Source organism: Staurois parvus, unplaced genomic scaffold (assembly GCF_062004578.1).
Source record: "Staurois parvus isolate SC_StPar_1 unplaced genomic scaffold, SC_StPar_1.0 ptg000525l, whole genome shotgun sequence".
Taxonomy (NCBI): Eukaryota; Metazoa; Chordata; class Amphibia; order Anura; family Ranidae; genus Staurois; species Staurois parvus.
Genome location: NW_028318321.1, coordinates 7,644,737 through 7,716,825, shown reverse-complemented (window position 1 = coordinate 7,716,825; position 72,089 = coordinate 7,644,737). Strand labels below are relative to the sequence as shown.

Here is a 72,089-nt window from a genome sequence, read left to right as displayed (position 1 = left end):
ATGTAAGACTGACAGCCTCAGCTCTGCAATGTAATTTCAGCTCTCTGCCCCCTTTGTTCTGACAGCTCAGACAAGCTTTTAATTCTGGACTTTGAACAAATGTAGAGAAGAGAAGACTGCTGATAAACATGTACAACTTATGTAGGAGGATTTGTTTCATCGCTGTGTATCACCTGAGGCCCGTCACTTCACTAGGTGTATGTAAGGGTTTACAACCACTTTTATTAGTTTTTTATGTTGTCTACATGTGTCTAGTGTTGATTTTAATCAGCAACTGCCAGTATCCTTTTGATTAAAGCTGTTTAAGATTAAACTCATAAGCGTCTTTCTGTACTGGATTTTACCATGAAGTAAACAAGGGATTGATTTTTGAAGACAAGACCATGGTCCTAGCTTCTTCAGTCTACATCTAAGGAAAGGTAAGCTGCAATACATCAAATTTTGCCTAAATTTAAGAGTAATGTATATTTATAATATAAGAGTATATGTATATATAATGTATATATTACTTGAATCTTGGTGTGCTTTGTGTATTGTTTCCAGATCTATGCCGTAGTTCAGTGTGAACCTTCCCCTCTATGCAGGAACTACGTGTTATAATGATCGGTCACTGCTGCTCTCTGTCCTTTGCTGGAAAACTGGTCTTGTATCCACCCTTCCTGCAGTTTTCTGCAGGCAACCTGTAGTGGGTGGGGTCTGCTGGGCCCCTCCCACAGCTCTGCTGCCTGCAGAGGGTATGTATAACACAGGGATGATGTATCTGCTACTTTTACAAGGTAATACCTGGATCTGCAAAGGCATTTGGTTCACACAAAGTGGATTTATATACTTTATGTTGATTGATTAAAATATTCAAAAGAAAGTATTTTTGTCTGCAATTCAGCTTTAAATATGCTTATAAGCATGGAGGCAGGCAGTGTTTTTTATTAAGTTGTCTGTAAATAACATCCTACACAGACGCAGCTGCACGCTAGTCCCCCCACACCTGTTACACTGTGACTTTGTTTTTGAGAATCCACAACTGTCCGTTACTATCTACTATAGACAGCAGGCATTCTACTGAACACTCCCTATACGCTAGATCAATATAAGCCAGTTCAAGATGGACATGTCTTTTTATTGCAGCTCCAACAATTAAATGGTGAGTAGATGGTTTCCCTATCAGTTCCTTTTATCTGCAAACACTTTACTAAATGAAGCATAAAACAACCACTTTTCAAAATGATGACAAACACTTCCTAATTTAATAGTGTGCAATACACCCAGACATTTAGCTGTGCATTAGAACGCTATGAAACAGGCGCTCATGAAGTTTCCATTTGTTAAAAGGCTCTAAATATCGTCTCGATTTCATGCCTGACCGGGCACCCATAATTGATGCTCAGTTTGGAAATCGTTGTTTGACATTGCAAATGTATCAGCAAACAGAAAGAGACAACACACAAAGCTGTGTGCATTTTCCATTTAATCCATTTTCAGTGGCTGTTAATTTATATTTTTTTACAACTGAGGCTGTTAACAGATAATTGCCCTCCCTGGGAAATGATAGGATCCATGAAATTTTACGTACACGGTCTGATTACATTCAGGAAGAGGTGATTAGTCAGTAAGCTACTTGTGCTAAGTGTGGTTTCTTGAGGGTTTCATATCATGAGTGTTGTTGTGAAACAGTTTTTATTGCCCATCCTATTGATGACAATGGACACCTGTCATAATATTCTTGCAATGCATTTGAGGCCAGGAGAGTTTTACTGCATTTCGGTCCCATCTGATTGAAGTCTATGTGAATCAAGTGTATGTAGCATGTGTGTAAATTTGAACTAAATAATCCATGCATAAACATGCATTCCTCACTGATAATCCTAACATCATATGTGACCTATACCCCTAGGTAGAACTCCAGCTATATGGGTTAATAGAAACATAAAGGCTCTGGCAGACAGAGCTGGTGGGAGGAGCCTGGTCATGGCGGCTGTGGGGAGTGAGCGGCACTAGCCTTCGGCTAGGTACCGCTCCCTGACCTCCCTGGTGACCCTTAGGAGCCGACTCACCGGAGTCTGGAGGGCCGTGGAGTGGAGCCCGGAGAGCCGGAGATGGGAGCCAGACGAGGGTCGCAGTGACGGGCCGGCCTCTCCGGTCCTTGGTGAGAGAGGGACCCGGACGGCTGGAGAGCGGAGTGACGTGGCGGGGGTGTGTGACCGGCCGCGGAGGCTCTCTGGGAGAGGAGAAAGCTGGCCGGCCGCCTGATCTGACGGAGAGATGCCGGCTTACAGTTACCGGCTCTCTGATGCCCTCAACCCCCGGCTAACTACTACCCATAATCCCCAGCTGGCTACTGTCTGTAGCCCCCGGTCTATTGCTGCCAGGGGCCCCTGGCCAGCTGACTCTTCGATTCTGGGTCAGAGAGCCCGGGAGCGCCAGGAGACCCACCCTGCATCCCTGAGACGAAGCCCAGAGGAAAAAAAAAAAACCCAGGTACAGAGTTGGAAGCCCAGAGGAATCCCCCCCAGGACAGAGCTGCTGTGAAGACCCTCCACCCAAGCTTGGAGCCACCATCCGGGGAAGAGAAGGGTGAGTGAGACCTGCTGGGGGCCTATTGTATTGTATAGTGGACTCCTGAGTCACAGTGGGGAACAAGGGGTTAAGGAGGAGAGGGGAGGATTCCCTGGGTTCAGAAGAGAAGAGACCCACGTTCCCCTAGGAGAGCACAAGTAAAACTCAGTAAACCTGTCTGGATTACAAACCATAGAGGAGAGGTATAACCCCATCTAGAGAATATAGAAGACAAAAGACTTATAGAGGATATGAAGAATAAAGGTCCTAAGGGAGCAGGGCTCAAAGGGTCTCAATCAGGCACGATAAAGAAATTTACATCACATGGAAACATTACGCCAGAAAGGGCCCAAGGCACAAGCGCCAAAGGGGAAATGGACACTAGCTCAGGAAACAGCCCGAGACTATCACTGGGTATGAACAGCAGTTGTAGCCAACAAATAGCGGATGGCTTGGGACAAAAAGAACTTGAAGGTGGACTACAAATACCGAATAAGAAGGAGATGATAGAAATGTTCCAAAGTTTGGAGAAAACAATAAAACATGAAATGACAGTAATTCGGGATGATTTAGGGCATCTGCTAATGAGAATGGAAGAAACAGAGGAGAAAGTTAAAACCCAGGCCCAAACCATAGATAAGCTAAGGAAAAAAATAACCCATTTGGAGAAAACCCAGAAAAAACTGTTCTACAGGATGGAAATTCGAGAAAATAAAGAAAGAAGGTCTAACCTTAGGGTGAGAGGAATTCCAGAGGCAGCAAAAGGGGAAACATTAAATGAACTAGTTAAAAAAAATCTTAAACTCCATAAGAGACAGACCTGAAACAGAAGTGATTGAACTGGATGGAGTTTTCAGAATAGGAAAGTTCAAACAAGATACTGAGAGGGAAAGACCGAGAGATATTGTTGTACAGTTCCAGAAATTTGGGGTCAAAAATGAGATTTGGAAGAAGATCAAGGGAAGATCGTTAATTAAATATGGAGATTTGACTGTTCAAATTTTTGCGGATTTAACACCAGAGACTCTATGGAGAAGGAGATCCCTGAGACCCCTGTTGGAGCAAATGAGAAAACAGAACGTGCAATATAGATGGGGTACTTCAGCATCTCTAATTGGCTGGAAAAATGGGGTAACAGCATACCTGAGATTCCCGGAGGAACTGAGAGATTTTTGTGATAGACTGGATCTGCAAAGAATGGAGATAACTGGGTGGGAAGAAGAAGAAGAAAAAGGAGACTCGGATGATACGGGAGGGGAGGATTGGCAGCGGGTCGGGGGGAGGGGGAGAGAGGCTCTGGGGTTGGGGAGAGGGGGGAGGGAGAAGTGAGCAAAAAAACACGCTTTTCTTTTTCTCTCTTTTGTTCCCTTGCCCCCCTAGTACCCCCTTTTTTGAGGTGGAAGTCCCTCTGGAGGCTCCGGTTGAGGTGGGGAAGTAAAGGCTATTGCAGGGCCTTGTAGATAGAGAAAGGGGTGCTAGGGAGGTCGGAGGAAAGGTGAGCTGTCCATGGGCGGAGTCTACGCCCAATATTTTAAATCAACTGTGGAAACAGTTCCACAAATGATTTGTAGGCAGTTTATAAGCCTAAAAATGGGTAGGGGAAAAGTAAGAGAGGGGGGGTGGGGGGGGGGAGATGGGGGGAGGGGGGCAGGGGGAGTGGGGCTAATATTCTGCAAGTCATTCGGTCCTAATAGGAGGAGACGAATTAGAAGAGAGATAAATAAAATCAAGAAGGATGGAAGAAATACAGTTTATAACATATAATGTGAATGGGTTGAATTGCCCTGGGAAAAGATTTAAGTTGTTTAAAGAGTTACATCATAGGGCAATGTCAGTGGTATTTTTGCAGGAGACACATTTTGAGATAGAATCTAATGTGAAACTAAAATCCAAATATTATCCTACATGGTATTACGCTGACTCTCCAATTAAAAGAGCAAAGGGGGTGGCAATAGGATTGGCAAAAAATATGAGATTTGAGTTGGAAGATTGAAGGACTGACCCGGAAGGGAAATTCCTGTTTTTGAAAGGTAAGCTACAGGGAATTGAATGCACACTAGCCAATATATATTGCCCCAACAAGAAACCTGAGATCTTTCTGAAGGGTTTGCTAAAAAAATTTATAGATTTTAAAAAAGGGCGTTTGATAATAGCAGGAGATTTGAATCTCTGTATGGACCCACAAATGGATGCAACCTCCCTTGTGCAGAGAGAAGGGGGTAGGTCCCTGAGAGCTTTGAGGAAGGTGATCCACGAGTACCAGCTGGTGGACACCTGGAGAATAATGCACATGAAGGACAGAGACTATACCTTCTTCTCTAATGCACATGAGACATACTCGAGACTGGATTACATTCTAATAGATCATCAACTCATTGAAATGCTGGTTAAAATAGAAATAGAGACAAGAACTTTTTCGGACCATGCCCCAGTTGTAATGAAAATGGGATGGGGAAAAAGGTGGACGGGAGGTTTAGGATGGAGGTTAAATGAGGCTCTTCTCTTGGACGAGGATATTGTGCAGAAGATCAGGGAAGAGATTAAGGTATATTTCCAGGAGAATGAAACAGAGGAAGTATCGACAGCTACAGTATGGGAAAGTCATAAGGTATATATAAGAGGAATCCTGATTACGATGGGAGCAAGGAAGAAAAAAGAAAAAAGAGAGAGGGTTAGTGGACTCTTAAAGGAAATCCTGGAATTGGAGCAGATACACAAGAAAAAAATAACAATAGAAACAAGACAGAAGTTAAGGGATAAAAAAGACGAATTAGAGAGATTGATGGAAGAGGAGAGGAGAAGAGTATATAATAAAGTATTAAGTGAAAGATATAGATGGGGTGATAGACCAGGAAAATACTTAATGAGAGCCCTGAATAAGAAGAAGAACAGGAATTATATAGAAAAGATAAAAAGCCCTAAGGGGGAGATGGTCCACTCAACTAAAGAAATTATTAAAGTATTCACGGAGTATTATAGAAAGTTGTATAACATCAGCCACCAAGGATCACCAAAAGAAATTAGGGAAGGTATTAATGAAAAAAGGAGGACATATTTAAAAAATGCGGGATTGCCAAAGCTTAGTGAAACACAACTGAACTCCTTGGATGCAGAAATTTCTCAGGAAGAAATAGAAGCAGCATTAAGAAGTACAGGGGGAGGGAAAAGCCCAGGCCCGGATGGTTATACAGTTAAGTACTATAAAAAATTTAGTGAAGTACTGTTACCAAAGTTAAAGAAATATATGAATGACTTGGGAGGTGGGATGGAGGGGAGGAGGGAATCCCTTCAGGCCCATGTAGATCTCATCCATAAGGAGGGAAAAGATCCCTCTCAGTGCTCTAGCTACAGACCAATTTCATTATTAAACACTGATACTAAGTTGTACGCAAAGGTCCTAGCAAACAGGCTGAAAGATCTAATGCCCGAATGGATTCATGGAGACCAGGTGGGCTTTGTTCAGGGGAGAGAGGGTAGAGATAATGGCTTGAGAACTCTGATGCTTATCCAGAAAAGTAGAAAAGGGAAAGCCCCGGTAGCGCTCTTGTCAATTGATGCCGAAAAGGCGTTTGATAGAATGGACTGGGGCTTTATGATGGACAACTTGGAAGTGTTGGGGATTGGAGAGAGAATGCGTGAATGGATAGGTAAACTATATAAGGAGCCCACCGCAATCATCACGGTAAATGGGGAAAGGTCGGAATCCATTGGGATGTCCAATGGAACAAGGCAAGGATGCCCATTGTCCCCCTTGCTGTATGTATTGACATTGGAACCCCTGCTATCAATAATAAGGAACAGTGGAGCGGTAAAGGGAATCCAGATAGAAAATATAAAACATAAAGTAGCGGCCTTTGCGGACGACCTACTGTTTTATGTAGGCAACCCCCGAATAACACTACCAAATATAATGAAGATCCTGAAGGAATATGGTGAACTATCTAATCTAAAAATTAACCCAACAAAAACTGAGATTTTGAATATTAATATACCAAAGAGCGAAAAAGAAAAGCTACAAAAATAATTCCCCTTTATTTGGAGAGAAAAAGATATAAAATACCTAGGAATAAAACTTGCTACCTCATATAAACAACTGTATAGATTAAATTATATTTCTCTGATAAATGAGATTAAGGACGAACTAAAAAGATTAGAAGGAGGAAATCCATCATGGTTAGGACGTATGAACCTAATTAAAATGGTAATTATACCTAAAATACTCTATAGATTTCAAATGATCTCGATCAAACTCCCAGAGGCGTTTTTTAAGATAATGAGAAAAATGTTAACAAGATATATATGGAGGAATAAAAAACCAAGAGTATCATATGAAACACTAAGTAGGACTAAAGAGAAAGGGGGGATGGGACTACCTGATGTTAAGAGATATTACAAAGCAGTAATGTTAGCAAGAATTTATGACTGGACTTTTAATCATAAGGGGAAAAGTTGGGTAAAAATGGAAAATGATCTGAGTGGAATTAATTTGAGTAGGATGATATGGGTTCCAGCACATTATAGAAGAATTAAAGAGGGCACAAGCACTTACACCTTAATTGTCTTAAGGATATGGGATAATTTACATAAACACATGAAATGGGAATTCAACTCTATATTAATGCCTCTTGCAAACACAGAGTTTTTCCCCCCAGGAAAAGATGAGATATCAGGGAGATGGTTTAAAAAGGAAGATATCCAATTGAGAGACATATTGGTAGAGGGGGAACTAAGAACAGATAGAAAATATAGAACATAAAGTAGCGGCCTTTGCGGACGACCTACTGTTTTATGTAGGCAACTCCTGAATAACACTACCAAATATAATGAAGATCCTGAAGGAATATGGTGAACTATCTAATCTAAAAATTAACCCAACAAAAACTGAGATTTTTGAATATTAATATACCAAAGAGCGAAAAAGAAAAGCTACAAAAAGAATTCCCCTTTATTTGGAGAGAAAAAGATATAAAATACCTAGGAATAAAACTTGCTACCTCATATAAACAACTGTATAGATTAAATTATATTTCTCTGATAAATGAGATTAAGGACGAACTAAAAAGATTAGAAGGAGGAAATCCATCATGGTTAGGACGTATGAACCTAATTAAAATGGTAATTATACCTAAAATACTCTATAGATTTCAAATGATCTCGATCAAACTCCCAGAGGCGTTTTTTAAGATAATGAGAAAAATGTTAACAAGATATATATGGAGGAATAAAAAACCAAGAGTATCATATGAAACACTAAGTAGGACTAAAGAGAAAGGGGGGATGGGACTACCTGATGTTAAGAGATATTACAAAGCAGTAATGTTAGCAAGAATTTATGACTGGACTTTTAATCATAAGGGGAAAAGTTGGGTAAAAATGGAAAATGATCTGAGTGGAATTAATTTGAGTAGGATGATATGGGTTCCAGCACATTATAGAAGAATTAAAGAGGGCACAAGCACTTACACCTTAATTGTCTTAAGGATATGGGATAATTTACATAAACACATGAAATGGGAATTCAACTCTATATTAATGCCTCTTGCAAACACAGAGTTTTTCCCCCCAGGAAAAGATGAGATATCAGGGAGATGGTTTAAAAAGGAAGATATCCAATTGAGAGACATATTGGTAGAGGGGGAACTAAGAACATTTAAAGAATTAAAAGAGATGGGAGGAGATATGTTTACTAAAATAGATGAGTGGAAATATCATCAATTAAAATGTTTTATAGGAACTCTCCCAAAACCCTTGAGATTAAAAACGGAGTGGAATATGTTTGAAAGGCTATTAGAAACACGTAGAGATGGGAAACACGGTGTTACAAAAATGTATAGAATACTTACAGAACTAGACACAGACACAAAGTTAATTTTCATAACAAATTGGGAAAGAGATATGGGGGTGGGGATAGATGAAGATCAACAGAATAAGATATTTAGATTAGTTCACGAGAGTGTTAGTATGAAAGACGTTGAGATTAACTATAAATGTTTGACACGATGGCATATTACACCGAGCACTGAGCACAGGATGAGGGGGGAGAATTCAAAAATGTGTTGGAGAGGATGTGGGGAAGAGGGCACGGTGTTTCACATATGGTGGCAATGTCCAAAAATTCAGGTTTTCTGGAAGACAATAGTCAAATTAATAGAAATAATAACTGGAAATGACATAGGATTAGACCCAACCATGTGTCTCCTACATAGTGTTGAGACAACAGTAAATAAATATAAAGAATCAGGTGTATGGTACTACTTAAGTGCAGCAAAAGGGTTGATCCCCAAGTTTTGGCGGAAGACAGAGGTACCAACGGAGGAGGATTGGATCAATAGGGTAAACCAGATTAGCAGAATGGAAAAATCTTATCATATGCAGGAAAACAGGATGAAAATATACTATTCACGATGGGAAAAATGGGAAAAATCGGGATTGAAAGAGAAATATAGAAAACTCTAAACTAGGAAGTTATTCGAAGTTATTGGGCCTAGAGAGACTGGAGATCTTGCAGAGGGGAGGGAGGGGGGGAAGGGGGGAAATGGTGGGTTGGGAGGGAAGGGAAATAAAAGAGGTAAATAGAAGGGACTGTCAAGGTCCTACCTTTCTTCAGAGCTTGTGCATCTCCATGAGCTGGCCTCCGTCTTGGTTTTCTGCAAAGCATGGTGGGAACCTTTATGCCTTCAGGCTTCTGCGGCTCCTCCTCAGAAGGGTGTGGTTGAGCACATTTAAACCTGCTGTCTGCAAGTGTGCTCTGCACTTGTGTCCTGTATGTTGCCCTGTTGCAAGCTCTTGTGTTGTTCCCATTGCTCTCCTGGTAACCGACTCGGCTTGGACAAGACTACTCTCTGCGTTAACCCTTTATCTGACCTCCCGTTGTTGAACCCGGCCCGTGACCTGAGTATTCTTTGCCTACCGTCTAGTACTGTCTGCTCCGTTGTTATTGACCCGGCTTGTCTGACTACTCTACTCGTGATCCCATCTAGCTCCCACCAGCTGTACGCCATTGGCGGCAGTCGTTATCGCAGCTGGGGTCACTCGGGGGCCGCGACCTGGTCTCAGGCTGCGTCAAGTCCATCCCCACCATCAGGGGCCCTGGTGAAGGGTAGCCTGTGGCTTAGACTCCGCGCCCTGAGGGACTCTGCTCTGTGGGTAGTGGCTGTCGTCAGTCGCAGCGTGACCGTACCATAGGCCTGCCTGCCCATTCCAGCGTTCCTGCCCTGACATTACACAAGTGCCATGAATCCTGACGGTGCAGGTACGCCTTCGATCCCTATGTTACTCGCCAGACTTGACCAACAGGATCGCTTGTTGGATCAGTTCGCTCAGGCGTTGCAGGCTCTGCTTGCACGCACAGCGCACCTTACCCCTGGGGCTATTAGGTCAGTTGTTACTCCGGTGGACTCTCCCACTGTTGCTCCGGTTGTTGCACCTACCTCTGCATCTGTTGCGGAACCCGCGGTACCCAGAGGTATGACTGGTTCTGCCCCTCTTCCTCAGCGCTTTGGGGGGGAACCGAGTCAGTGTCGTGGTTTTCTTAACCAAGTGGGGATTTACTTTGAATTAATACCTCACGCTTTCCCTACTGAGAGGGCGAAAGTGGGCTTCCTAATCTCGCTGCTCTCTGATAGGGCCTTGGCCTGGGCTAATCCCTTATGGGAGAGGAATGACCCGGTGATTCACGTGTTTACCCGTTTCGTTGCCTCCTTCCGTACGGTATTCGACGTACCCGCTCGCTCCGCTTCTGCTGCCAAATTGCTCATGTCCATGCATCAGGGTTCACGAACCGTTGCCGAGTACGCCATCGAATTTCGTACTTTGGCGGCAGAGGTGGGTTGGAACAATGAGGCTCTGGTGGCTGCTTTCTCTCATGGTCTCCCTGATGCGTTGAAGGACGAGATCGCAGCTAAAGAACTGCCTGTGGAGTTAGAGGCACTCATCTCCTTCCTAATCTTGATTGACACCAGGCTCAGAGAGAGGCCTTCATTTAAGGAGCGGCTGCGGAGGCCTCCTAACCGTTTGGCGCCTACGTTTTCTGTCCCACCCGTGCCTCCCTCTCCTCCCACGCCTCCTGGGGATGGTTTGTCTGGTAGTGAGCCCATGCAGCTGGGGTTTGCTCGCCTTTCCGAGGGGGAGCGGGCCTCTCGGCGTCGGGAGGGTCGCTGCCTGTACTGTGGACTCGGGGGGCATTTTCGGCAGTCCTGTCCGGTCCGTCCGGGAAACGCCCGCACCTGAGATCCTGTCGGGGGCAGATCTTGGGTGGAGTTTCCTCGTCCCCGGTTTCCCGTAAAGATAAACCGCTTATCACCGTTGTCCTCTCTTGGGCAGGAGGCTCGGTGACGGCCCAGGCGCTGGTAGACTCTGGGGCTGGCGGTTTGTTTATGGACAGTTCGTTTGCGGCCCAGTACTCCATTCCTCTGCAGGCTCGAGAGACTCCATTGGTTCTCGAGGCGATAGATGGCAGGCCCTTGCAGCCATCGCAGGTTACCCACGAGACCCTGCCGGTGGAGGTAGCTATTGGGGCTGTTCACAGGGAATTGGCCTGTTTCCAGGTAATTTCTTCCCCGCACTACTCCGTGGTTTTGGGCTATCCCTGGCTTCAGAGGCACAATCCGACCTTTGATTGGCGATCGGCCGAGATTCTCTCATGGTCACCACGGTGTGGGGCTGGTTGCATCCGTGGTCCGGTTAAGGTGCTGTGCACCTCCTCGGACTCTGTGCTGCCCACTGAATATGGGGAGTACCTGGACGTGTTTGACAAGGTGCGCGCCGGTGCCCTGCCTCCTCATCGTCCATACGATTGTGCCATAACCTTACAAACTGGTGCTACTCCTCCGCGTGGCAGGGTGTATCCTCTTTCGGTGGCAGAGAATCAGGCCATGGAGGAATACGTTGCGGATGCGCTTTCCCGGGGGCACATTCGCAAGTCTACGTCTCCAGCAGGAGCTGGGTTTTTTTTTGTGAAAAAGAAGGGAGGTGAGCTGAGACCCTGCATTGATTTTAGGGGTCTCAATCGGATCACGATTAAAAATGCTTATCCTATTCCGTTGATCACCGAGTTGTTTGACCGCCTCAAGGGAGCAACGGTCTTTACTAAGCTCGACCTTAGGGCTGCCTACAACCTTGTACGGATCAAGGAGGGCGATGAGTGGAAGACCGCGTTCAACACCAGAACCGGCCACTATGAATACCTGGTTATGCCCTTCGGGTTGTGAAACGCACCCGCGGTCTTTCAGGAGTTTATTAACGATGTCTTACGTGACTTGTTGCAGCAGTGCGTGGTGGTTTACTTGGACGACATCCTGGTTTACTCTGCGTCTATGGAGACTCATATCCAGGATGTTAAGCGGGTGCTGCAACGGTTACGTGAAAACGAGCTTTTCTGTAAGCTCGAGAAGTGTGAATTTCACCAATCCCAGGTTGCCTTTTTAGGCTACATCATTTCCCCGATGGGTTTTTCTATGGACGCTGAGAAGGTTTCAGCGGTTCTGCAGTGGCCTCGTCCCAGTGGTCTTCGGTCCATTCAGCGCTTTTTGGGATTTGCCAACTATTATCGGAAGTTTATCAGGAACTTTTCCACATTGGCAAAGCCTCTCTCAGATCTGACCAAGAAGGGCAGTAACCCTCACGAGTGGTCACCCGAGGCCATCTCAGCTTTCAAGGCTCTGAAAGCCGCCTTCACTTCGGCCCCAATTCTGTCTCATCCCAATCCTGGGTTGCCTTTTGTTCTCGAGGTTGATGCATCTGAGACAGGAGTAGGCGCCCTCTTGTCCCAGCGACGGTCACCCGAGGGACCCCTACTTCCTTGTGGGTTCTACTCCAAGAAGCTTTCCTCTGCAGAGTGCAATTACCAGATTGGAGACAGGGAGTTGTTGGCCATTATTCTGGCTCTCAAGGAATGGAGGCACCTGCTTGAGGGTTCTGTGGTCCCGGTCCTAGTTCTCACTGACCACAAGAACCTCACATATCTCTCGGAGGCTAAGAGGTTGACACCCCGTCAGGCCAGGTGGGCTCTGTTTTTGTCACGTTTTAACTATGTGGTCTCTTACTTGCCTGGTTCCAAGAATGTCAGGGCTGATGCCTTGTCGCGGCAATACTCTGAGCTGTCCAGGGAGGACACTGAGCCGACCTCGGTCATTCCTCCTAACCAGATCCTGGCTGCCATTCATACCAACCTGACTTCTCCCCTTGGGGAGCAGATTTTGGCGGCTCAAACTAACGCTCCCCCTGAGAGACCTGCTGGAAGATGTTTTGTACCTGAGGGATTGCGTACCCGCTTGCTACGTACCTACCATAATGCCAAGACTGCCGGTCATCCTGGTAGGAACCAATTGTCCTGGGTCGTTTCTCGGTTATTCTGGTGGCCATCTCTCCGTTCTGACATCGCCTCATATGTAGCAGTTTGTTCGGTCTGTGCCCAGAATAAATCTCCTCGGCACCTTCCATTGGGCCTTCTGCAACCCATTCCCAATGGGGAGCGTCCCTGGTCACACCTGGGAATGGATTTTATTGTGGATCTTCCTGCATCTCAAGGTCATACGGTCATTCTTATGGTGATCGATCGTTTTTCTAAGATGTGCCATTGCGTTCCATTCAAGAAATTGCCGACTGCACAGGAACTGGCTACGGTTTTCGCCAAGGAGATCTTTCGCTTGCACGGGTTGCCCAAGGTGATTGTCTCGGACCGTGGGAGCCAGTTTGTGTCCAGGTTCTGGCGCGCCTTCTGCTCCCAGTTGGGTATCGAGCTTTCCTTCTCTTCGGCCTACCACCCTCAGTCCAATGGGGCTGCGGAGCGTTCCAACCAGGCCCTGGAACAATTCCTTCGTTGCTATATATCGAATCATCAGGACAACTGGGCCGATCTCCTGCCATGGGCAGAGTTTGCGAGGAACTCGGCTGTCAACTCCTCCTCTGGGATGTCCCCCTTCATGGCCAACTATGGGTTCCAACCCGCTGTATTGCCTGAGTTGTTCTCTCCACAGGACATTCCGGCTGTGGATAACCACCTGGCTGCTCTGCGCTCCTCATGGGGGCAGATTCAGAGGTCCTTGAAGGACTCAGCACAGCGCCAGAAGCTCCAGGCTGATCGTAGACGGTTGCCCGCTCCCTCATACCAGGTCGGAGATCGGGTGTGGTTGTCCACTCGCAACCTCAAGCTTCGGGTGCCCACACCAAAGCTGGCCCCCCGTTTTGTTGGTCCTTTCCGCATTCTTCGCAGGGTGAACCCGGTTGCCTATGCCCTTGCTCTTCCTCCTGGGATGCACATCTCCAATGTCTTCCACGTATCCCTGTTGAAACCTCTGATCTGTAATCGCTTTACTGCCTCTCTGCCTCGTCCTCGTCCTATCAGGGTCGACGGTCATGAGGAGTATGAGGTGAGCCGCATCTTGGATTCTCGGTTGGTCCGCGGTCGGGTACAGTTTTTGGTCCATTGGCGTGGTTATGGTCCCGAGGAACGTTCCTGGGTTCCTTCCGCGGATGTTCATGCTCCTGCCCTCCTCCGCCCGATTTCCTCAGAAACCTTTTGTGGAGCCACGGAGGGGGAGGGGCCCTTGAGGAGGAGGTACTGTCAAGGTCCTACCTTTCTTCAGAGCTTGTGCATCTCCATGAGCTGGCCTCCATCTTGGTTTTCTGCAAAGCATGGTGGGAACCTTTATGCCTTCAGGCTTCTGCGGCTCCTCCTCAGAAGGGTGTGGTTGAGCACATTTAAACCTGCTGTCTGCAAGTGTGCTCTGCACTTGTGTCCTGTATGTTGCCCTGTTGCAAGCTCTTGTGTTGTTCCCATTGCTCTCCTGGTAACCGACTCGGCTTGGACAAGACTACTCTCTGCGTTAACCCTTTATCTGACCTCCCGTTGTTGAACCCGGCCCGTGACCTGAGTATTCTTTGCCTACCGTCTAGTACTGTCTGCTCCGTTGTTATTGACCCGGCTTGTCTGACTACTCTACTCGTGATCCCATCTAGCTCCCACCAGCTGTACGCCATTGGCGGCAGTCGTTATCGCAGCTGGGGTCACTCGGGGGCCGCGACCTGGTCTCAGGCTGCGTCAAGTCCATCCCCACCATCAGGGGCCCTGGTGAAGGGTAGCCTGGGGCTTAGACTCCGCGCCCTGAGGGACTCTGGTCTGTGGGTAGTGGCTGTCGTCAGTCGCAGCGTGACCGTACCATAGGCCTGCCTGCCCATTCCAGCGTTCCTGCCCTGACAGGGACAGAGTAGAAATGTATTGATATTTATATGTATTGTGTCTCTTCTTATGGAAATTTTGTAATAATGTGAAAAATTAATAAATATTTAAATTAAAAAAAAAAAATAGAAACATAAAGGGCCACATTTATAAAGTTTAAGAAATGTAATAAGTTTCTGTACGCGGCCATATTACATCAATCCTGGAAGCATCACAATACCCCTTATACCCTTCTTCAGTACTGCTGTACACATGCATAGGCACCAACATACTTCGATGTTTAATTAAATCATGGGTTAATCCAGGTTGAACAGTCCTCAGGAGCTCACAACAGCATAGAAGTGACAGATTCTTAGAACATTGGCTTATAGATATTTTCTAAAAATCTTCACTTCTACTCAGCTTTGTTTTTAATATAGGGGTGTAATCTGCTGTTATTGTAGCACTCTCCTAGTTAGCTAGGGGAGCTAGTTCATTATTTTTTCAGCTAAAAGGCTGATTAACTTGGGTGATAGTCAGAGGGGTCAAATGTGGGTCAGGAATTAGAGGCTCTACAAATCAGCTCTCTGATACCTCCCCCTGATCTAGAGACTTGGAAAAGTCTCTAGAACTCAGTGGGTGGGGGTGAGGAGGAGATGGTCTGCACTCTTGAGGAATCCTGGCCAATCCCCAAGCAGGAGGCTTGGCATGGGGTCAGGACAGCCCTTAAGAGTGACTGGGGCTGCTGAGCAGCAGGAGAGTTCGGGTGGAAGATGGAGTGACAAGAAGAGATGCAGAAACCTGGGAGGGGGTCTAGTGGGAAAGGACCTGCCTACAGGCTTGGGACCTTGACCGGAGGATCACTCAGCCTCACCAGTCCCCAGAGCGAGGACTACTTGTAGAGCCAGGAAAGGAGCCAGCTCAGCAGAAGGCCTGAAGGCAGCCACCTACACAATCCAGCTCACAAGAAAGAGACTGAGTGAGTAATCCTACACCCTCTGGGACAGTTAAGGGGAAAAGAGCACTCTGGTGGGCAACCTGATTAGCTCCTTACTCAGGACTGTTCATCTGAGAGTGGCAGGCACTGGATTCCCTTGCCCAAGGATTCCTCCAAACAGCTGGGTAAAAAAGAGGATTTATCTGGGGTCCGGGGTAGTACACCAGGAGAGGCTGGAGAGCTCTCCCAGAAAGGTTGCTGTGTAAAGACTTATATAGTTGCCAGGAAGTTGTCCTCAGTGTACAGTTCCTTGGGCATCCCATGCATCCCTCAACCCCATCCAAGTTTATTACCCCTAATAAAAAAAAAAACAAGTTCAAGCACTGGTTACTGTCTCTGAAAAGCAAGTCTGTGGAAAGTGCGTGTTTCCTAGCTGTGCAGGACTATAGGGGGGGCCAAATCTTCGACAACCCCTAAAGGGGTTTTGCTACATTGAATATGGATGAGTTTGCATTTGCTCAGAACCAGGTTTAGGTCTAATCCCAGAAGTCTGCAGTCATTCCTGGTTCATTGCACTATGGAAGGGGTATTACCCACTCCACAGCAGATTCTTGTGACATCATTGACTTAATATGGCCACATAGGTCAATGACATAACGCTAATATGGCCATGTGGCCATGTTAGGTCAATGATGTCACAAGCATCCCTGCCCCTTTGTAGACATCCCCCACTTGCAGCTCAATGACCAGGTATGACAGCTGACTTTAGGTTCAGACCTAAATCCTGTTTTGAACAAATGCAAGCTCATCTCTAATAATGAGCAGCACCAGCAAGCAACCAAGAGCCGTCATAATTGGATAATTATGGTCTTCTAGAGACTTCTTTTGGTGATGTGCATTTTAAAATATCAAGGCCGATTTAATAATAGAGTTGAATTAATTACTTAAATTTAGTAAATAACTGAAGAAATAGCTGGGAGATACTACAAATAGTCTTCAATGTTACAGAACAAGTCCATTTGAATGTGACTAACTACTACTAGCTATACCATGTCCTGGATCAATGAGAACCTACAGTCATATGAGTGAATATAAATTTTATTATCTGATTATATGAAATGAAGATTCCTGTTCACTTTGAATACCCAATCATGTGCAGGTGAAATAAATTAACAGGAATTTGCATTTCACATGATTAGAGCATGGAAGTTCTCAACTCATTTAGTAAATCGGCCTCTATCATGTCAGCTTCATAGATGGATTCCCTAGTTAACTGGTGTCCAGTTCTTTAATCACTTGCCGCCCCCTCCCCCACACCCCACAGTACATTTACTGCGGCACGTGTGATTGCGCCTGCTCTGGTTTCTACCGGACACAGCAGACCACTGTTACCAATAAGCAGTACCAGGTATCATGTGATCGTTATAATTTGTCATAGCAATGATAACAATGTGAACAACCTGTCATGAATGGCTTTACATTTATGAACAGCTTGGTTACTGTTCATAACCCATTACCCCTCCAGAGTAATACAGTGTCACTATGGCGACATTGAGCTACTCTGATGACAGGATGTAAACAAAAAAATACTGTCATCAGTCAGTATCCCTGATCATCGCTACACCAGTCATATGATGACACTATACTGCACTGGTGACAGTATGTAAACAAATTGTGAAAGAAAAAAAATTTCATTTAATTTGTTCATTTTCCAAAAAAAGTGACAAAAAAATGTCAACTTCAAAAAACTCGCCATGCCTCTTAATAAATACTTTAGACTGCGGTACTGAATTAGAATTCATGGCGGTCCGGTTGGTAACATTTTCTTTCTACAGAGGTCAGAATCTAATTTTTCTTCTATTACTTAGGTCTTTCACTTCACAGCCCCTAATTAATGTCCTCAGTCCCCCCCTTTCCCATCACAGTCCCCCCATACATCACAACTCCCTTTCACATCAGAGCCACCCCAACATTATAGCCCCTTTACATCACAGCCCAACTTTACATCACAGTCCTTCCTTGGCATCACAGTCTCCCTTACAATCACAACCCCCCACATCACAACTCCACCCCCTTCTGACATCACAGTCCCTTCATATCACAGCTCCCTCCTCTCACATCACAGCCCCCCATACCACAGCTCCCCCTCTAACATCACAGTTTCCCCATATCACAGCTTCCCCCTTTCAGAGCCCCCCCCCCCCCCCCCATTTCATAGGTCTCCCACATCACAGTTCACAGCTAATATCACAGCTCCCCCCTTTCACATCACAATTCTCCCCCATCACAACCCTTCATTTCACAGCTCCCCCCTCTCACTTTACAGCCCCCTATATCACAGCTCCCCCCTCTATCAGCACACCCCCCATTTCACAGCTCACTTCCCATTCACAGCTCCCTATATCAAAGATCCCCATTCTCACTTCACAATCCCCCATATCACAGCTCCAGCTCTCACAGCCCCCCATTTCACAGCCCTCCCTCACTGCACAGCCCCCCATATCACAGCGCCCCCCTCTCACTTCACAGCCCCCCATATCACAGCTCCCCCCTCTAATAGCCCCCCATATCACAGCTTCCCCCTTTCAGAGCCCCCCCCCATTTCATAGCTCTCCCACATCACAGTTCCCCCATATCAAAGATCTCCCCTCTCACAGCCCCCTATTTCACGCCTCCCTCATATCACAGATCTCCCTTGACATCACAGCCCCCCCCCCCCCACATTGTGGAGAGCCAGAGAAGAGAGCAGGAGAAATGGGAGGAAGGACTCCTCCTCTGATTGCATTGGCTTGCCGCCGCTGAACTCAGAGCAGGGAGGAGGGCAGGAGGCACAGAAGGTCTCCACTGAAGGTGGGAGCTGCCCAACCTGTGACCCGCTTGATAATATGAAAGGTTGGCTCCCCTTCCCTGCTCCCCCTGTAGGCCTGCAGTGCCTCCTGCCCTCCTCCGTGTTCTGAGCGCAGCGGCACTGGCAGAACATTAAGAAGAGTCCTTCCTTCCATTCCTCCCTCTTCCCTGCTCTAACTTCAACAGCAGCGGCAGAAATGACGAGTACATGCAGAACAGGCGTCCACCCTGCCATTCTTCCCGATTTCTAACAGCTGCAGCGGTGGGAGGAGAGGAATCCACTCAGACTGCTAAGTGGTGTGGCCTCAATATGGGCATGACTGTCACTTGGTCCTTATTCAGACCATGGTCCACCATTTAGTGACACCTGCCTTAGATTGTCTACTTTTCAAAGAGGTCATTTAGGGGGTATATGTACAGTCCTAGCATTTTAGTGCCTCAAGTAAAGAAATCAGTACATCAAGAATGATCAATTTTCAAATATATATGCTAAAGTTTGTAGACTCTATAACTTTCACACAAACCTATCAATATACAGTACACTTATTAGGAGTTTTTTTACTAAAGACATACAGCAGAATTCATTTTGTCCTAAATTTATGAAGAAATTCAATTTTTTTAATTTTTATTGGATATGTTTTATAACAGAAAATCTTCCAGAGCTCAAGTGGTTAATAATGATAGTAATAGAGTTTAAAGATATAAGCTGTCTGGAAATTAGAGGACTGGGTGGATGCAACCTTGTATTGGCTAAAAGTTAGACTTGCCAACTCACCCCATTATAGTGAACCTGTCATAAAATGTAATATTCCTAACTCATAGTCCCTTCTCACTGGCCTACCCAAACGAACGCTATCCCCACTCCAGTCGATCCTAAACTCAGCGGCCAGACTTATCCACCTCACCAAGCGCTCCACATCTGCCTCCCCCCTCTGCCAATCCCTTCATTGGCTCTCGATTGCCCAACGCATCAAGTTCAAGCTGCTAACCCTGACCTACAAGGCCATTCACAATGCCGCCCCGAACTACATAACTGACCTGATACCCAGATACTACCCTACCCGTGCCCTCCGCTCCTCACAGGACTTCCTGCTCTCTAGCTCCCTGGTCTCCTCCTCCCACGCCCGATTGCAGGACTTCTCCAGGACTTCCCCCATCCTCTGGAACTCCCTACCCCAATCCATCAGACTGTCACCTACCCTCCTCACCTTCAGGCGCACCCTGAAAACCCTCCTCTTCAGGGAAGCCTACCCCAACCTCATCTAACACCCGACCTCACCTAACAACTAACCTCCTCCACTCCACCCACCACTCCATCCCCCACAGCCATCTCCTCATGTGCAACCTTCCCCTCCCTCCTAGATTGTAAGTTCGAAAGAGCAGGGCCCTCGAACCCCTCGTGTAGTGTATTGTTACTGTCTTGTCTCATGTTATGTCCCCCCTGCTACTGTACAGCGCTGAGCATACCCTTTGGCGCTATATAAATACTGTATAATAATAATAATAGTAGCACAAATCAGTGGGCTCATAGCTGATCTGATATCATAATTGCTGTAAAATCCTTTTTATTGTTGCCCAACCTTTCCTGGATTTGGTCACACTAAGCACATAAAAGTTTCAAACCAGCTCCAATGTTTGTCTTTGTGCTTTCTCATTACCACCACTTTGCCATTATCCCATAGGATGCCTCTCTAATTGCCATTGAGAAGCCCCATTGGGTAGTGGGATAGTAGTGGAAAATGCCTAGGATCAAAAGTCAGAGATGAGTTGAGTCCTCTATGTGCTAAGTTCAGCACAAATTGCACAAAAGAAGAAAATCAGAACAGCGAAATATATCTGAGATAATAGTGCCTACTGTTAGATGCTACTGTCAGATAGGGGGGATCAATTTTATGACACGTTTGGTTTAACTACTGACACCTAAAATTGAGTTCTGTGGAAAAATGTAAATGTGAGTCAGCGACAGTTACCACTTAGCTTAGACATGTCATCGTTCAGAGGAATAATCAAGCAACATTGTAACTGGCTGAACATCATACTTCTAGATATTTTTTGTATGTACTGCATACAGTTTGTGGTGAAAAATCAAAAACATCCTTGCTGCTTTTCTAATAATACAAATTATGATCTGAAATATTCACAATTGCTATTTACATTATCACAAGTAACATGTAAAATATTCTTGACATGTACCTTCAAATTGTTCAGGTTCATTCCCTGCTGACATGTACCTGCTAGAGGCCAAGTTGACAAGAGAACTTCCCTTACACATCTTGCCCAATACCCTCTAGAGCTGGTAACAGGGTGTGGAGAGGTACAGGAGCTTGCAGAGGGTCCAGACACACCAGAACATCAATAGACAATCTGGGAGCTGCTGTGCCACTGAACATGCTTAGAACAGGTCTGCACAGAAAGCTGGTATGCAGATCAAGCACAAGAACTTAAAGGCTCTATGGGAAGAGTCATAGTCAGAAAGAGCATGGTCAATAATAGATGGGCAGCAGAGGTAGCAAGGCAGAAAGCATAGTCAGGCTACAGACCAAGGTCAGCAACAGGAGATCTGCATGCAGTAAAGTCAAGAGGTAAATTGTATCAAACACCGAATAGCAGATCGCAGGTAGGCTTGCTATGTCATCCCTTTAAAACCAAACACATATTAATTACACATGTAGCACCCTCGAGTGTGCTACTGGAAAGGTGTTGTGTATTGTAGGTAACATCATTGTGTATGACTCATAGTAGTTGTGTGAGTCGGTGATTGAGATCTGGTTATTGCAGGTCAGCTGGATGACTCAACAGGCTGTGGCTTTATCACGTCCTCCTGACTCTGAAGGACCATAGACCCTTCCAGAAGTTGGTAAGCAGGAAGGGGTGGAGACCTGATCTGCATGTTCATAGGAGTCTGGCCAATCCCAGGTTTGGAGGTCCTGGTAGAATGGTGGACTGGCTCATAAATATGGGAGAGTCAGGTTGACAGGGAGTCGGGTGGAAGATGGAGTGCTAAGGAGACTGTCGGTGCCTGGGAGGGTTCCCCTAGGTCTAGGGGGGCTGGCCTCCAGGCTGGCTCGGGCTGGCTCAAGAGGATACATTCAGCAGTGAGGCATGAATGGGATTGAGACCTGGAGCAGCAGGTTGCAAAGAGGACAGTGTGAGTACAGAGCACTCTCAGGGATCTACAAGGAGAAAGATGTCCACATGTAGCAAGCTTACTAAGGACAGTGCTGGGCTCAATCCTTTATCCTTGTCCAAGGAGATGATCCAAGAAGCCAGGAGGGCTGGTAGTGTTTGCAGGCTGTGGAGCTGCGAGCAGCTCTACAGGGGAGAGAAGACATCTCTGCATGTAGCTACGAGTAAAGTTGATTTTTGAGGGGCTGCTAGTTCCTCACCCATAAAGAGCAGTTGCAACTGATTCACAATAACTGATGGCTTTTGGGAAAAAGAACAGTCCAGGATCTGCTGTTGTACATAGGAAGGAAGTTTCCCCCTTCCATTGATTCAAGCCAAACTGGGCATCCCATTATCCCTATTTCCCTAGCCAAGTTGATTTCCCCTAATAAAACAACAAAAACAAGCCCATGGACTGGTCATTGTTTTTGGATGCAAGTCTGTGTGAGAAATAATTGTTGCCTGGCTGTGCAGGGAGAGGCTTAGGGATACCCACTACTCACGGCTCTCATGAGGGTAGCACTACACACAGGTTCTGTGGCTGATTAAGGTGGTAATTAAACTCACTTAGTGCTTTATCTGGATGACATTAGCCTCAGAATCTGTGTAATTAATGTGTTCGGGTTTTAAATGGATGAGGTGACAACCCTAACCGCAGGTCAGGTCACAAGAGCCGATGACAACTCAACAACTTTCCTCAGTTGTGCTGTGTTTTAAATAGGGCTCTATGGTTTTCCATAATTCCAGCTTTTTCTACCTTACCTGTCTTTGCTGTTTTATATACTGTATATCTGTATTCTATGCTATTTATATATGCATATACACATTTATAACATAGTTTTATTGTCCATGAATTTTATGTTAACTGTCATCTGTATAACTGGTTAATATTTATTTGGCGGCATTTATGACTATTATTAATCCAATGTATACCTCTTAACACATCCTGGTATGTTTTTTAAATAGCCTTTTGAATTGCCCTACTTCCGCTATGGTGTTTTAATCGTACAGTGTTTAGGACCAGGGAGCAACCTGCTCATCCACCCACCATGTCCCCTCCCACTCTTCCGCCCCTTTGGTTATAAAAGCCGCTTGTCATCCTCAGGGATCAGGTATAACAAAGAAGCTTTCTGAGCATGCTCCGAAACGCGTTACTGTCCCCATCCTTTGTCATTTCCGGCGTATGCATTCCACACCAATCCCAGAAGTGCATCATCTTGGTTCCAATGTTCCTGCTCTCCATGGGTCCCGCTGCCTCTGGACAGCCAAATGGTCCCTGCTCTATTTTTACCAGGAATATAGGATACACACATGTGATGATCCTGAGCTTTTGTACTTCTTGTAAATGTTTTTAACCTTTTATGGTAATAAACTGCCATTTTGCTGCACTTAGAGGCACCTACTTTTTGTATTCTCGTATTATCAGAGCCTTGCTTCTACTCTATGAAGAGCTGCCCTAGTGTTCACTTGGCCTTCCATCTCTTTCGGCACTTACTAGATGTCCTGAACCCTAGCACCACTAGAGGTTTGGTCCCAGCAGGAGCGCCCTATGGACTGTACATACTCACTCTTAACTTAGCAGGTTAAGTTGCCAGATGCAAATTTGGACTTCCACTGAGTGCTACAGATTGGTATTGCTTGTACAAGATGTCTCCTAAGGAGATAGGGTTAGAAGGATCATCACAGTTCTACTATACAACACTACCCTATGTTGCCGGTAGCAGTTTTATGTTTATCTACAGACTATGTACAGGGGATGTAAAGGATGTTAAAAAGACTGGGCTCTTGCACTACTTCTGTCTTTCATTTGCCAGCTGTGTTCTGCTGGAACATATTTGGCACATTATTCAAACATTAGCCTATTTCCCTTGTGATAAAAGAGCAGCTAATACAGAAATCAAGAACACAAAAAAAATCAAAGACCAAAGGGTAAATTTACGAATTTGCTTGCCTTGGTCCATTGGCAGCCTATTCAAATAGATTGGCTGCCTTGACACAATGCGCATTAATGCATGTTAACACAGTGCACAGGAGCGATAATTTATGTGAATTTTTGTGAATTTACTCAAAACGCTGAAAAAAATCAGTCAAAGTATATGTGGTAAATTCAGCTGATTGGTATAATAAAACCTGTAGTAAATTGAAGGAAAAAAAAAGTTAAAGTGATTGTAGAGGCGGATTTTTGGATTTCTTTTAAATAATAAACATGTCTTTACCTACCTGCTCTGTGCAATGCTTTTGCACACAGAAGCTCTGATCCTCTTCTTCTTGGGTCCCCCACTGGCATTTATTGTATATCCCTCCTGCCACGTGCCGCCACAGCAAGCAGCTTGCTATGGGGGTACCCGAGCAAGCTTGCTCCGGAGCCACTGCTCTGTGTGTCCATTCACAAACAGCTGTGGCTAAGCACTGCCCCTGCTCCCTGCTCATTGGCTGACTGGCTGTGATTGACAGTAGTGGTAGCCAATGGTTTCCACTGCTGTCTCAGCCAATGAGGAGGGAGAGACCAGGATAGCCAAGGCTCTCATGCACATCACTGGACTGTGATAGGGCTCAGGTAATAGGGGGGTTGGGGGGGGGGCTGCTGCACGCAGAAGGTTTTTTTACCTTCATGCATAGAATGCATAGAGGTAAACAATGCTCAAGCTTTAACAACCACTTTAAGGATCTATTTACATTTGCGATGCGGTAATTGAACATATACACTATTAAACTGCATTAGGTCATAATGTGAGTTGCATTAAGGCAGTCCATTGAAACCAATAGGCTTCCAACTCATCAAAATGTGCCAAGAATTGGACATCACAAAAATCGTTTGCCATAACAGGCATGAGTATTACCTTAGTGCAGTGGGATGCTAGCCAGAATGAATAGCATTGCAAAGTGTTAACGCATGTAACATGCATTAAAGTAATGCAAGTGGTAATGAGTGCATTCCCCCAACGCAGAGATGTATGCAACTGGCTTTAGTGAACTGACCCCTTGGTGTTTTAGCCCAGCCTCTTCTGTACACTCTGTAATTGCATGTTACCTGTAATAGTTAATGCAGGAATAGACCATGGCAAGACTGTGCTGTATCATGAGAGCTGAACTATCTTCTTATTCAGGCCAGCTAAGCTATGACATGCTTAGTAAGAGTAATCAAGAGTAACATAAATGTATGTTTAGCTATATTCATGTATGTGACAAAGGCTTTTATAAAGACAACATAGAGAAATGGTTGTAGATTTTCTAAACCATAAGTGACCTATGCTCGGTAACCATTTTATGTAAAGCGTTTAGTCAAGTTCTTCTTTTGGTAATGACCGCTTCTTCTATTAACATACTGTGTTTATTATGTCATATTAACATTTACTTTTCATTGGCAAATACATTTAGATTTATTCTGAGCTTCATCCTGTAATTTTCCATCATTAGCCATCTCTTCTCATGTAATAATGGGACCATACAAACCCATAATGGAACTTAAGAACATTGTATTAAATATTTGCAGTGACTACATCAGCAAATCTATTTTTCCTAATACCTGGAACAATATCCCATTGATGGGATGAGGCTGTTGTCAGAACGGTAGTTTATTGATTTGAAAGGACGTAGAAAGATCAGGTAATTGACCAACCGAGCTACAAAATTTACATTCAATTAAGCAATCAACAACTTTTTGCTTGAATTAGCAGGCCCCAGCGATCAGATCATTAGCAGAAGGCAGTTGTCTGAGAAACCACTTCTGCGTTTCCACTGCAGCACTTACAGGCCTGTTTTAAAAATGATTTAGTCAATTGTGCGGGTGTGACTAGCAAATAATGGAAAGTATGTAGTAATGCACATTCCAGGAGCAGCTAGGGAACATGGTCATCCTGGTCAGTCGCTTGCAAGAGATCACTATTTGTTATCCAATTACATTTATTATCATCAGTTCAGAAACCTATTCCCTCAATACTGTTATCTTTCTGCCTGAACACCCAATTTATGGAAGCTTGGCTACATCTAGTTGATAAGTAAAGAGTCTCTCTGGCCTTGATTTGCGCAAGAACAGGTAACTACAAGGCGAGGAGGTTCTGTCATTGAAATGATTGCTCATGAGAGGCCTGCCTGTTCTCCTCTGGCGATCACTATTACTAATTTTTCCTCACTTCCAATGTAGTTACTGGAACAGGACAGCAATGAAAGCCAGCAAAGATTTGACCACTTCCCACTCAATTCAAAACACTAAATTTTGGGCTTTATGGATTCCAATACATGGAAAGATGACACTACCTAAGCAGATCCAGATGGCCAAACCTTCCCAGGTTTGGCCACAGACAAGGATTTCCAAATGTGATTTTCTGATAACAGACCTGTGTATGAGGAGTGCATGAGCAAAGTAATATATGAGTTGGGTGTATTTGTTGGACTTGGTACATCGAATCTTTCTTTTTTTTAAGTCAAAGAAAAGTGCCTAAATAAGCAACCTAAATAAGATACAGAGACCTACAGTATGTTTCAAACATACAAAAAGCAATTAAATCACTCAACATAATCTTATGGCAAAGATACAAATCACAGTATAATTATCAAATAGGCAGTAAACCGGTCAACAAAAGCATTTAGGTAGCCTTCCAAAGGTAATAATGACATATTAGAGTGCATACTAAGAACTAGTAAGAATTGAACATAAGACAAAGAGACTTCTGAAATGGCTGGCAAACAAGCGGGTCACAGTCCTATTGTCTGCTATGAAAAGGTAATACAAATAATTATCCACAGCTGAGTTAGCAGCATTTACAGTAGTACATAATGGTCATTTCAATTTTCAGCTTATCATATCAAAATAAAAGGTTACAATTTAGAAATAACTTATTAGTTCTTACACCTGTAGTAATCATCCCATGACTAATTGGTGAGGACTGGAGATAGTCCATGGGTCTCCAGCCATGCCTGCCATAGAGAAAAAAATGTACAATGTGCATTCCTATGTTGGCAAGTTAGTTGTTCCTGGATCAGAATTGAGTTAACCTGATTGATCTACTGTTTTATGGTAGGGACATGGGGAGACATCCAAATCTGGGCAATTTGTTTTCCAGCTATATATAGTAATCGGATAATTGCTATATGTTGTGGTGAAGTAAAGAGTTCCTCATCAACCGCGCCCAGTAGGTATACTGCAGGATCCATACAAACTGTAAACATAAACACAGCACATATTGTATCAGTAACTTATTTCCAAAACCAGAAAAGTTTTGGACATCTCCGTAACAGGTGTATAAGATTGCCCTCATTGCTACGACATTTAGGGCAAAGAGGAGAATCACCCCAATTGTATAGCTGGGCTGGTGTACGATAAGCTCTATAGCAGAAATAATTGGGATAATTTATATGATGGAGAGACAGAACTGATGGATTGTAAGCCCAGCTCCCAAGTCTTTTTTTTTTTTTATAATTTAAATATTTATTAATTTTCCATTTTAATTACATTTCATCATCACAATATAAATATATATATATAAAAATATATTCTATAATATTATATTAACCAACATTTCTACTTTATATACTCTATGTTACCTTTCCCCCCCTTCTCCACCCCCCACCCCGTATCCCCTCTGCCTATTCTACCTTTTCTCTGCGTCTTCTTATATCAGCAAGTGGAATTTTTCTGTTGTTATCTTTATTCTTTCCTATACCTCATATATAATCTAGCTTTTTCCCAGTTCTCCCATTTCCCATAGTAAACCTCCATCTTATCTTCTTGGGTATGGCACAACCTTTCCATCTTTTTAATCTGCTCGACTCTTTCAATCCAGTCCTCTTCCTTTGGTGCCTCTACTCGCCTCCAGAACTTGGGTATCAGGGCTTTTGCAGCATTTATATAGCACCATATCCCTGATTTTTTATATTTATTTACCGTTATATCCGTGATGTGCAAAATACATACTTCTGGATCTAGATTTATATCTATTTCTGTCAATTTTCTTATTAAGTGGATTATTGTTTTCCAGAATATCTGGATTTTTGGACATCCCCACCATATATGGTATATTGTGCCTATTTCTCCACATCCCCTCCAACACAACGGTGTACTCTCTCCACACATCTTATTTTCTACTGTTGGTGAAATGTGCCATCTTGTCAAACACTTATAGTTCATCTCTACTTCTCTCATAGAGACATTTTCGTGAGTTAATCTATACATTCTCCTCTGCTTTTCCTCATCTATCACAACTCCCATATCCATTTCCCATTTTGTTAAATATGTTGGTTTCGTGTTTGTGTCTAGTTCAGTGAGTATTTTATAAACTCTAGCAATCCCGTGTTTTCCATCACCTAGTGTTCCCAATGTCTTTTCGAACAAGTTCCAGTTGTCTCTTGTCCTTAAAGGTCTTGGCAAACTTCCAACAAAACACCTCAATTGGAAATACCGCCATTCGTCTAATTTAGTGAAAATCTCTCCCTCTTTTTTTTTCAATTCGCCAAATGCTCCTATTTCATCTCCCACCAAAATATCTCCTAATTGCACCTTTTCTTTTTTAAACCACTTCCCTCCTATAGCTCCCAAGTCTTGTTCCAACTTACTCCTACAAGGCAATTTGACAGAATCATGTATAGCAGAGATCAAGGTGGGATAAATCCTTGAGATCATACCTTTTTTATTACTTTCCAACATCACCTCCCTCAACTAGATCAACTAGAGACAAAGTGGAATGTCTGGCCTGAGCCTCAGGGGCATGTCTTAGGTGGAGGTATCTGTAAAACTGTTGTCTGAGTAAGGCAAACTCTTCCTGTAGATCAGGAAAAGATTTCAGTATGTTCTGAGAATGTAATTGGGAGATATAGCAGATACCAGCCGCTTCCCAGGACCAGAAGCCCTCAAGCTTATACAACTTAGCAAAAGAGGGGTTACCTTCAGAAATTCCATTAAACCTAGATGCTCCTTCACTGTCTGCCATAATTTAATCATTAAAGTTAAAGTCGGGCCCTCCACTGGAATATTAGAAAACCCTGATTCCAGTTGTGACGAGGGTACAAGGTCCAACGTCACATCCAATAACAATCTGCCTACTGGATCAGACTCAGTGTGTAGCCTCCACTCCCCTAGATGTTGGAGTTCAGAAGCCAGGAATTAAAGTTTAGGATTGGGAACCGCCAGGCCCCATTGGTCCTTTACATATTGTATTGTAGACAGTTTTATTCTTGCAGATTTGTTCCACCATATAAGAGGTCTAAATAATGATTCAATGTGTATTAACCAATGATGTGGTATCCATTGGGGGAAATTATGATAAACATATAAAAGTTGAGGGGCCCACACCATTTTTATCAGATTCAGTGTCAGATATTCTGTGTGATTAGCTGTAACATGGACCCCTAAATATTTAAATGATGTGACTATTTTCAGCTCACGGGTGCAGGGTGGCAAGGATTGTGTAAGATAATCAACTGGGAGAAGAACTGATTTACACCAATAAAAGAGAACCAATCCACTCCAATTAAGGACTTGGCTGAGGGAGGGACAGTGTCAAACTAATCTTTCTTAGCAAATCACACATTTGAACTTTACCTTTAAGGAGCAAGGAATTTCATGACTCTGTAAAGAATAGACCAATGTTTTTAAATTATTTTAAATACCCTTGAAATTACTTTAATGTGTCAAGAAACCTCTGCTAATATTTACTGTATCTACAGTTGATGGCACATTAGCGTGAACAGTAAAGCAGTTTCTCCTTTAAAGCGGAGCTCCACACAAAAGGGGAAGTTCCACTTTAAGGACTGCTCCCCCGCTCCCCATTAAGGATTGGCACCCTTGGAGAGTGGGGGGGGGGAGCGAGTACCCAAATTTGACAGGTACCTGCTCCCACTTCTAGTCCGATCACCTAGGCGATCGGAAACGGAAGGTGTCCTCCCGCCCTCCCTCCCTGTAGTCTTTTGAGACACGTGACAGGTCCCAGAAGACCACAGGACCATTCATGAAGTGCAACACTACGCGTGCATGCGCAGTGGGTACCTGGCTGCGAAGCCGCAAGCTATCACAGCCGGGTGCCCACACTGAAGATGCCGGCCTCCTGGAATACAAGATGGCTGGTGAAATGGGCTGCGGGGGACACACCGCGGGACCGAGGGACAGGTAAGTGGATGTTTTTTAAAAGTCAGCAGCTACAGTTTTTGTAGCTGCTGACTTTTATTTTTTGACAGGGTGAGGGGAACTCAATTTTAAAACATGTATCCTTTTATTGGTGGTCAGTGAAATCCTTCCTTAGATAGATGATCAGTGGAGACAGGCTCCCTTTGATTGGTAGTTAGTGGGGAAGAACCTCTTTACATTGATGGTAATTGGGAGAAAGGCTCCATTACTTTGCAGGTTAGAGGGGAAAATGCACCTTATGTTGGTGATCAGTTAAAAAAATACTCCTTACATTGGTAATCAGTGGAAAGAGTGCAGCTTATATTGGTGGTCAGTGGGAAGAATGTTTCCTATACAGATGAATAAAAAAGATCATTAGGGTCAGTGGTAGCTTATCTTTAAAGTCAGAAATGTCTTATTGCTCAGTGAACCCCTTGCGTCATTCATCTCTGAAGAGGTGAAAAAGACTTCAGCAGTTGATCATTATCTGCTTGATGACTTTTTTGGAAGGATGAGAAACCTACTTGCATAACGATCATATCTTCCTGTACATGCAGTTATCATGTAATCATTCCTGCTAATCTTGTTCAAGCCAGAAAATTGCACAGGGTATAAAGTATATGTTTTGGCAAAAAAAAAAAAAATCAGTACCTCTCTGCAATACATGAAATATATGCATATATCTTCATGTTGAGATGCGGTGTAGTTCCTCCAACACTCTGGGCTACATAAAAGTGCAGCATTTTTATGGGACTCACTGCAAAGGTGGACTTTTTAAAATTCCTGGAGATGGGCCTTAAGGATCATGCTTACACATTTGACTGTACTTAAAAAGTATCCTAAATGACTGATGATGATTAAGAACTGCATGGATAGCTCATGTGGATAGGTCATTGTGTATCAGACAGAACATTTGAACAGCTATGCTACTTAGCCCCATACCAGTCACATTTCCCTGTTGTTACTTTGTTGGGATTGGTGACACACTACCGATGGCATATTAGCTTTTAAATCACATGTTAACCTTGAATTGTGGTCTCAGTCTAAGATTTTTTTTCCCTCCTAGAACAATGTAATACTTGTCTATGGCTATTGGTATCTATTGCAAAACTGTTTAACTTGCAGATGCAAGTGTTATTTTAAAAGTCAAAGTACAGCGCAAAAAGTGAAAAATCAATATGTTATTTTGTTTGAGTTTTTCATTTCAAAGGCCAATGTACTTAATGACTAAAAATACAGGTACATAAAACAGGAGATTGATCACCCAATGTCATGTCGAAATTGGTGAACTTCTCCAAATCATTAACAAAAATGGGCCTCTATGTTTGCCTTCCTGCTAAATGATAACCGTTTTCAAGTTGAATCTCCTGATAAAAAAGAGTGAAAAAACAAAACCTGAGTTGTTCTGAAAAGGTTATACATGCTGATTTGACATGAAACTTTCTGCCAGCAAACAAATAAAAATATTTTTGGCTTCCAGGAATAAAAAAAGAAACCAGCCCTGACTGATTATTTATCATGTTGATCCAAATGCTAGTGTCATTCTAAAAATCCTGTATGATAGAACTGCATAGACTGCCATTTCCTTCTGGAAACTAGTTGCCTGGCTATTATTTTGATCCTCTGGCTTTACATAGAATGGATGTTCACACCTTACTTTCTTCATACATGTTTTGAGTCAATGTGGTTGGTGTAGCAATTGTACGTACAGAGATGGAAGCTGTTATCCATCTTGCTACAGATCCTCCATCTTGTATAATTCTCTCTCCCTCCAATCCCCCTCCCTCAGGAATGTGGTCTGTATGTATGCTGAGATCATAAGCATCAGGCACAGCGGGATAGCTTCATGGTTATAAACCCCAATTAGCCGGGGCCCAGTATGTCTATGAGACTCTTGCTTGGAGGTGATCGTAAAGCTATAAACCAGTCCTTCACTGAACATGAAAGACATTCCGAGATAACAGTAAAACAGACATCCTATTTAAAACCCACTTTTCCATATAATTTCATATCTTAAGATAGGAAATAATTACAATGAAACAAAGCATATATTCGGATAGCTCAGTTTAATGCGAGTCGCCTGATATTTTACACCCCTAGTTAAAGTCTACAGGAGAGCAGAAAGCCATAAAGTTCTAGCTGAAATAGTAAGATATGGCATGTTTGATGTCTGGACATTCAGGATATCATTCTGCATATTATTCTACTAGTGGCTAGGCTGCTACATGTACCTAGGGAAGGTTATTGACCATGATATAAACTGCGAGGGATTTGGTCATAGCCTGAGTTCCCCACCTAAAACACCCCTCCCCAAATGAGGCGATTGGTTCTCTGCTTTGAGGAGACACCCTGCTGGGTTCCTAGAAAAAGGCTGTTATGCTTGGAGCAGTAGATGAAGAGATTCTCCCTTTTAACACCAGGAACCAACTTTGGGAGAAAAGGCACCCTTTTGCTCAGGACCCTTAAAGCTGCTTAAACCAAGGCTGACGGCAAGTATTCTACCTCTCTAAATTTCTTTCTGTTATCTCCCTGTTGTGGTATTGCTCTCTGTATTTATATATATATATTGGCTACATCTTTTTCTGTAAATACTTTTATTGCACCATTTTGACCTTTTATAGTAATGAATCTTATTTTCTGAAAAGTGTTGAACTGTTTCTAAAGCTCTTTAATGCAAACTAAGAATCCCTGTCTCTGAAGAGCGCTACTGTGTGTTTTAAACCTCTATATACATCTGCCTGCAGTGACAATGTGTATACAGATGATTATTCCAACATCATAGTGTTATTGCTAATATTGGCGAGTTTCCTACTTCTCTGTACAAAAAGGCGGCGGTGGCAGTGTGAAGGGTTAATTGCGTAATTAACCTGACCCAGTAACAATTGCTCTCAGGATGCAGGTACATAGATTGTGGTCCATTAGCTGGAAAGTCTTTGTGCAGAGTGCAGCTGAGCGTGGCATTGTTACACACGTGACAGCGCGGTTTTAGATTGGCTAGTCCTTCGGTCACGAGTTGGTGAGAAGGGCTGGGGGTCTGACACCGCGCCCATCACAGTTGGTTTAATAAAGGTGTAGAGAATGCTCACATAAATTTGTGAATAAGGCATTCCTGCCAAAATATTCCAAGGCCCACACTTTTCAATCCCACCTTCCAGGCATTCCTATGCAGATATCCCTGCTTTCTGGGTTGACCTGCCAGATCGTGGGTACTTTCCAGGCAGTTCCTCCCCTAATTATATGTGAAGCACCTACTCACTGCCGCAATCCGCTCAGTTAATACCCATTTGTGAGTTTCTGTGCATTCCTGTTGAAATTCCAGCTGAAATTTGAGTTGTGGATGGCCTTGGTGGCACCTCTTGGCTTAACAGAGGTCAAATTTTCAATCAACTTTTGTCAAAGGAGTTGGGTGGAAAAGTGTCAGACAAACAGTAACTGAATTCAATCAGCCATTACAAAAACAGGGCAGATTTCTCCATCCATGCTGTTTAGGGTAAATTGTGAAATCCATACATGTTTGGGTAACTTTAATTAGGCCGCTATAAAATAATGTTCATGAGTCAACTGGTTCGTCACAATAAAAATAAAAGCATTGCTCATTGGGTTCAATGGGTGCCACTGTAGTTCCCACTTGGACTGCACTGAGCACCACATACAGTTGTGTTCTAAATAATAGCAGTCAGACATCACTAACCCGATCAATCACTGTTTTTGGTAGAAATGATATTTCTACATGGCAAATAATTTACTAGCAGGTGTAGTAGAGTAATAGAAATCCAACAGACCCAACAGTCATGACATGCATGCTGCTGATTCTGTGTAATTGAATCACTAATTGAAAGGGGCATGTTCAAAATAATAGCAGTGTGGAGTTCTATTAGTGAGTTTATTCATTCTTTGAAAAACAGGTGGCAATTATTGCCCTTATTTAAGGAAGGAAGGCAGCAAATGTTGTACATGCTGGTTACAGTGCATTTCTCTCTGAAATGGGTAATTCCAGACATTGTTCAGAAGTACAGCGTACCTTGATTAAAAAGTTGATTGGAGAGGGGAAAACATATAAAGAAGTGCAGAAAATGATAGGCTGCTCAGCTAAAATGATCGCAAATGCTTTAAAATGGCAACCAAAACCTGAAAGATGTGGAAGAAAGCGAAAAACTACCATTTGAATGGATAGAAGAATAGCCAAAATGGCAAGGACTCAGCCAACAATCAGCTCCAGGAAGATCAAAGAAGGTGTAAAGTTACCTGTGAGTACTGTTACAATTAGAAGATGCCTATGTGAAGCCAAGCTATCTGCAAGAAGCCCCCACAAAGTCCCACTGTTGAAAAAAAGACATGTGCTGAAGAGGTTACAATTTGCCAAAGAGCACATTGACTGGCCTAAAGAGAAATGGCACAACATTTTGTGGACTGATGAAAGTAAGATTGTTCTTTTTGGGTCTAGTGGCCGGAGACAGTTTGTCAGACGACCCCCAAACACTGAATTCAAGCCACAGTACACTGTGAAGACAGTGAAGCATGGTTGTGCAAGCATCATGATATGGGGATGTTTCTCATACTACGGTGTTGGGCCTATTTATCGCATACCAGGGATCATGGATCAGTTTGAATACATCAGAATACTTGAAGAGGTCATACTGCCTTATGCTGAAGAGGAAATGCCCTTGAAATGGGTGTTCCAACAAGACAACGACCCCAAACACACCAGTAAACGTGCAACATCTTAGTTCCAGACCAACAAGATTGACGTTATGGAGTGGCCAGCCCAATCCCCGGATCTTAATCCAAAAGAAAACTTGTGGGGTGACATCAAAAATGCAGTTTCTGAGGCAAAACCAAGAAATAGAGAAGAACTGTGGAATGTAGTCCAATCATCCTGGGCTGGAATACCAAAACAGTGCTTATACAACTAAATATTCATTAAGTGATTCAAAGGAAAGCAAAATCTTCAAACATTTTTCAGTTTATATAGTGAATGTTTGAGTTTGTAAAGAAGAATACAAACACTGCTATATTTTTGAACAGTCTAATATTCACTTTACTTCAATTTTTTTAGAGGAACAACACAAATTTGATATATTTTGCTTCATGTTTTGATTTGGAATAGAATGTGTAGTGTTCCCAATGCATTTGTGTGTATGGAAATAAAAGCTATTAGAAGGATTTTGAGCTTTATTCACTTTTTTCAACACACTGCCATTATTTTGAACACAACTGTACTTTATCCTTGTGATGGACATACACTAGGAAAATGTGTGGCTATATAAACTTGTACTTTGCCCATACAGGAAAAGGCAACTAGTTCACTTTAACACTGTCCACTCCCTGCAGCACATACTCACTTTTCCTTCTCACCATCAAGCAAAGAGAAGTACCTGGCACTTCTGCATATGGGGAGCATGTCATTTACTTTCCTTCCTTCAATATGACAGCTCTGGTTCTTTGTTGTTCAGACCCTGCTACCATCAAAATCCTTAGCCCTCTGCAAGCTGCTGTTTGCAATTGCAACTTAAGAGTTTAAGGCCAAAAGTAGAGAAGCAGGAGAGTGAAGGGAAGGTGCATCCATCAGTAATGCCAACTCACTCTAAAATCCAGGTCACCCTGTTTTTTTCCCTCTCTTCACAGCATGATGTACAAATTTCCCTTGAGTCCTATCATTTACCAGATACCTGGCCTGGCCTGTATTTGTAGTCCTGATATGTTCAAATGTGTAAAATGCAGCAAATGTATAATTTGTTATTCCAGTTACTGTTTCTTAAATGTGAACAACATTTATACTGTATATGGACAATACACACCAATTTTGTAATGCATGTATGTATCCATTCATTCGTATCCAACTTTCAGCAATTGCCTGCGCAAGCTCTCTGAGCACCATATCTGATGCACTTGAAAGTCTTTTCCATAGAAGTGTCTTGGCAAATTTTCCATGAGGTTCACTGCCATGCCTTTTCTCAACCCTCCCCAATTGTTTAACTTGGAATCGGCATTCAGAATGTGATAACACATATGTATAGCATATTTGTGCACACATACTGGGCAAATTTAGACAGGAGCCAATTAACCTACCAGCATGTCTTTGGAGTGTATGAGAAACCATCCAGACTAAACCCATGTGAAAACACAAACACTATGCAGTGTCTTGGCCAAGATTCGAAGGGGGGACCCCAGTGTTGCATGGCAGAGGGGCCAACTGCTAAGGCTAAGCCACTGTACCAACTTTTTGTTACATGCCCTGGATATAATAATTTGGATTTTGTTCTTTGCATGTAAATATGACACAGTACCACGTTTTAAGCCATGCCTTTTACACAGTTTAGCCACACTCAGCTTTTGCCACAGTTAATGCCACTTTCATATCACCCTATAAACCATTCTGCTAGGTTGACATCTCTGATATGTGGAGCTATCAGGGCGGTTTTTGAAGTAAACATGCTGCTTTGCCCCAGATGGCAAATTGACAATGTGACAATGTTTTTTATTACTTTCAGCATCAAGTTCTAACATTTGTTGGTCAAAAAAACATTTTTCGACCACAAACTACTTAAAGAAATTAAAACTGCCAAGTGTGTTGTTATTACTAAGGGTTATACAGTAGAATGTGCCATCGTGTCCCACATATGACATGTACACTACTGTGCAAAGGTTTTAGGCAGGTGTGAAAAATTATCTGTAAATTAAAAATGCTTTCAGAAATAGAAGTGTTCATAGTTTATTTTTATCAATTAACAAAACAGTAAATGACCAGAAGAGAAATACAAATCAAATCAATATTTGGTGTGATTATCCTATGCCTTCAAAACAGCATCAGTTCATCTAGGTACACTTGCACACAGTTTTTGAAGGAACTCAGCAGGTAGGCCAATCCAAGTATCTTGGAGAACTAACTACAGATCCTCTGTGGATGTAGGCTGCCATACATCCTTCGGTCTCTTCATGTAATCCCAGACAGGCTCAATGATGTTGACATCAGTGCTCTGTGGGGGCTTCATCTAGAACTCCTTGTTTTTCTTTACCTGGAAGATTGTGGTTAATGACCCCACATTGTCCTGCTGCAGAATAAATTTAGGGGTCAGTCACATGCCTCTTTGATGGTATGGCATCATGAATAAGTATCTGCCTGTATTTCTCAGAATTGAGGACACCAAACTTGGGAACCTCCACCGTGCATCACTGTTGCCTGCAGGCACTCATTGTTGTACCACTCTCCTGCCATCAAATATTTAAAATTTTGACTCATCAGTCCAGAACACCAGTTGCCAAATTTCTGAACCCAGATTCTATGAAGACCACTTCTGGCCAGATGTCTCCAGACAGTAGATGAGTGTACCTGGGTCCCACTGGTTTCTGCCAGTTCTGTGCAAATGGTACTGCTGGACAGCTTGCCAAAGGAAAGTAAGCATGATGACTTTCATCTACTACATTAACTTTTCTTGGCTGACCACTGCGTTTACTGTCCTCAGTGTTGCCCTTTTCTTTGTGCTTCTTCAGAAGAGCTTGAACAGCACATCTTGAAACCCCAGTCTGCTTTGAAATCTTTTTCTGGGAGAGACCTTTCTGATGCAGCATAACTACCTTGTGTCTCGTTGCTGTGCTCAGTCTTGCCATTGTGTATGGCCTGTGACATGAAACTGTCTTCTACAACCTCACCTTAGTAACAGCATTTGGCTGTTCCACAACCAGTTTTAAGCCTCCTACACAGCTGTTCCTGTTTCAGTTAATGACTGTGTTTCAACCTAAATATGAAATTGATGATGATTATTAGCACCTACTTGGTATAATTGGTTAATCATACACCTGACTCTAATCCTACAAAATCCCTAACTTTCCGTAAGTGTAAGAATTGATGCTGGTTTGAAGCCACAGGGTAGTCACATAAACTGATTTGATTTAGATTTTTCTTCCTTTAGCTTACTTTGCATTTTGTAAATTGATAAAAATAAGCTTTTTAATTAAATATTTTTGAAAGTATTCTTACATTACAGCATTTGTTCACACCCGCCTAAAACCTTTGCACTGTACCGTACCTGTAACAAAATGATGTGTATACATAAAATACGCCTTTACTTGAAGTGTTTACCTGCTTAACACAGATTATCTAACATTCAAGTAAATGAAACCATTATAATGCCACATCCACATCATGTGACTCGCTCTGCCGACATAGCCTTTACCTTGGTAGTATGGTCTGGGAGAGATGTCCCACAATGCATATTGTCTATAGGATCCACTGAAAAACCTTGTACTGTGCCAAAAAGACTATAGTAGATGTGTGCAGGAAACAGTGACAACATTTTAAAATTCTGCACAAGAGAATATAGTTACTAGTTGCTTTAGTTCAGGATAACCATATCAGCGTTTTACAGTTACACTTTATTGCTCTGTAATGGCAGGTTTCCCAGCATTTGTATCACAAAACATCTGCTCATAGAGGGAAAAGCAACCCTATGTATTAAAAACATTATTATTAACATTGATCTGCTTTCACTATTAAAAATAGGAGGAAAAGTTGACAATAGGGTTTAGAAAAGTCTGTAGGTCATTATACACATAGAACAATACTGAATAGGTGAATTGGTATTGTTTACACCAACAGCCACTCTGTGGATGGAGTTCAGGACACCACAAGGGCCTGTGTTGACTGGCTTTTGGCTTGTGTCAATGCCATCAGTTTGACATCAAGCTTAGGCACTTTTGAGACCATTCAGAATTCAATGACAGGTGCATTTGACCTGCTTCAAGTGAGTTTTGCATTTTATTGACTTGTACAGGGAGACAAAGTCTTTTGCAATAGGCCAGAGGTCTCCATACAGAGGCCCATGGGCAACATCCAGCCAGCTAGAAGATTTTATCTGGTCCACAGCTAGGGTCAGTGGTATATCTGTAATCAGAGCCGGGACAAGGTCATCTAGAGGGTTTGAGCAAGCCAAATTGTGCCCCTTCCAAGATGTATGAGCATTATGTGTCAGCAAAAATTCCCCCATCCCCCCCCCAAAAAAAAGAAATCAAGCACTAATCTGCATGCTTACCCTCGAAGCATAAATTCCCCTTCCTCCCAGTAAAAATATGCCCCCCCTGCTGAAACGCCCCCTCCCAGTCCAAATCTTTGATGCCACTCCCCCCAGCTCAAATTTTCTCTCTCTCCATAATCCCCCACACCACCCAAAAAAATGTCCCCCTCTGAGCTCAAATCCCCCCCACTTCACTTCAAATCCCCCTCCCAATACAAATTCTGCTCTCCCAATCCCCTATCTTAGCACAAATCCCTCACGAAAAAATTATTTCCCAGCACATTACCCCCCCCAATCATCCCTACTGGCACAACCCCCTCCCCCCCCCCCCCGGAAAAAAAAAATCCCTCCTAGTACAGATCCCTTCCCCCTGTCTACTATATTACCTTTTCTAGCGCAAACACCCCAAATCCTCCCTCCTAGCACAAATCTTCTTCTCCCATTTCCCCTCCGAACAAAAATCTCCCCAAATCATCACTCCTAGCACATCTCCCCAAAATTTCCCTCCTAGAAATATTCTTACCCCCTGCCACCCCCCAAATTCCCCTTTCCAACACAAATCCCCTCCTCCAATCTCCTTGTGCCCGACACCTCACATGATACCACAGTGCTCGGGGCAGTCGCCACTCCTGCTCACCCCTTGTCTCGGCCCTGTCTATAATGTGGACAGATTGAGGATGAAGGTCAGCGACTCAGCAGAGGCTGTCTATGGTCTCTGTTTCAACCTCCCTTATGTAAAGGGGGACTCTGATGGGGATCCTGATGTAAGAGAGGAGAGCATTTGTGGGGAATCCTTTGGGGATATACAAAAAGATAGCAACTACCCCAATTTATAACTAACCTTTGCAGAAAGGTGCACATTAAAGGGCAATGTACAACACAAACAGACAAAAAAAAAACAAATTGACCTTGTCTAACAATTCACATTAATAACAGGTTTTAGCTGGTAACATTTGCAAATATATGTAGAAGCCACAGTGCCTATGTCAAGTCTCCTCTATGTACTGCAGTTCTAATTCTATATTTTTGAGTCTCCAAGTTGGATCATATATAGCAATGGATAAATAAGAGTAGATTTTGCTACGAGGGATCTCACTCCTCCTTAAAGGCACAGGGACATATGGGATGCCCAGCCAGAGCACAATAGTGGCTGGAGGCATTCAGTGTGTCTCCACATAACATCCAGTGAACAAACTATACAAGCACACTAATCAGCTACCCTGCAACAACAAAGAAAAAACACATAGCTTGTATAGCTTGTTCGCTGGATTTGATATGGAGACACATTGGATGCCTAAAGCCGCCCTTGTGTTCTGACTGGTTTTTTTTTTTTTCAGGCTAACTGGTAAGTGTGCTGGTAAGATTTTGTCTGTGTTGTGCATTGTCCTACCATGTGCATCTTACTGCAAAGGGTAGTTATAAATTGGGCTTCTTTTTGCATACCCCCATATGAGTCCCCCCAAAAGCCCCCTTCCCTTACATCAGGGTCTCCTGTTACATAAGGGACTATAAGGATGGAAGCACACTGCCAATTTTTAGTGTTGCTATCACAGAGGCGGGCTGGCAACTCATGGGGCCCCCGGGCAGTAGGGGATCATGGGGCCCCTGAGTCTTCGCCCACACTCAAACCACAGCCAAAACAGCCTATGAAAGGTACCATGGGCATCTCATGGGGCCCCCTAGTGACCCTGTGTCCTAGGGCAGTGCCCGAGTGCCGCAATGGTCAGTCCGCACATGCGCTATCATGTGACTACAATTGCTAGTGATCAGTCCACCCAATTGGAACACATTAAATGCTGTGGAAGCAAACTCATGTGCAATTTTAGTTATGCGATCAATGGGTAGATCACAGGTCAGTAGCACATGCTCCAAATTTGTTACATTGTGCACAATCACCACAGCATTTTTTGCACATTAATTGGAGGACACAAGTAATTGCAAGCTTTAGCACATTTATGCAATTGTCGGCCTGTATTTCTTTTTTAAATCCCTATTCAATCAGCGCAACACACCCTAAAATAATATGATGGTGCTCTAAATAGTTGCTGCTAAAACACTGTTAGTGACTTCACAACACCTGTACCAAAATGAATAACAAAGTGCAACAGACTAAAATCTCATATAAAAATAAATATTAAACAATAAAGTCTCATGAAAAAGTCTCTTATAACACCAACGTGTATAAGATAAATCTTAGGTCATTATGCGCTCAACATGTGGACAGACTAGTGTACACCCTCTGTGGTCTTCCTCCAATTCCTCTCCCGGTACCACCATAGTATATACTCCTCCTGCTGACGCTCTCATAAATATGTATTATGGAAAACAGAAAAGTGGAACCATAGTGCTCTCTATTTACAAAACAATTTATTAGTGCCCAGATTAAAAACACTTACAAAATGTAAGAAACGAGTCCGCATATAATGTAAAATTTCGTTACATGGCACCCCATCCCGCTCTCCCAGATGGTCATTGGTTCAAAACTTCTAGGGCTCAACTCCTTCCACCTATACTGTGCGTGTTACGCCCCAGATTCTGGCTTCCTTAGTAGGTCTCCTTTTTTCATGGGACTTTAATTACTGCTGAATATTTATTTTTGTTTTGTTTTGTTGCTGTTTAAGGCTTTACAGAACATGCAAACAATGCCAATTTTAAATTTTCTCCAAGGAAAGCTTTCTTTGAAATTGAGACTATTGCACAAGCATGGGCAAGAAAAGTCATACAGGAAATACAAAAGGCACGTTCAAACCTATGTGTTGCAGTAATGCAATGTATACTTTGCACACACAGTGGTGGATTGTGTTGTGGTGTCATTCATTTTGAATGTCACTAATACAAAGTACCCCCAATGCACCCGTGTTGCAGTACACCAATCCTTGGTAATGCATATACCAGACGTTGTGGTGTGGTGTGTTGGAAAAAAGCGCAAGTCCAATTTTGCTGCATTTTGGTGCATTGACAGCCTATTCAAATGGATGGGCAACCTTAATGCAACATACAGGTGAAAATCGAAAAATTTGAATATCGTGCAAAAGTTCATTTATTTCAGTAATGCAACTTTAAAGGTGAAACTAATATATGAGATAGACTTATTACATGCAAAGCAAGATAGTTCAAGCCGTGATTTGTCATAATTGTGATGATTATGGCTTACAGCTCATGAAAACCCCAAATCCACAATCTCAGAAAATTAGAATATTACATGCAATCAATAAAACAAGGATTGTACATAGAACAATATTGGACCTCTGAAAAGTATAAGCATGCATATGTACTCAGTACTTGGTTTGGGCACCTTTTGCAGCAATTACTGCCTCAATGCGGCATGGCATGGAAGCTATCAGCCTGTGGCACTGCTGAGGTGTTATGGAAGACCAGGAAAATCTCCTATTAGACGGCTGCGTTGACCCTGGACTTAATGAAACACGGTGGACCATCACCACCAGATGACATGGCTCCCCAAATCAACACAGAAGGTGGAAACTTCACACGACTTCAAGCATCTTGCAGTGTGTGCCTCTCCATTCTTCCTCCATACTCTGGGTCCTTGGTTTCCAAATGAGATGCAAAAGTTGCTCTCATCAGAAAAGAGGACTTTGGACCACTGAGCAACAGACCAGGTCTATTTTTCTTTAGCCCAGGTAAGACGCTTCTGACATTGTTTGTTGTTCAGGAGCGGCTTGACAAGAGGAATACGACATTTGAAGCCCATGTCCAGAATCCGTCTGTGTGTGGTGGCTCTTGATGCACTGACTCCAGCCTCAGTCCACTCCTTGTGAAAGTCCCCAAAACCCTATCCCCTCTCGACTCCTCCAGTCACCCCCCTCTTCCCTCATCTGCTCCCTCACCCACATCTTCAATCTCTCCCTCTCTACCGGCGTATTCCCCTCCCCCCTAAAGCATGCGCACATCACCCCCATACTCAAAAAGCCCTCCCTGGACCCCTCTGACCCAAACAACCTCAGACCCATCTCCCTGCTGCCACTCACTTCCAAACTCCTGGAGCGCTTAGTCTACAACCGCCTAAGCGCCCACCTAACTGACAACAACCTCCTTGATCCACTACAGTCCGGCTTCCGTCCCCTACACTCCACCGAAACCGCCCTCCTCAAAATCACCAACGACCTACTTACCGCCAAAGCCAAAGGCGACTACTCTGTCCTCCTCCTCCTGGACCTCTCCGCGGCCTTCGACACAGTTGACCACCCCCTCCTCCTTAATAAACTATTCTCCCTTGGCGTCAGAGACACCGCTCTCTCCTGGTTCTCCTCTTACCTATCCCGACGCTCCTTCAGCGTTTCCTTCAATGGTGCCACCTCCCCTTCCCTCCCCCTCTCTGTTGGGGTCCCCCAGGGCTCTGTCCTTGGACCCCTTCTCTTCTCCATCTACACCTCCTCCCTTGGCAAACTCATACACTCCCACGGCTTCAACTACCATCTCTATGCTGATGACACTCAAATTTACCTCTCCACCCCTCACCTCACCTCCACTTTCTCCGCCCGCATCACTCACCTCCTAAACGACATCTCTGACTGGATGTCGCTCCATTTCCTCAAACTCAACCTCTCCAAAACCGAGCTTCTCGTCTTCCCTCCTGCCCGCGCCCCCCCCCCCATCCTATCCATCACTACTAACATCACCACCATCAATCCCGCCCCGCAAGCCAAAGTCCTTGGGGTCATTCTGGACTCTAACCTCTCCTTCCAACCTCATGTCAAATCACTGACAAACACATGCAGGCTCCACCTCCGCAATATCGCCAAAATACGCACCTTCCTTACCCCAGACACCGCTAAACTACTTGTGCACTCCCTGATTATCTCACGCCTTGACTACTGCAACTCCCTCCTCACCGGCCTACCCCAGTGCAAACTCTCCCCGCTTCAGACCATCCTGAACTCAGCTGCCAGACTCATCCACCTCACCAGCCGCTCCACCTCTGCCACCCCCCTCTGCCTCTCCCTCCACTGGCTCCCTATCGCCCAACGCATCAAATTCAAACTACTCACTCTGACCTACAAAGCCATTCACAACACTGCCCCTAACTACCTCACCGACCTGATTCCCAAGTACCACCCTACCCGTACCCTTCGCTCTTCACAGGACCTCCTTCTATCTTGCTCCCTGGTCTCCTCCTCACACGCACGTCTGCAAGACTTCTCCAGGTCCTCCCCCATCCTCTGGAACTCACTACCCCAATCCATCAGACTGTCACCTTCCCTCCTCACCTTCAGGCGCTCCCTGAAAACCCACCTCTTCAGGGAAGCCTACCCCACCCTCACCTAACTGCTGCTCTCCTTCATTCCTCCTACCACTCCATCCCCCACAGCCACTTCCTCCTGTACCACTACCCCCTCCCTCCCAGATTGTAAGCTCGAAAGAGTAGGGCCCTCTTACCCCTCGTGTGCTGTTCGTAGCTGCTGTAATGTTTCATGTATTGTCCCCCCCTCTATTGTACAGCGCTGAGCAAACCCTTTGGCGCTATATAAACTCAATGTAATGTAATGTAATGTAATAACACTTTTGAATGGCCTTTTCCTGACAATCTTTTCTAGGCTATGGTCATCCCTGCTGCTTGTGCACCTTTTGCTTCCACACTTTTCCCTTCCACATAACTTTCTATTAATGTGCTTTGATACAGCTCTTTGGGAACATCCAACTTCTTTTGCAATTACCTTTTGAGGCTTTCCCTCCTTATGGATTTGTGTTTTCATGAGCTGTAAGCCATAATCATCACAATTATGACAAATCATGGCTTGAACTATCTTGCTTTGCATGTAATGAGTCTATCTCATATATTAGTTTCACCTTTTAAGTTGCATTACTGAAATAAATGAACTTTTGCACAATATTCAAATTTTTCGAGTTTCACCTGTATATTAACATGCACACAACACTTTGTCTGCATCTGATTATCATTGTTCTGTTAAAAATATAGAAAATATTGTTCAAAGGCAGTGAAACTTTTATGAAGGCACTAACATAAATAACAGCAAGATAAAAACAGAGGTGCACTGTAAACTGCACTATATTTTATACATCAGGGAAAAAAATGCACAAGCCTTGGCCTTTTTTATATTTTCTGAACAACATGCTCTGGAAAAATCATATTGATTCTCTTATATACTGCTCAAAAAATTAAAGGAAAACTTTTTAATCAGAGTATAGCATCAAGTCAATTAAACTCCTGGGACATTGATCTGGTCAGTTAAGAAGCAGAGGGGGTTGTTAATCAGTTTCAGCTGCTTTGGTGTTAATGAAATTGACAACAGGTGCACTAGATGGGCAACAATGAGACGACCCCAAAAATGGGAATGGTTTTAAAGGTGGAGGCCACTGACATTTCTTTTCCTACTAATTTTTTCTGACTGTTTTTTACTAGGTTTGTATTTGGCTAGGGTCAGTGTCATTACTGGTAGCATGAGGCAATACCTGAGTTTGCCCAGGCAGTCCAACTCCTCCAGGATGGCACATCAATACATGCCATTGCCAAAAGGTTTACTGTGTCTCCCAGCACAGTCTCAAGAACATGGAGGAGATTCCAGGAGACAAGCAGTTACTCTAGAAGAGCTGGACAGGGCCATAGAAGGTCCTTAACCCATCAGCAGGACCGGTATCTGCTCTTTTGTTCAAGAAGGAACAGGATGAGCACTGCCAGAGCCCTAAAAAATTACCTCCAGCAGGCCACTGGTGTGAATGTCTCTGAGCAAACAATCAGAAACAGACTTCATGAGGGGGTCCTGAGAGCCCGACGTCCTCTAGTGGGCCCTGTGCTCACTACCGGCACCATATAGCTCGATTGGCATTTGCTATTGAACACCAGAATTGGCAGGTTCACCACTGGTGCCCTGTGCTTTTCACAGATGTGAGCAGGGTAACCCTGAGAACATGTGACAGACTTGAAAGGGTCTGGAGAAGCCGTGGAGAATGTTATGCTGCCTGTAACATCATTCAGCACGACCGTTTTGGTGGTGGGTCAGTGATGGCCTGGGGAGAGATATCCATGGAGGGATGCACAGACCTCTACAGGATAGACATAGGCACCCTGACTGCCATTAGGTATTGGGATGAAATCCTGTTGCAGGACAATGCCCGGTCTCATGTGGCGAGAGTATGCATGCAGTTCCTGGAGGATGAAGGAATTGATACCATTGAATGGCCCCCATGCTCGCCTGACCTAAATCCAATAGAACACCTCTGGGATATTATGTATTGGTCCATTCGACGATGCTAGGTTGCACCTCAGACTGTAAAGGAGCTCAGTGATGTCCTGGTCCAGATCTGGGAGCAAATACCCCAGGACACCATCCGTCGTCTCCTTAGGAGCATGTCCCGATGTTGTCAGGCATGCATACAAGCACATGGGGGCCATACAAACTACTGAGTACCATTTTGAGTTGCTGCAATGACATTTCAGCAAAATGGACTTGACTGTTGCATCATTTTTTCATTTTGATTTTTGGGGTGTCTTTGAATTCAGTCCTCTGTAGGTTGATCATTTTCGTTTCCATCAAACGATGGGGCATACTTGCGTTCCTAACACATTTCCCAGCCCATATCAGTACAGATATTCATCATGATATTTTTCCCCCTTTGAGGTCTGATGTGTTTTCAGAGTGTTCCTTTAATTTTTTTGAGCAGTGTATTTGCACATGAAACAGCATGATTGTGCATCTTTTTTAATGGCATGATTAAAATCACCAATGTGCATGACCTACAGCTGTGGACATTGCAAAAAAAAAGTGGAATCGGAAGGGTGATGGCATTTACTTATGGTAATGTTACATTTTTTGTTACTTTTTAAAGCAGATCTTCATCCAATAAAGGAAGGAAAGCTCATCCTCTTTTTCAACCAGGAAAGGAAAGGCAGCTTATCCCCTTTTTCCCCCCAGGCTCCAACACATTTGCATTTTTTTTTTTTTTTTCTTGAGGGGAAAGGGTTTTTTGACAGGTACCCACTCCCAGTTCCTTTATTAGGAATTCCCAAATCCATGGTGGCACTGGAAAGCTGAAGTTTGGTGGAGAATTGGCTGTGGAGACGACAACTGGACTGGAAAGTATCTGTTTCTTAAAAGTCAGCAGCTACAGTATTTGTAGGTGCTGACGTGTAATTTTTTAAACTGGCTGAAGTTCCTCTTTAATAAAAATGGCATCCTGTGAATGCTTATACTAATAAAATGTCAACCTATATAATCTAAAAGTAACAACAATATATTTGTCAACTTCAATAATAATAAAACAAGTTCCAAATTATGTATAATAATAATAATATAATAGGATATCATGAAAAATAAAATATCCTGAAGAAAATTGTAAAGAACCTGCTGCAAACCAAGAATCTTTTGAAAATGCAACAATGCAGTAAAAAAATAGCCATTTTATGAGCCTGTCATTGCTACTGCAGATAAGTCAGCAATTACAACATTCATTTATGAAAATGTGAATCATAAATGCAGTTGGCTTGATTGGGGCTTTGCCTCACATAGGAGCACGACTAGAAAGAAAAAATATTTATAGAAATATCCTTTAACAACTTATATTATATTTGTATTTTTGATACTTTGTATTTTTTTTGCTTTCTCTCCTAAACATAAATATATTTTGGTGTTTAACGCACAAAAAAATACAAAATGATGAAATGTGAGAAATGTCAGACTATATAAAATTATATTAAATTGTTCAGCTGACTCATTGTTTTCTGTTCAGACTTTTTAAAATGTATATGTCGAACAGATTTGATGTGGGGAAAGGCATTCCTTTTACCAAATAATAAAAAGAAACTACCATTGTTTTTAGCAAAATATTTAGTGTAAAGTAACATCACAATGTATAACATGTATCAAGTGCTGTAACATAGTTACATAGAAACATAGTTCAAATGTGCTCAGAGATTGTATTAATGGCCAGTTACATTGATTGTAGCAATTGTTTTGAAGACACTTTTTCACTTTTCTGGTCCTGATTCCCAGAAACAAAAAAAAGATAACCTTTATTAACTACAGAGGTCATTGACTGAAAGTTTTTGGATGTTAACAAGGCATCCCGATCCTTATTAATCAATATAAGCTGCTCTGACTCATAGTTACGTGTTGTTTTTTTCTCATTACCTTCTTCCCCATGTTGAAAACCCCTTTTGTGTTATTTAGTATACCATTTGTAGCTATTCTCAAGTTCTTTTTTTTTTAACTTGAAATTCAAATCTACCACAAAGAACACAAGAACTGATTTATTTTCCATTTTAATTTTTATTCCACAGTTTTAGCCACAAAAAATTAAATATATTTTCATTGTCTTGAAAAATATATGTACAAGTCATATAAACAACCTGAGGTATCAATCACGGAACATGTACAAAACATATATAAATTACATATATACAATATAAAAACAGTAAACCTTTTTGGTAAAATATATTTTGGATTCAGGTCAACTTACATTCAAAACTGTTTTTCGATCTGGACATGAATAAACATATATATACAAATATACATACACCAGTGCATAGAAAATAATGCACCACTGGCCAGTTTCCATAAGGAATGCTAACTGTTAAAGACAATGACTCATGACAACTAACCAAAAATAATCTTTACCTGGTCAGAATTCAGCAAAAGTTATCCTTAATTGATTGCTATAAGTTACTGTCATTAAGAACCGATATTTAAGCTACAGCGCTATTGGTTGCGCTGGAAGGATGTTTTTGCTACAGTAAACAGCTTTGATTTCCAGTTTTTGTGTGGTTTTACCAAAATATTTTACAATTTTGTGTTAGCTCTGCCAACTGGTTAAATGAATACTCAACCTCTCCCCAAGAGTGTACACCTTTCCACAAGGTAACATTAAGACTCCCCACCCTCTCCTCTACTTAAATCATGCATAAGAAAATGTAGTTACTTTAGTTCTCCTGTGCATGATTTGGCGTTTGAAAAAAACACAAATGGTGCCCAATTTTTGAAAGTGGAATTTCAAAAGTATAAAAGTTGGCAAAATAAAATAAACAGCATCTGTTCACAATGAGAATACAATCATGTGAAGAAGTTCTGTTTTTTTTTAATTTTGTTACTTCCAATGATCCCACCCTTAATAAGTCAGGTCTATCATGTTTCTGATGTAAAAATATGTAAAAAATCAGCCCAAAGTGCTACTAAAAACAGATTCTCATCCCAACACCAAATTATGCAGACTTAAGTAATAGCCAAATTATGAATGCCTACCATATGAAAAATACATATATAAATATGCAATAATTTACATTATGACTGGTAAGCAATAAAATGTGTAATTCATATTTGTCAAACTCCTTGAGTTCACACGTTAAGGCCATTATACGGTTTAGTGGCAAGTATCACACAGACTGACATTAAAAGATGGGGATCTGGAGCAGGACATTTTTACTGAAATGGAACCCTTTCTATTAAATTAACAATGTCCTGTTACATTTACCATAAAGCACCTAGTTCCGGAAAATATTCGGACACTCAGAGAGCTGGATCCACTAAGGATCTGTCTGTGTAGGATATACTGTCAAGAATTTGTCGCATTTGCCAGAATGGACAGACAAGAGAAATTATTTTGTCTTCAATGGGCCCAGTCCCAATGTCCTACCAATGCACTGCATTGTAATGCACTGGAATAAAAAAAAGCCCAGTATACTTTATTTTTGCTACCTTACCTGCATTTTGCAGTTCAAATCAACCTAAATGAAATATTTAAAAATGCATTGCAATGCATCCAAAAGGCACATTAATGCATTTCACTGCAGTGTGCATTAATTTATATGTGAACCAAGTCCAAACTGAAAGCACAGTAGTATGTCACATGAAACACAAAAACTTGTTGTTCCATGGTAACTCAAAACCTGTGGTTACTTGTTCTGCTTTGGAAAATAGCTATTTTGCTTTGGTTTTTAGCTGAAACGAAGTCAAACCTAGAGATTTTTTTTTCTAGTTCATAAGCCCAAATCATGAAAATATGATTTGTGAAAAGCAATTTCTAGTATGAATTGAATCATTATTCAATACAAAATGTGTGTATCAAACATGTCCGGTATCAGTTCACATATACATTAATCACTGATGGGTTAACCTTACATTATTACTTACTTATTACAGTTGTGGTAAACTTAACATGCCTAATTATTGTTTGGTGCAACATATCATATGCATCAACTGCAGCCGACATTCGGCGGGTGATAGCAGTCTATTAAGTCTAAATTTAAAACTTTGGCAAAGTTTATCAAATCCAGTGGCAACGTTTATCAAATCAAGTACTTTTAGCAAAATGTATAGGCACTTGTGTATGAATAAAATATGCCCTGTATAACAAATAAACCCCTTAGTTTAATGCACAGTTTGACATAGACATTTGACCCTTACCTTCACTAGTTACATTGCAGCTAAGGCATTGTACATCAAACGCTACCCATGTCCTTACCCCATGGAAAAATTAGGCGGTGAAGAATCCAGCTCCTGTTAAAGTGCAAGCTGAGTTTAAAGGTCCTTGGAGAGATAAGTATCAATGGGTACACTTGTAATAGCTTTTGTCTCCTTCAATGTCAACTTCTTCATCAGAATCATCTGATATATCTGTGTCCAGGTTCTCCTGGGAATTAGGGGAGGGAGAGCATTGGGAACCATCTAAAGAAGAGTCCTTATTTTTCTGCTCAATACTCAAACAGTTCTCTTGACCCTCCTCGCAGTCATTTTCTAGACTTTCGGTTTCTTCTTTCTTATTTCCCTGGGGGTTCTCCTAAAATAGAAATTTCAGTTAGCATTTTAATGAACTGCAGCCTCAAACTACAATCCGTGTTATGATACTAAGTTTCAAAACTAGCAGTACATTGTTTTCACGTTGGGCCTTGTTCATTATCATAAGGGTGTAGCTTATTTACAACTATCATGGTTGATTGCACTGTTATTTGAAAACCATCAAATATTTTATTTAAAAATTTAATTGCCAGCACCAGGGTGAAAACATTCTCAGAAGCCAATCATGCCTATCCTTCACAAAAATGCAAAAAAAAAAAAAAAGGAGTGCCTGTAGATTAAAAACAAACTTTGACCAATAGTGCCTTTGCTATAGGTGTAGGCCATTTATGTACCTCCCGAAGTCAGGCCAGAAAACTCCCAGATTTGGTATCATCCCATCCTTCCTTGTGCTAGGACATTGTTAAAACACTCCGTCTGCTCAAACCCCCTTGTGTGCACTTTCTCTCACTTGTCAAAGTAACTTTGAGCTCACCCATTCTGTGACAGAGGAGATAGTGGACCACACATGTGCAGGAGTTTCGTTGTTCATTTCTGTGATAATTGTGGGGATAAGTAGTGGCTAAAAGTGTCTTAGCAATGTCCTACCAACTAGGCAGATGATGTCATCTCTGAGAGTTATTCAGCCAGGCTTTTTGGAGGTGCATAAATGGCCTACACCTTTAGCAAGGACATTATCCAATTTTAGTCAAAACTGCACAGTTTGTTTTTATCTACAGGTGCCCCTAATCAGCATAGGTAGGTTTTTTTGGGTTTTTTTTTTTTTATAAATGTGAACCAGGGTTGGACTGACAACTCATGGGGCTCCCGGGCAATAGGGGATCATGGGGCCCCTGTGTCCTATGACCACACCCAAAAAAGCCTATGAAAAAGCCAATTATTGGTACCAGGGGCATCTCATGGGGCCCCCTACTGAGCCCGGGCCCTCGGGCAGTGCCCGAGTGCTTGAATGGTCAGTCCACCCCTGATGTGAACTAACCCTTTAAGTCAGCAGAAAACTTTATTAGTACAGTGATTTCTATTAAAGCAGGGCTCCACCCAAAAGGGGATGTTCTGCTTTAAGTCTTTGTTCCCTGCTCCCCATTAAGGATTGGCACCTTTGGGAAGCGGGTACCCGAATTTGACAGGTACCTGCTCCACTTCCGCTGCAATCGCCTAAGGCAATCGGAAAGAGAAGTTGTCCTCACTCCCTCCTCGTAGTCTTCTGGGACACATGACAGGTCCTTGAAGACTACGGGGCCATTCACAAAATGTAGAGCTTCTCGTGCATGCGCAGTGGGCACCCGGCTGTGAAGCCACAAGCTGTCACAGCCAGGTGCCCACACTGAAGATGCCGGCACCAGGTAGAGAAGACAGCCAGTTAAACCAGCCATGGTGAGGACACCACGGGACCGAGCGACAGGTAAGTGTCTGTATTTTAAGAGTCAGCAGCTACAGTTTTTGTAGCTGCTGACTTTAATTTATTTATTTTTAAGCTGGAACTCTGTTTTAAGAGTAACAGACAGCAGGAAAAAATAACATCAGTTATCTGTTTTAATTGCTTTAGGATTCTTTGCTTTTGATTTCTTAAAGCAGATCTAACCCTGTGCTAGCAGAAGATAAATGTTTCTAAGGCTTCAAATATTATTATAAGGCTTCTATTGACAGCTGATATAACCAAGATCACTACAACGGTCCTTGAACATGCACCTTTAAAAAATGGTGGCCATGGCCTTTCCCATATGATATTTCTATCATGTTCATTTAATAAGCAGAAGAGGGCAGCATAGTATTCCAATGATAGGAAGACATTAAAGTAGTAATCAATTTATTAGACAATTTCAGAACTCATGATGCCAACAGAGACCTCCCAAAAATTCAATTAACTTAGTAAAGAGGTTAAGTTGTATTTACTTCAGTCGTCCTATCATGTGCAAGAAAAATCCTGTTTTTGTTCAACTCTCCAAGCATAAAATTGGGTATTTTTGGCAAAGTGAATTTTTACTTAGTATAACTCCATTCAATAAGCTAAGTGAATATTCACTTTGCTAAGGGACATACTATACTCCTTTAGTAAATCAAACACCTAGTTTGTACCGAATGTCTTTATACTTCTCATTCATTTTTTCATTCTGGTTGCTGCTGTTTTAACCTACAATGGGTTTACCAGGCTTATGCCAAAGAGCAAACCTGGCCCTCAAAAGATTTCTGCATGCCATTTGGCAGAATCTTTAACATTTACAACTTGACAACTTGTGACATCCTCACCCCCTAGCAAGTGGGCAATGGCTGTATCCTTGTCAGGGTAATATGGGACCCTCTGGACATTTCCCAGGGGCCCCAGGTGAATGGGAGCCCTGTGATAATGTTGCATTAGGCTCTGCCATGGTAGGCTGTCAGGAGAAGATGTGACAGCAGCATCACTCACTACTCCTGTCAGCAGGGAGGAGAAGCACAGCAGTGCTCCTAGTCTTGAAAAGTGTGGCCGGGCAGGGGAGGGCAGCCACTATTTTTTATAGTATTCTAGCACAGCTTTGACAGCTAACTGTCTTTGAACACTGAATTGAAGAGGTGGAGCAGGCAGTAATGGGCAAAGCTGCTTCCGGAGTCCTAACCTACCCCACCTTCCTTCCATGCAATACTGTGTACACAGGAATCTTACTCGGTGGTGCAGGTGCCATGTATTGGTCAGCCAGGTACAGTAAGCTGTAGTTTTTCAAAAGGCTATGTATGTATGAATATGAGAGTGTGTGTATGTGTGTGTTTATGTATGCATGTTTGCGAGTGTGTATGTATGAGTGTACTTGTGTGTATGTACGTACGTGTGTATGTGTACAGTATGTATGTATGGGCACACGTATATTTTTATGCATGTGTGTGTGTACGTTAGTGTTAGGCCTTGTATACATGGGCATACATAGGCGTACACCTGTGTAAGGGTCAATAATAAGACCCCACCTTCCCTTACTGTAAGTGCACAATAGGTGTAGGGATGCTAAGCAGGCGCCCTCTATTTTCTGAGAGTTGGATGAATACACTGCCATTTCTGCTAATGAAAGTATTGCCTTTTGTATTTACTTGTACAATACTTAGCATATTTCTTTCCCAATGTATGATTCAGTATTTTCAGACTATGACGAACAGACATCATTCCTCTGTAATGGGGAAGTGCACTTATGCCCCGTACACACTATAAGAAAATCATCCGAAAATCAGATCGTTAGTACACAGCTTTCGAGAGCCAATCACGACAATTCGTGCTAAAATATCCGAAGGGACAAGCGCAAAAATATTTCTGGTACGATACCAGATCGTACGATTTTCGTTTAATCAGTACAGTAGTCGTCTGAAAATACAATACAAATACAATACAATACATGACATCACTTTAGAAAATTCTTTTCTTTCATAGGAGAAATTTCATATCTTTAGTAACCTTTTCACTTTTGATGTTAGACTAGCAGGCGGGAAAAAAAACGGGCGATCGTTCGTCCGATATTCTCATCGTGTGTACGGGGCTTAAGGGGGAGATTTACTAAAACTGGAGCACACAGAATCTGGTGCAGCTGGGCATGGTAACCAATCAGTTTCTAACTTCAGCTTGTTTAATTAAGCTTTGAAAATAAAACCTGGAAGCTGATTGGTTACTATTCACAGCTGCACCAGATTCCCTGTTCCCTTTCATCAAACCTGATATAAAAAATAGTTAACCCAGAACAGTGTAATATTATTAAGATCTTAGAGTTACACACATACTTGAAAGTATTGTATAGTCACAGGAAATACAGTTTGGTTTACACCAGTCTATAGTTGGAACCATCTACAAGGGGCTTTCATTCCAGTTACAGTTTGACCAGACTCTCAGAAACCTCAAAAAGCCTAGTTTACAAGTGGAAAATGATGTTTTGTAACCTCAGGTAGTAACTTCAGAAAACAATATAACCACATAACCATAATGACTACATCCTCATGTGAGACATGTCTGAAAAAAATATTTATTCCTGAATTTGCTCAGTCTTGAAATTCTAACAAATGTAAACTAAACTAATAATTATTTCTAATCCTAGTAATGCTTCAGCGTGAGTATTTCCAACAAACTGGACTCTGTGAGGATACACAACATTTCAGACTTCTTATGTTACTATTATGGCTTGTATTGAACGGAGCTACAAAAGTATAACTTTAATATAGGCTATGTTCACACAAGTGCAACTTTGGTCACACAGAATCGCATGACAATGAAAATCAAATTGGTTTCAGTGGTGCCCGTTTACATCAATGCAACTCAGCACAGCACATTTTTGGAAAAGCGTTCTGTACTACTTTGGTGCAATTCCAGCATAATTTTGGCCCCATAGAATATGCAAAATACTTCACAGTAGCATCCAAGTTGCACTACATAAATGCACTGAAAGCTGCATCAAAATTAGATTGCAGCAGTGTGAACCAAGCCTTAAGTTCACGATTGGGTTGGAAGGAAGTTGTGACCTATGTTTTACTTATCAGGCCAATGATTTAAAGACCATGTTCATCATATAAAGAAAAAGAGACTCTCTTGGCTTCCTAAATCACCCTAGTCAGCCAGCAGTTGGACTTGTAGGCACAATTGGATTGACCTTTAGGTATCTTTGCAGGCCATCACACCCCAAATCTCTCTTGAAGCCGATAATGGGGAAGGTCATTCTGCAGGTACCTTTGGGGTAAACAATAACTTGACCAGTTTTTATTCCTCAGATGAGTCTTGTTTGGCGACATCTGCTGGAACCTGGTACTTAACAGATATTATATTGTAGCCTGAGAAAAATAGAAATGGCCAGATCTTCAAGCACCTTCACATTTCAGCTTGCTGGCCTTCTATCCTAATGAAAAATGCCTCTTAAAATTGATCAGAAGGATGTCTGCTAAATTTTCAGGGTAACTGTAGACAAAAAGGGCCTAACAGGGTGGGTAAAAACCATCTAATGTCTATGTATTTCATTAAGAAGAGATTAATTGGTTATTATTGACAATACTTCAAGTGCCACAAGTGACTGCTCATCCCTGCAGAGCTGAGAGTATGAACAAATACAATTCAAGAAAAGATGGCAGACTGGGAAGTCGTTTCACAATAAATGGTATTAGCCTTTTTAAAGCAACCTCTATGTAGCTGGGAGAATAGGTGGTACCTTAGCATGTCAGGGCACTCAAACCAGGTGAAAGAGCCTATGATTGGTAATTGAATTATATAAAACAAGACTTTTCATTACTTTCAAGGGTGAATATTTAAAAGTTACAGAGCTTAACAAAACTGGTGGCATTATCAAGATGGGTGGATATTTTAACACAACTGACTTCCTGTGTCATAATCCCACAGAAGAAAAATACCAAATGTCACTTTGTTACCTGCGTTTGACTTCCCTAGCCGTTTACAAAACGGGCTTATGAATTCAGGTATTTAATAAGAATGGTTTGTAATGCCAAAAAGCAATGAATCATACCTCAAGCCAAACCAGAGCCTAAAAATGACATTATGAAAATAAGCATAGGAATTAAATGAGTTGCAGCTCTAAATACTTTGTTTCAGTCTCACCTAGAACACTGTCTGCATAGAGTTTGTTTATCCCTCCTGTGTTTCTGTGGGTTTCCTGACACAATGCAAAACATACTGGCATATTAATTTACTTTCTTCCACAATTGGCCCTAGAGAGTGTGGTAGGCCATTAGATTGTCAGGGCAGAGACTGATGTCAATGCCTCTATGTACTCTTAAAGATGCTACATAATTTGCTGTCAAAAAAGGAATGAAAGAAGGCACCACTGAGTGCAGACCATTAATATTTTAATTGTAAACAATGGTGTAAATGAACACTCACATTTTAAAAGATAGATTAAGGCACATCTGTAGTCCAATGCAATGGTATCTGGGAGCAGTTAGCATGTGCTGCAGGTGATTGGCGTCCAGTTCCTAGGTCCAGAGACTGGCTGTCAGAAGATGGAACCAGAAAACTGCTGTGTACGGCAGTGAAACTCAGGTGGAGCACCGCGTACGGCGTAACCGCGTCACTGGAAGTGATGCAACGACATTTCAGAGCATGTGCACTGACCAGAGGGCACACTCCTTTATCAAGCTCTTGATATAGAAGTGTGCCCTCTGGTCAGTGCACATGCTCCGAAACATCGTTGCATCACTTCCTTTGATGCGGATACGCCATATGCTGCGCTCCACCTGAGTTCCACTGCAGTACACAGCAGTTTTCTGGTCCCAACTTCGGATACCATTGCATTGGACTACAGATGTGCCTTAATCTATCTTTTAAAATGTGAGTGTTCATTTACACCCTTGTTTACAATTAAAATATTTATGGTCTGCACTCAGTGGTGCCTTCTTTCATTCCTTTTTTACATGTGACATTGGAAATCTGCTTCTGCTCTACTTTGGAGGCTGCCTTGAAGTACTAACCATTTTGTGGTCCTCCGTGGTCTTTCTACAGGATTCACCAACTGGCCCTTGTCCTCCTCTCCCTCTCCCCCTCCCCTCAATCATGACCCTTTTTACCTTTCACCCCCCTGTGGGACTATGGACCTAATTATGGACATCTAATTTTGCATCAACTCACCCCATGTATATAATTTGTTGTCACTGTACAGATACTGGAAATAACTGAAGAAAGGCTTAATCTGGTTAGTTGTTGTGTGGCAGACAGTACCGATTTGATAAATGTAGCTGACAATAGCAATAGGCTGTCCACAAAAGTATCTCAATCTCAATTTAGGTGTTGGCACCTTTACACACAGTATATTAAATGGCTGTGAATGTTCAACATAGTACCTAAAATTTATGGAGTACAGTGGACCCAGTAAGCCTGTCGTTACAGACAAGAGTACAACTTTCGACTGCAAGTAAACTGTCAGGTTATGCTGCCACTTGTAGTTCTATACCACCTGGAGTGCAACAGAGTACTTTGCTTTGGTCTAGACCAGTCATCTTAACCAGGGTTCAATGGAAGCCTAAGCCTCCTCCAGTGATTAATAAGGGTTTCTTGAGTTGTGACCGATTTATCTCCCATTTGAGAGTGCCTTCGTAATTCTGGGAGCTCAATGCCACTTGGCAGAGCCAGCAGAATGACATCAGTGATCTATTTAACCATCTGTAAAGATGGCATTTGGACCACCAGTGTAAGAGCCAATCTTTCCAATTACCCCCAATGAACTTGTTTTAGCAGGGGTTCCCTGAAACCTGAAAGTTATTTTAGGATTTTTAAGAGAAGCTCAGTACATGTTGAAACCAGAAGACTGTCACATGCTCATGTTGATGTGCATGCTCATAATTCTGAGAAAAGGCTCAGTGCAAAACAGGCATTAGCACACACGCACAAACATATTAGCACGTGCAAACATATGTGTGGCTGGCACTGGCGCCAAACAGGCTATTTAAGCTGGACTAAGTCATGAATGGTTTGCTGAGTGGTCTTCAGCTAGTTCCTGGTTATCTTCAGCCTTGACTCTGTCCTCTGCCTGATGTTCCTGCACCTCACTGCCTGGCTGTTCATGACTTGGGTTGTGTCCTGGCTACGCTGCTGTCTGCCAGTCAAGTGTCACCATGTTCCAGTTCCTGGTTCTTGCCTGGTGATCTACGTTCATCTGCTTCCTGCAAACACCAGCTGGCACTGCCTGTTACACTAGCCCTTGTGCCACTCTGTGTCCTCACACCTCCTGCCATCACTACCAGGGGTGTTGGACAAGAGGTGCAATAGAAGCCCCCTCTCCAGCTCAATCTCCACCAGGTATATGACAGGGTTCCTCTGGGGTAAGAAGATTGAGTAAGACTGGTCTAGACTATCAATAAACATACACAGCATCTGACTGTGAATTTGTTAAGTCTACCACCTACTTAACTACATAGGTGTGAATAGTACAAGGTTACATGGGGGTCTGCAGTAGATTTTGAAAACACAGGTTTGAGGCAGGCAGGTCATTAATCGAATTACATTAGATGCAGGATAATAAGATGAGCAACATATGGCTTGACACAATTAGTGGCAGTTATATAACCACTATGGGAAGATAGTAGCCCAAGCCATCTATCTGCTCCTGTTTAGAAGCTTTTAGCATTATTTCTGCCTGAGTAGGTCTCTGATTCACTTACAGCAATGTTTGCTTTTCTAATCAAGTTGAAGAGTTTACATAGCCACCCAAATGACTTGGGCATACAACCAGGAATGGCTGATCACATTAAATGATAAGTCGATTGTAACCAACATAGAAACCAATGTATTTGATGTACCTGTTTAAGCCGCCTCCATTTGGCTCTACGGTTCTGGAACCAGGTCTTCACCTGCAGAGGGAAAGGAGATTGCAATCAGCACAAAAATGGAGCAATATGCATTTTAATGAAACAGATTCATGCTTCAGAACCCAGCCCCTCCTGTGTGCTAGGAAGCAACTGAGTCATTGGGGTTGATTTACTAAAGGACTACACACTCTTCACATAGCTTACTGAAAAAGGTGATGCTGTGTTCACTTGGTATACAAGGGAAATTTGAAAAACAAAAAATTATAATTTTGCATGCACACGATTTGATAGTTAAAGTAAAAACAACTTCAACCTATTTGCTAAGGTTAACGAATTTTAATTTGCAAACATAACAGACTCAACTCCTTTAGTAAATCAACCCCATGAGGCAAATCAACAAAGCAAGGTGTAAAGAGCACGATAATTGTGTAACACAGCAAGGAGGTTAATTTACTAAAGAAATAATAACTGTTCACTTTGCATAGTGTTTCTACAAGTTGCAAAGACAATGTTCATTTAATTTACTGAAAACAGTGAAGAATCATCCAATCACATGCAAGCAACAATTTTTTTTGTTTTTGTTTTTAATTTTCCTTGCTCATGATTGGACATTCCAAGTGAACCCAGTTTATTTACTAAACAAAGTGAATAAACAGTGAAGAATCATCCAATCAAATGCAAGCAACAATTATTTTTCCCTTGCTCATGATTGGACATTCAAGTGAACCCAGTTTATTTAATAAACAAAGTGAATATACACTTTGAAAGTGAACATTCTCTTTGCTTTGTGAACAGCCTTTACTGTTTTAGTAAACCAACCACAATGAACTGGTTCAGGGTAGTGATATGATCAGAAGAGGAAATGTGTAAGTAACATCTTAATTGCCTAATCATTAATTATAACTCTTTAATTACCATGTATTAGTGCAACTAATAACACAGCCCAATAAAAAAAAATATTTTTTCTTGGTGCTTTGCTTTTTAGACCTGTTCTTGGGATTATTTGGGGTGTTGATTAAGAAAATTGCATTGGCTAGACTGTATTAGTTCTAGGTTTTTAGATATGGTTGAACTTGTATAATTTTTGGTCAATTTTTGAAAAGATCTCACTAATCAACTTGTCCTTCTCTTACCTTGTTTGTGTTTTGCATACAAGTTAGCAGATAATGGTCTCCGTTTACGACACAGAGAATAGCTGCGATTCAGAGGATTGCAGCTATTCACTGGTCATTCACAGTTTGACACTCAGGAGATCAGCGGAGAACATGTTCAGCCCTTCACTGGAGATCTGTGTTCTCCCTCCAGATTCTCCAGCCCAGAGCTGGAGAATCGGAGGGACCGCAAACTAAGCAGCGATAATTTACCTCTGCTTAGTAAACTGATCTTTTACTGTAATCTCGCGAGATTATAGTAAAATCAGCCGTTTTCCAGCATTTGGAGACCGTTCTCCAGCGCTTGTAGACCGTTCTCCCTTCGTTCGGAGAACTGCTTCATAAAAGGCATTCACAGGAGAACTGTGTTCTCCAAGAATGCCGGAGAACTGAGCAGCGATCTATTACCGCTGGTTCATAAACGGACACCTATAGCGAAAGTTTTTATGAACTTCCAACTGTAATTTTACATTTGAAACATTAGATTCTAAAATGTAAATTATTGGATTCAGGTGTTCCAATCACCTCCATGGCCACAGGTGTATAAAATCAAGCACCTAGGCATGCAGACTTCTACAAACATTTATGAAAGAATGGGTCACTCTCAGGAGCTCAGTGAATTCAAGCGTGGTACCGTGATAGGTTGATACCTGTGCAATTAGTCCATCTGTGAAATTTACTTGTTACTAAATATTCCACAGTCAACTGTTAGTGGTATTATAACAAAGTGGAAGCAACTGGGAACAACAGCAACTCAGCCACAAAGTAGTAGGCCACTTAAAATGACAGCAGGGTCAGCGCATAGTGCGCAGAAGTCGACAACTGTCTGCAGAGTAATAGCTAAAGACCTCCAAACTTCGTGTGGCCTTCAGTTACCACAACAACAGTGCGTAGAGAGCTTCATGGAATGGGTTTCCATGATTGAGCAGCTGCAATGCAAGCCTTACATCACCAAGTGCAATGCAAAGCATTGGATGCAGCGAGTAAAGCACACCACCACTGGACTCAAGAGCAGTGGAGATGTGTTCTCTGGAGTGACGAATCACGCTTCTCTGTCTAGCAATCTGATGGATTTGTCTGGGTTTAAGGGTTGCCTGGAGAACGGTACTTTCTTGACGGCATTGTGCCAAGTGTAAAGTTTGGTGGAGGGGGGATTATGGTGTGGGGTTGTTTTGCAGGGGTTGGGCTTGTTGGGCCTTAGTTCCAGTGAAGGGAACTCTTAAGGCATCAACACACCAAGATATTTTGGAAAATTTCATGCTCCTAACTTTGTGGGAACAATTTGGGGATGGCCCCTTCCTGTTCCAACATGATTGCGCACCAGTGCACAAAGCAAGGTCCATAAAGACATGGATGAGCGAGTTTGATGTGGAGAAACTTGACTGGGCTGGACAGAGTCCTGATCTCACCCCAAAAGAATAACTTTGAGAAGAATTAGAGTAGAGACTGCCATCCAGGCCTTCTTGTCCAACATCAATGCCTGACCTAACAAATGCTCTTCTGGAAGAATGGTAAAAAATTCCCATAGACACACTCCTAAATCTCGTGGACAGCCTTCCCAGAAGAGTTGAAGCTGCTATAGCTGCAAAGGGTGGGCCAACTTAATATTGAACCCTACAGACTAAAACTGGGATGCCATTAAAGTTCATGTGCGTGTAAAGGCAGGCCAACCAATACTTTTGGCAATATAGTGTATATATACACAATATATATATTCTGTGTATATGAATTTATACTGCTAAGAGCAGCAATATTAACAGTAAATATAATAACAATAAAAAATAACTAGCAATGTAACTACTTAGAGCTCATTTACACTGTTGAGTTTCAAGGCATACGTTTCAACACATGAAAATACTTGTGGAACTTCCCCATAATAAAAATAGTGTCTGTCCCCATCCTAGCACTGCAGTGCAGTGTGATTTGAAAAATAGGACGTCTATTTTTTCTTGCATTTTAGTGCAGTGGGAGGCCCATAGAAGTCCATGGCAGTGCCTACAATGGCATATAACATGTGGTTCAATGCATTGGCAACAGGTATTAACATGTCTTGGTCAGTGGTTGTTACCCTATCTACTACAAATTGTAAATTCAAAAATGCTATGAAAATGTGCGTCAACGTGCATTAAGGTGCATATGGGCACACACAAAAAAAATACATGTTGATGCATGACAAACCACATCTCTACACACATGCATAGATCTAAATGGGCCATTAAGACAATTCATCTACCATTTTATCATTTTTTTCTTTCTCCCCTAGAACAAGTCCCAAATATCTTACAATGGTAAATGGATGGCTTTATGGCTTATAACAACATACATATACAATGCTTGTGCTTAAAGTATATATGAATTATATATATTTTTTTTTATTTATTTTTTTTTGCTGGAATTTTCCTCTTACAGTTGGCACATATACCATTGCCACATTGGAAGATTTCCCTTCGCTTCTTGTTCTAATGAGAACTGTAACATTTTGGATTTTCCATCACTCAATGGCAATGGGCACCAGGACAAAGAGAGAGGGTGGAACTACCTAGAGGAAAAAAACAGCATTAAAAAAACCTGACAGAGTTGCTAGTCTCTCTCTTATCTACCCAAACCTGAAAAATAGGTTGGCTATACATAAATGGGCAAATGATCTGCAAGCATTATACATATTAATATTATCTTGGGGCAGAAGGGTGAAGGGTATGGGGGCTGTACTGCAATCATAACTTTCTCATATTGGATTTCAGCCTCTGCTTTCCCCTTTACCTGTCTTTCACTGAGCTGCAGCATCTTTGCCAACCTCTTCCTCTCTGGTGGTGACAAGTATTTCTGAGACTCAAATTTTTTCTCCAGCTCAATGGTTTGGTCATTTGAAAACCTGACCTGACCACCTTTTCTCTTGTGCAGGGGTCTCTGAATGAAGGGGCTCCACAGAAGAGGTTTACCTGCAAACAATATTAGAACATCAGGCATCTTACCTACATGTGACAGCAGTGCAGCAAGTTCAGGTACATTCCTGTCTACACATAATACTGTAACATAAGTTAACAGGGTGCATTTATTACTGGCAGTAAAAATGTAAGTCAGCCTTTCAACAAAACCTCAACTGAGATCACTGATAATGATACATTTTGTAACATTCATTTTCAGAGTCGTTCGTTTTGAATCAATCATCTTAGGAGTCTTTGAAGCTGGCAACATTAGGTTTAGGGGTTTTTTTGCCATCAGAAAGTTTGGAGAACAAAAAAAAAACACCCTTTACACTAGTTAAAAAGAATAATTGATACTGAGATTGATATTGTATCCATCATATATAGAAAAAACAAATTCCTTAGAAAATATGGGCACACATAGAAAGAGTATATACACACACATCAGAACTTTTGTAGTAATGTGTGGTTTTATATTGAGGTAGATAATTAGGTGATGGTAACATCACGTACTAATAACTTTGGATTGATTTTAATTACCGGGGAAATAGGGAAAATCGTAGCCGACAAATCAGAAATGTATGGTATATCAATGTGCATAGGTGGCTGTGTGCACAGTACAGTGCTAGTACATCGGTCCAACAAAGGCAGCCTCTTAATTACTACAAGTTTGTACATAAATCTGGAAATATGTTAATGGGGCTCATTGCTACAGAGGCTACAACGTTATCTTATGTCACCGTGCGTGTATGTAATTCACTGGAGAAAAAAAAATAATGGATTAATTAGTGGATTAATATGTAATTCACTGGAGAAACAAAATACAAAATATATATATATATATATATATATATATATATATATATATATATATGTATATATATAATTTTTTATTTTTGTATTTTTTTTCTTCCGTGAATTACATATTAATCCATTAAATGTTTTTTTCTCAAGTGAATTAGACTGTAATAAAAAAAAAAAATATATATATATATAATTTTTTTTATACAGTATAAAATTTATGTTTTCATCATCCTCCGATGGAAGTTCTTTAGGTTCAGTACATCTTTTAAATTTAGTGGATTATTAAAAATCATTTGAATATACAGTACTGTATTAAGTTAATTAATACATTAACTAAGTTAAATAATTAAGTTATATTTCTCAAGTTAAATATACATTATTTTAAGGGCAAACTAACACCATTCGCAAGTACAGAAAGAATGTTTATTGTAGACTGACATTCCTAATAATTCCAAAAGTTCCTACCCCCCCCCCCCCCCCCCCCCCCCCCATGGAAACAGCTCTCTGATATTTGTGTGATATTCTTCTTTGATTTTTTCGGCATTTAGTAGATCTTTTCTGATGGATGTTTGGGGAGAACTACCAGTCACCCCCTCCTCTTCCCCAAAATATCATTTTTAATATCTCCTGTTAGCCTTTTACATATTTATCTGTAAATTCTGTATAAAAAAAAAACAAGCAAACGGGGATTTACTAAAACTGATGCACTCAGAATCTGGCGCAGCTGTGCACGGTAGCCAATCAGCTTCTAACGTCAGCTTATTCAATAAAATCTGAAAGCTGATTGGTTTCTACGCAGAGTTGCACCAGATTTTGCACTCTCCATTTTTAGTAATTAACCCCCAAAGTTACCTAAACCAGGTTTTTATATACAAGTTCTCGTTTATTTTATTTGATGGGTTGCATCTCATCTCACTCAGATGAACTACATTTCTCAGCAATCCACACATCCGTTAGCTCGTGGGAAACTATAATTATACCACCACAGACAGCAAAGGTGCCATGCAGGCATGATTGGGCTTGGGGCCTCTTAGACTTGACAAAACATGCTGGTACTTGTAGTTCCACCGCCTGGCCTGTCAGATTGTGACGAGGGAGGGGATGATCTGACTTCAGTGACAGTATTTCCTGATCTCTATCAGACTCTCATACAGTTTTACAAGCCTGCGTGCCCTACTGTCCAGCAGGCTTGTTAAGAATGGAAAAAACCTAGCCTGGCCAGAAAAGTCATCGATTGCCAACGTTTAGACTGCATTTCTTTATATAAAAGGATAGCATACAATCAGGTACTTGGGGGAACCATGGCAGACAAGGACCAGTCAGTTTCCCTGCGATCTACCAGCAGTGTTGTCTTCATTATCATAAAATATAACTCAAATACCATCATTGTCAACATGTAATAGAAGAAATGTTATAGATATAAATAAGATATTAAACCTGCAAATCATTTCTGTCTGTAGAGTCCCTAAGATTTTAAGGTTTGTATTCTACTGCTATATAACATTCATGTGTGACTATACGACACTTTCAAAAGCTTTTCAGACCTGAATCAGAAACTACTACAGTGGGGAGTAACGATTTCCAAAACACAGATGACTTCCTGATCAGTTACTGGACAGAGTGTTGTCAACTGTCATTTGTAAGCCTCTCTTAGATTGGAATGGCAGTTAACAAGGCAATAATTCACAGTTGCACACGTCTCATCTTCTGTGCAGGTACTGCATCTGTTTACAGATTTAGGAATATTTGCAGCCCTTCTATTCAATGTGAAACTATTCTATGTTTACCAATTAAGAAATTAGATAAATGAATGCATGCAAGAATGCAATGTAATGTATAGTCATTGCAAACATTACTTTATATATATCAGCGCTGAGCAAACCGTTGGCGCTATATAAATACTGTATAATAATAATAATAAGTGATTTACTAATGCAATAGAGAATATAATTTAAAAACGTTCACTTTGCAAAATGAAAACTGTAAGGCTGTGTTCACTTCAATTATTCAATCAGGTGCAAGTAAATATCTATTTCTCAGATTTGGCCTTACAATGATTGAGTTTTCAAAGTAAATATAGCTTCGCCCTATTTACGAAGTGAAAGAATCATTGGTTTTCCAAAGTGAATATTCCCTACTCCTTTAGTAGATCCACTTCTAAGGTGTACATGCATAATTATTTATTTTATTATCATTACTATAGGTACTTATATAACGCCGTCAATTTACGCAGTGCTTTACATATATATTGTACATTCACATCAGTCCCTAACCCTCAAGGGGTGTACAATCTAAGGTCCCTAACTTACATTCATACACACATACTAGGGCCAATTAGACAGGATCAAATTATTCACCTATCAGCATGTCTTTGGAGTGTAGGAGGAAACCAGAGTATCTGGAGGAAACCCAAGCAGGCACAGGGAGAACATGCAAACTCCAGGCAGGTGGTGCCGTGGTTGGGATTCGAACCAAAGACCCTAGTACTGCCAGGTGGAAGTGCTAACCATTTAGCCACTGTGCTGCCTCAATCAAAGTAAATACATGCATAAGCAGTTTAGATATATTTTTATAAAAAAAATACATGAAAAGGATGAAAAGGATAAGTTAAATAGTTTTACCATCTTGACAAAAAACTTTTGGGCAGACCCCCACGTTTGGAGGTGGCTGCTATGTGTTTTACCTACATAAATAGATGAATGGAATCATTAGCAAGAACAGCAAAACTTGCACAGCAATAACCCATCTTGCTCAGAATCCAGAGGTGTGAGTGTGTTCTGAGAGAGGAAAGACTGCTGTAGGAAAAACTCTTCACATGGCTACAATACAACCTTGTGTTAAAGCTTTGTGAACTGAGATCTATGTCTCCATCAACCCACTGTCTTCCAATCCTCATCTGAAAATAATGAAAAATGGACCCTGGATTGTCCCTAGGGGAGAAAACAAATATTCTGCCCTTCAATCCTAAAAATTCTGGATGTTTGTTAGAGCCAACAAGAAATATTCTGCAGATCATGGAGTGTTTTGTTATTGTGCAGATCATGTTTTTGTTTTTATTTTATTTTATTCTGCAGATCATCTTTTTTTCTATTCTGCAGATCACGTTTTTTGGGGGTTTTTTTTAGTCTTTTTTTATTCTGCAGATTATGGGGGGTTTTTTTAGTTAATTTTGATTCTGCAGATCATGTTTTTGTTTTTATTTTATTCTGCAGATCGTGTTTTTTTCTATTCTGCAGATCATGTTTTGTTTTTTTCTATTCTGCAGATCATGTTTTTGTTTTTATTTTATTCTGCAGATCGTGTTTTTTTCTACTCCTTAGATCATGTTTTTGTTTTTATTTTATTCTGCAGATCATGTTTTTTTCTATCCCTCAGATCATGTTTTTGTTTTTTATTTTATTCTGCAGATCATGTTTTTGTTTTTATTTTATTCTGCAGATCATGTTTTTTTTCTATTCTGCAGATTAAGTTTTTTTTTTTTAGTTTTTTTTTATTCTGCAGATCATGGGTCTTTTTTAATTTTTTTTATTCTGCAGATCATGTTTTTTTTGTTTTTTTTTTATTCTGCAGAACATGTTTGACAATAAGGGGTTCTGATACTTGCTAGAGCCTGTTCTGGTCTAAAAGTTAAAGCAGGAGTCTGCATTGCAAACAATATTCTGCAGTTCAAGTCTAGAAATTAAAGGAGGATTCTAGATGTTTGCCGGGGGCAACTCTATCATCGATCTGCTGTGTGTGCCCGTATGTTGGCATACTGCCACGTGTAGAAGAGGTGCTGCTGGTTTGGTTGCTATGGGTTACTGCAGTGCAGTGCCTTGGCAGTTCCAGCAGACTAGGCCTGGCCTGGCCATCTGGTGAAGGGCTCTGCTTGCGTCACTTGGAGCTTTTGTGTGTAAAAAAAAACAGCCCTTAGAAAAATAGGAAGCAACTGGTTATTTCAGCCACTGCAGAGTCTCATCCCACACAGAGGAAATGAACAATATCACAAAAACGGATCCTGGCTATCAGAAGCCGAGTGTTTCCTGAATTTGTCTGTATTGAGGATGTCGATAAAATAATCAACAGTGTGCACGAATTCCGAGGAAGAGGCAGCCAGGAAAACACTTAACAGCTTCTGAGGCCAGATTTACTCCTATCGAGGGCTCAAGGTTTCCTGTATGGACGGAAAGGGCTCAGCCGGCACCCCCCGAGCCGCCAGGCCCGACTACTGAGCAGCACAGCCCAGCCATTCACACACACAACATCCCTGAAAACCTGGCCTGTCACTGACACGTCACGAGCCTCCATCTGCCAGGGACAAGCTAGGGGCACCTCTGAGCACTGGTCCTGGAAAGCCGTCATGTGTTCTAGAAGACAGCCTGTCACTGACATGGAGATACACTCTCCACAGCAGAGGAAGGAGAATGACATACCAAAGGAGCAGAAGAGGATCTTCATTTTGTAAAGTCAAGGCTGGTAAATAAAGTGATCCTGTGTGCATGGTGGATACCTGATCATATGTCAGCGATCCTTCCCAAGCAGGATTTGTGCTGGCAACATGATGGACTAAACACAGGATCACCCTGTCTACCAACATTGACTTTACAGAACATACCCTATCCACCCCACTGGGTGATTTTTGATGTTAAAATAAATAAATATATATATAATAGACAATTTCTCTTTGTCTGTAAATACTTTTATATAGAGAGAGAAAGAGAAAGTCAGATATTATAAAACAAATTTACATGTTGTACAACTTACTTTGCTATACATAGATAATGTAGATATAATAGCTATATTTCTCCTTCTAGATAGATAGGTACTATGGGTCATATAGACAGATGTCATAGATATTCTATAGATAATTTCTCTGTCTATATATAAGAAAGAAAGAAAGAAAGAAAGAAAGAAAGAAAGAAAGAAAGAAAGAAAGAAAGAAAGAAAGAGAAAAAAAGAAAGAAAGATCTACATATGAATGTTCAATTTAAACAACATTTAAAAAGCAAAATCAGAGTCACAAGTTACTTTGCAATAGATAGAGAGACAGAGAGATAGAGAAATAGAGAGCTAGATAGATAGATAGATAGATAGATAGATAGATAGATAGATAGATAGATAGATAGATAATATGGATATAATAGCTATTTCTTCTCCAACTAGATAGATATTATAGGTTAGACAGATATCATATGTATTCTCGATAACTTATGGATAATGTATCTGTCTGTATACCAGAGAGAGAGAGAGAGAAAGAGAGAGAGAGAGGGGGGAAAGAAAGAAAGAAAGGAAAGAAAGAAAGGAAAGAAAGAGAAAAGACAAGAAAAGAAAGACTCAACCGACTACATATGAATGTTCCCTGTACAACAAAATGCAAAATCAGTGTCTATTTCAGGATCTCAGAGGCCATGGGAGCGCTGAGTATGACCCAAAAAACAAATAAAAACAAACAAACAGAAAATGCTCTTAGCTTAGTGAATGGGGCTTCAATCATCCGATCTTGTGCAGGGCTAGTCCATGTTTTAATTCCCTGCACACGATTGGGTAGCCAAAGTGCACCCAGCTCTCCTTTGATTAGTAAGCTAAGTGAACATTTTCTACTAATTCATCGAGTCATCAAATCCTCTCTAATATCTACTGTACTGTGTAAAGTATAGCCACCTATACGATCTGCCATCTATGAGCCCAGCAGTAATACATATGCAATGCACACTGATCGCAGAGCAGATCCATCGTATCGGATGCTGTCACAGCAGGGTGCACACAGAGTACGTGACCTACTTTTAATGTATCAGATTTGGGTTGTTACATTTTTTTTGTTTTGATTTGTTTGTCATCTTCAAAGTGAAGATTACATCGGCTCGGTGGGTAAGAAATAAACCTGCCTGTGTTCCTGAGTAATGAAGAAGCTCTTTGTGGTTACTGTGAGTTCAGATCCGAGTACAAATCAAAACAGCCACAGAGGCAGATTTCAATTCCTCCAAATGATCTATAGCTGTATAGTGGAATCTAGTTACAAGAAACATTGCAGACATACAGTACACTCTGATGGCCATACACTATCTATCTGATTGAATAATCTCTGAACGACTCTAAACAACAAATTCAATTGTATCCAATCAGGCAGGGTTTGTTTTGCACTACATAGCTGATGGAAGATATAAAGGAAATTGTGCAATCAGATGATATAGTGTATAGTCAGCTTAATGGTGGCCACTTGGTACACACTTTGGATTTTGTATCCGATCGATCTGCGATTCAGTCAAAAAGATCCAATTGTCTAGTGAGCATAACTTCCCTGATAGGCAGCACTAATATGATCGATGGGAATATGAGATTGCATGGTAGAAACAGATTCAATTGATCACCTAAGGACTTGGAAGGATTGAAATCTGCTTCCCCAAGTGTGGCATATCGATGGATTGGAATATAGATGATCGATTATTCTTTTCAGGAGAGATTGACTGGAAAATAAGTGGATCATTTATGGAAGCATTTATGGCCACCCCATGCGATCTAACCTTGGACCCCCCACATACACAAACAGACAGACCATAGACAGCCCATTCCCATCCCGAACTTACCCAGAGTGTCGTGTCTGATGAGGGCATGGGCATACTCCCCCATGGGTCTCGGGAAGGGGTAGAGGGGGCTCTGGAAGGTGCTGCTGCCGTAGGACGCTGCCAGGGCTGCAGGGTGGGAGAAGGCTGGGTGGATGGGGGTAGGTTCGTAGATGGGGGTCCTGTAAGTGGCCACCAGGCTGGTGAAGGATGAATTAGGAGAGGGCAGGGTGGGTGCTGTCATGGCTGATGTCCCATTAGAAGCTGCATTCCTCCCAAGGATGTCGTCGATGTAGAAGGGTGTGGGGTGCACTGGCTGCAGGGGGGTGGGGGCATACAGGGGCACACTGAGCCCCATGGCAGAGGAGCTGGAGTGATGGTACTGCATGGCTCCTCTCTGCTCCCCCTCTCCTAGTCCTGTCCACAGTGATCTGTAATCCACCCAGAGATGTGCCCGCTCCTCCGCCCAGCCTGGGTATAAATGGCCCCACCAGGCACTGTCCGCTCACTGTCATCTACCCAGCCCCACATCAAATCTCCATGGCTTTCTATTGGCAGGGGGTGGCGCCCTCGTGCTCTCTCTGCACTTCCTGCCCTGGCTATTTCTCAGCCTGATTGGCTCAGGTCGATAACCACGCCCAGTCCAGCCTTGTCTCTGCTCTAAGCGACGGCCACAGGAAGCCAATCAGAGGCTGAGAGCAATCTGTATGCTGATCTGGAGGCAGGCTGGCTGACTGCTGTGAGTATATGTCTGCTGAATGTACTCATCATCAAGGAGGGGGGACACTGGAGTCCTGGCCAGGGTTGTGTATTCTGGGTGGAAAACCGCTTATCACCAGTAACTGAACATTAACATAGACAACAACAACATAAATAAAAGATATATGTCATAGTAATATTCATTCATACTAATACTACTGCAACTGAACTAAGATCATTAGTCATAGTAATACTACTGCTAAAACATGGTAACAACAATAATAACAAACAATAATAATTCTAATATAAGCAAAGTAATACTACTACTAATAATAATATAATCATAGTAATACTACTGCTAGTGCCGCTGATACTACTACTATTACTACTGCTAATAAAAATAATAACAACATAATAATTATCATAGGAATACTACTGCTAGTGTTACTACTATTACTAATAATAATAAGCACCAATAATAAACAATTGCAATACTAATACAAGCATAGTAATACTACTACTAATGTCATCATAGCACTACTACTGCTACTACTATTACTAATAATAATAATAAGTACCAATAATAAACAATAATAATATTAGTATAAACATAGTATTAAGACTACTACTAATAATAATAAGAACATAATAATTATCATAGGAATACTACTACTACTGCTACTACTATTACTAATAATATTAATAAGTACCAATAATAAACAATAATAATATTAGTATAAACATAGTATTAAGACTACTACTAATAATAATAAGAACATAATAATTATCATAGGAATACTACTGCTAGTGTTACTACTATTACTAATAATAATAAGCACCAATAATAAACAATTGCAATACTAACATAAGCATGGTAATACTACTACTAATGTCATCATAGTACTACTACTGCTACTACTATTACTAATAATATTAATAAGTACCAATAATAAACAATAATAATATTAGTATAAACATACTATTAAGACTACTACTACTACTAATAATAATATATTAGTAATGTTACTACTGTTAGTACTACTAATAATAATAATAATTAGTAGTATTACTATGATGATTATTATTATTATTGTTATCATCAGCAGCAGCATTATTATTGTTGTTGTTATTGCTATTATTATAAGTTGTAGCATTACTATGATTATAGTAGTAGTAGTAGTATGATTAT

At 41.8% G+C, this 72,089-nt stretch overlaps 1 protein-coding gene across 1 annotated transcript; it reads right to left on the bottom strand.

Annotated features, from left to right (window-relative positions):
- Positions 1-47,993: 47,993 nt before the first annotated feature.
- HHEX (hematopoietically expressed homeobox) lies at positions 47,994-70,727 on the bottom strand. Its single transcript, XM_089690301.1, has 4 exons — positions 70,226-70,727; positions 62,695-62,873; positions 58,775-58,825; positions 47,994-50,516 (listed from the first exon to the last, which is right to left on the bottom strand). Exons 1-4 carry the CDS (start codon positions 70,587-70,589, stop codon positions 50,283-50,285), a joined length of 828 nt encoding a protein of 275 aa, XP_089546427.1. The 5' UTR covers positions 70,590-70,727; the 3' UTR covers positions 47,994-50,282.
- Positions 70,728-72,089: the final 1,362 nt, after the last annotated feature.

What these genes read in the sequence shown, in the direction of transcription:
- HHEX (XM_089690301.1), bottom strand. Translation starts at nt 70,589, where the DNA reads ATGCAGTACCATCACTCCAGCTCCTCTGCCATGGGGCTCAGTGTGCCC. An exon ending in CATCAGACACGACACTCTGG is followed by an intron (nt 62,874 to 70,225) that starts GTAAGTTCGGGA and finishes TATTGTTTGCAG; the next exon opens with GTAAACCTCTTCTGTGGAGC. An exon ending in TGCAGCTCAGTGAAAGACAG is followed by an intron (nt 58,826 to 62,694) that starts GTAAAGGGGAAA and finishes TTCCCTCTGCAG; the next exon opens with GTGAAGACCTGGTTCCAGAA.